Below are 63,547 nucleotides of genomic sequence, written 5' to 3' on the forward strand. Positions count from 1 at the left end.
CCAGTCCATCCCAGTCCATCCCAGTCCATCCCAGTCCATCCCAGTTTGTCCCAGTCCATCCCAGTCCATCCCAGTCCATCCCAGTTTGTCCCAGTCCATCCCAGTCCATCCCAGTCCATCCCAGTTTATCCCAGTCCATCCCAGTTTATCCCAGTTTATCCCAGTCCATCCCAGTCCATCCCAGTCCATCCCAGTTTATCCCAGTCCATCCCAGTCCATCCCAGTCCATCCCAGTTTATCCCAGTCCATCCCAGTCCATCCCAGTCCATCCCAGTTTGTCCCAGTTTATCCCAGTCCATCCCAGTCCATCCCAGTTTGTCCCAGTTTATCCCAGTCCATCCCAGTCCATCCCAGTCCATCCCAGTCCCTCCCAGTCCATCCCAGTCCCATCCCAGTCCATCCCAGTTTATCCCAGTTTGTCCCAGTTTATCCCAGTTTCTCCCGGTCCCTCCCGTTCCCGCCCTGGCCCCGCCCCTTCCCGCGGTGACGTCATCGCGCGCGAGCGCGGCCGGAAGCGGCTCCGGGGGCGGCGGGTGAGGAACGGGATGGACTGGGATAAACTGGGATGGACTGGGATAAACTGGGATGGACTGGGATAAACTGGGATGGACTGGGATGGACTGGGATAAACTGGGATGGACTGGGATAAACTGGGATGGACTGGGATAAACTGGGATGGACTGGGATGGACTGGGATAAACTGGGATGGGACTGGGATGGACTGGGATGGACTGGGATGGACTGGGATAAACTGGGATGGACTGGGATGGACTGGGATGGACTGGGATAAACTGGGATGGACTGGGATGGACTGGGATAAACTGGGATGGACTGGGATGGACTGGGATGGACTGGGATGGACTGGGATAAACTGGGATGGGACTGGGATGGACTGGGATGGACTGGGATGGACTGGGATAAACTGGGATGGACTGGGATGGACTGGGATGGACTGGGATGGACTGGGATAAACTGGGATGGACTGGGATGGACTGGGATAAACTGGGATGGACTGGGATGGACTGGGATGGACTGGGATAAACTGGGATGGACTGGGACAAACTGGGATGGACTGGGATGGACTGGGATAAACTGGGATGGACTGGGATAAACTGGGATGGACTGGGATCCCAAATCCTGAACTTTGAGGAGAAAACCTAAATTTTGGGGGTCCGAATTCTTAAATTTTGGGGGGGGGGGTCCCAAATCCCGAATTTTTGTCCCAAATCCTGAATTTTGGGGGTCCCAAATCCCAAATCTTGGAGATCCGGAATTCCAAATTTTGGAGATCCAAAAGCTGAATTTTGGGAGATCTCAAATCCCAAATTTTGGGGATCCCAAATTCTGAATTTTGGGGTTCAAAATCTCGAATTTTTGGGATCCCAAATCCCTAATTTTGGGGGTCCCAAATCCCGGATTTTCAGGTTCCAAATCCTGAATTTTGGGGTTCAAAATCTCGAATTTTGGGGGATCCCAAATCCCAAATTTTGGAGTTCTCAAATCCCGAATTTTGAGATCCCAAATAATGAATTTTGAGAGATCCCAAATCACAAATTTGGGGGATCCCAAATCCCAAAGTTTTTGGGGTCCCAAATCCCGAATTTTGGGAATCCAAAATCCCAAATTTTGGAGTCTCAAATCCCAAATTTTGTGGTTCAAAATCCCGAATTTTGGGAATCCCAAATCCCAAATTTTGGAGTCTCAAATCCCGAATTTTGTGGTTCAAAATCCCGAATTTTGGGGGTCCCAAATCCCAAATTTTGGAGTCTCAAATCCCGAATTTTGGGGATCCCAAATCCTGAATTTTGGGGGATCCCAAATCCCGAATTTTGGGGATCCCAAATTCCCTCTCAGGGAATTCCCAAATCCCAAATTCCACCCCGGGTAATCCCAAATCCCAAATTTTGGGGCCTCCTTGGAGCCATCAGAATTCTGGTGTTCCACTCCCAGATTTTGGGATTTTGGGGCCTTTTCAGTGGCACCAGAATTCCCAAAATTCCAATCCTGGATTTTGGGATCCCCAATCCTGGATTTTGGGATCGAAATTCCCAGAATTCTGGTCCCAAATTTTGGGATTTTGGGCCTCCATGGTGCTGGAATTCCCAAAATTCCAATTCTGGATTTTGGGATTTGGGGCGTCCTCAGTGGCACCAGAATTCCCAAAATTCCAGTCCCGCGTTTTGGGATTTTGGGGCTCCTCGGAGCCGTTGGAATTCCCCAAATTTCGCTCCCAGATTTTGGGATCCCGGATGATTTTGGAATTGGGATCCCGGAATTTTGGGATCCCGGATGATTTTTGGGATTTTTGAACTGCTCCAATTCTCTGGAATTCCCAAATTTTTTTTGGTCGTTCCCAGGATTGTTCGGATCCCCCGACTCCGCCCGGGGGGCCCTCGAGGGGATCCCAAAATTCCTCCCAGGGAATTCCCGAGGGATCCCAAATCCCACTCAGGGAATTCCCGAGGGATCCCAAATCCCACTCAGGGAATTCCCGAAAGGATCCCAAAATTCCTCTCAGGGAATTCCCGAGGGGATCCCCAAATCTGGGGGGGTGGGATCCCCAAATCCAGCCCAGGGAATTCCCGAGGGGATCCCAAATCCATCCCTGGGAATTCCCGAGGGATCCCAAATTCGGCTCACGGGATTTCCCAAGGGAGTTCCCAGTTCCTCACCTGTCCCACCTGTCCCTCACCTGTCCCACCTGTCCCACCTGTCCCACCTGTCCCTCACCTGTCCCTCACCTGTCCCTCACCTGTCCCTCACCTGTCCCTCACCTGTCCCACCTGTCCCTCGCCTGTCCCACCTGTCCCATTCCAACTTTTCCAGGTGTGGCCATGGAGGGGCTGCGGGGCCGGCTGATCCCTCACCTGTCCGAGGAGGAGGAGGAGCAGCCAGGTGAGGAAGGAACAGGTGAAGAAGCAGGTGAGGAGGAAGACCCAGGTGATGGTGAAGACCCAGGTGATGATGAAGATCTAGGTGATGAAGACCAAGGTGATGGTGAAGACCCAAGTGATGAAGACGCAGGTGAGGAGGACCCAGATGATGAAGACGCAGGTGATGATGAAGACCTAGGTGATGAAGATGCAGGTGAGGAGGACCCAGGTGATGAAGACACAGGTGAGGAGGGCCCAAGTGATGATGAAGATCCAGGTGAGGAGGATCCAGGTGATGGTGAAGATCCAGGTGAGGAGGATCCAGGTGATGGTGAAGACCCAGGTGATGAAGACGCAGGTGAGGAGGATCCAGGTGATGGTGAAGATCCAGGTGATGAAGACGCAGGTGATGATGAAGATCAAGATGATGAAGACGCAGGTGAGGGCCCAGCCACCGCCGCCTCGGGCCCCGAGCCAGGTGCGCCCGTCCAGGTGCGCCGCTCCCCGGCCGACCCCTCCCAGCGGCGCCGGCCCCGCCCTCACCAGCGCCCGCGGGTGCCCCCAGGTGCGCCCGCCTCACCTGAGCCGGGCGCCTTCGTGCAGCTCATCGACGAGCGCGGCGTCTACTCCACCGCCAAGCTGGTGCTGGGCGGGCGCTCAGGCGAGGAGGACGAGGAACGGCGCCAAGGCGCACCTGGGCAGGAGGAGGAGGAGGAGGAGGAGGAGGAGGAGGGCCCGTCTCACCTGGAGATCCGCCAGGTGATCGTGGCCGAGAAGCCCTTCCAGTGCCCCGTGTGCCACAAGGGCTTCAAGCGCACCTGGGAGCTGCTGAGCCACCAGGTGGTGCACACGGAGGCGCGGCCCTTCGCCTGCCAGGTGTGCCGCGCCACCTTCAAGCGCCACTCGGACTTCAAGAGCCACGGGCTGGTGCACAGCGAGGAGCGGCCGCACGGCTGCGAGCTCTGCGGCAAGCGCTTCAAGCGCTCCTCCAACCTGCAGGAGCACCGCCGCATCCACAGCGGCGAGCGCCCCTTCGCCTGCGCCGGCTGCGCCAAAGCCTTCAAGACGCCCTACGAGCGGCGCCGCCACGCCCTGACCCACCTGGCGGCCGAGGAGCCCTTCAGGTGCGGCGAGTGCGGCAAGGACTTCCCGGCGGCGGCGGCGCTGCTGCTGCACCGGCGGCGCGGCTGCCGGGAGGAGCGGCACGCCTGCGGCGTCTGCGGGAAGCGCTTCGCCTACGGCCACTCGCTGAAGGTGCACGAGCGCGTGCACACGGGCGACCGCCCCTTCCGCTGCGCGCTCTGCGGCAAGGCCTTCAAGCAGAGCAACGCGCTGGCCTCGCACGAGCGCGTGCACACGGGCGAGCGGCCCTTCGCCTGCCGCACCTGCGGCAAGGCCTTCAAGCAGTCCTCCTACCTGGCCGTCCACCGGCGGGCGCACACGGGCGAGCGGCCCTACGGCTGCGAGGCGTGCGGCAAGGCGTTCGCCCGGCCCTCGCTGCTGCTGCAGCACCGCCGCGTGCACAGCGCGGCGCGGCCGCACCGCTGCGCCCACTGCCACAAGCTCTTCAAGGACCTGGCCTACCTGGCCGTGCACGAGAAGGTGCACACGGGCGAGACGCCCTACAAGTGCGGCGTGTGCGCCAAGGGCTTCGCGCACCCCTCCAACCTGCTGCAGCACCAGCGCGTGCACCGACGCACCTGAGCCGCAGGTGAGGGGGCGGCTCCGGCAGGTGAGAGACCCAGAAACCTTCTAGGGAACCCGGGAAGGGGCAACACCTGAGCTGCAGGTGAGGGGACTCTGTGACTGTGAGCCTGGACAGGTGAGAGCCCCAGAAACCTTCTATGGAACCCGGGAAGGTGCAGCAGCAACACCTGGACTGCATCACCTGAGCCCCAGGTGAAAGGACTCGGTACCTGTGAGCCCAGACAGGTGTGGACCCCAAAAATCTTCAGTAGAACACAGAAAGGTGCAGCAGCAACACCTGGACTGCATCACCTGAGCCGCAGGTGATGGAACCCCAGATCTGTGACCATGCACAGGTGTGAGCCCCAAAAATCTTCTGTGGAACCCAAAAAGGTGCAGCAGCAACACCTGGACTGTGACACCGGAGTCTCAGGTGAAGGGACTCTGTACATGTGAGCCTGGACAGGTGTGGACCCCAAAAATGGAGTTTGGACCCCAAAAAGGAGCAGCAGCAACACCTGGACAGTGACACCTGAGCCGCAGGACAAGGGACTCCAAGACTTCACACCTGGACAGGTGTGGGCTCCAAAACTGCAGCAGGAACACCTGGACAGTGACACCTGAACTGCATGGATGAGCCCCAGGTGAGGGAACCCCAGAACCGCACACCTGGGCAGGTGAGGCCGCACCGCTGCGCCCACTGCCACAAGCTCTTCAAGGACCTGGCCTACCTGGCCGTGCACGAGAAGGTGCACACGGGCGAGACGCCCTACAAGTGCGGCGTGTGCGCCAAGGGCTTCGCGCACCCCTCCAACCTGCTGCAGCACCAGCGCGTGCACCGACGCACCTGAGCCGCAGGTGAGGGGGCGGCTCCGGCAGGTGAGAGACCCAGAAACCTTCTGTGGAACCCGGGAAGGGGCAACACCTGAGCTGCAGGTGAGGGGACTCGGTGACTGTGAGCCTGGACAGGTGAGAGCCCCAGAAACCTTCTATGGAACCCGGGAAGGTGCAGCAGCAACACCTGGACTGCATCACCTGAGCCCCAGGTGAAAGGACTTGGTACATGTGAGCCCAGACAGGTGTGGACCCCAAAAATGGAGTTTGGACCCCAAAAAGGTGCAGCAGCAACACCTGGACAGTGACACCTGAGCCGCAGGTGTGAGAACTCCAGAACCACACACCTGGACAGGTGAGGAATCCAAAACTGCAGCATCAACACCTGGACTGTAACACCTGAGCCCCAGGTGTGAGAACTCCAGAACTGCACACCTGGACAGGTGTGGGCTCCAAAAAGGTGCAGCGGCTTCACCTGAGCCCCGTGGGTGAAGCCCCAGGTGAAAGGACTCGGTACCTGTGAGCCCGGACAGGTGTGGAACCCAAAAACGGAGTTTGGACCCCAAAAAGGTGCAGCAGCAACACCTGGACAGTGACACCTGATCCTCAGGTGGGGGAATCCCAGACCTGCACACCTGGACAGGTGAGGGAACCCCAGACCTGCACACCTGGACAGGTGTGGAACCCAAGAAGCTCCTGTGGAACCCAAAACTGCAGCAGTGACACCTGAGCTCCCACCTGGGCTCTCAGCTGGGTGCTCACCTGAGCCCAGCATGGACTGGGGTGGGTTTGGGGAGCTGCAGGTGCACACCTGGGTGAGGTGTGTGCACACCTGGATGGGGCGGGTGCACACCTGGGTGAGGTGTGTGCACACCTGGATGGGGCAGGTACACACCTGGGTGAGGTGTGTGCACACCTGGATGGGGCGGGTGCACACCTGGGTGAGGTGTGTGCACACCTGGATGGGGCAGGTGCACACCTGGGTGAGGTGTGTGCACACCTGGATGGGGCAGGTGCACACCTGGGTGAGGTGTGTGCACACCTGGATGGGGCGGGGCCTTTCCCTCTTGGACAATGGGGCAGGGACAGCTCACCTGAGCACACCTGAGCTCACCTGGGGCACACCTGAGCACACCTGGGCTCACCGGGGGCACACCTGAACACACCTGAGCACACCTGGGGCACACCTGGGCTCACTGGGGGCACACCTGGGCTCACCTGAACACACCTGGGGTGCACCTGAGCACCCCTGGGCTCACCTGAGCTCACCTGGGGCGCACCTGGGCTCACTGGGGGCACACCTGAGCTCATCTGGGGCACATGTGGGGCACACCTGGGGTACATCTGAGCTCACCTGAACACACCTGGGCTCACCCAGGGCACACCTGAAGACACCTGGGGCACACTTGGGGCACACCTGAGCTCATCTGAACAGACCTGGGGCACACCTGAGCACACCTGGGGCACAGCTGAACACACCTGAGCACGCCTGGGGCACACCTGAGCTCATCTGAACACACCTGGGGCACACCTGAGCTCACCTGGGGCTCACCTGAACACACCTGGGGCACACCTGGGGCACACCTGAACACACCTGGGGCACACCTGGGGCACACCTGAACACACCTGAGCTTACCTGAGGCACACCTGAACACACCTGAGCTCACCTGGGGCACACCTGAACACACCTGGGGCACACCTGGGGCACACCTGAACACACCTGAGCTTACCTGAGGCACACCTGAACACACCTGAGCTCACCTGGGGCACACCTGAACACACCTGGGGCACACCTGGGCTCACCTGTCCCACCTTTCCGGGCGGTACCTGTAGCGCTGGGGGCGGGGCACACCCGGATCGTTTCGTTAAAGGATTGTTAATTGCTGGATCGCTCATTAAAGGATCATTAATTGATGGGTCGTTAATTGATCGTTAATTGATGGGTCGCTAATTGATGACGTCAGCCGCTCTCACCTGAGGCACACCTGGAGCTTCGGGGGCGGAGTCACCAGACAGGTGGGGCAGGGGGAGACCCCAAAATTCACACCTGGGGGGCGGGGCCTCCCAAAATTCACACCTGAGGGGCGGGGCCTCCCAAAATTCACACCTGGGGGGCGGGGCCTCCCAAAATTCACACCTGGGGGCGGGGCCTCCCAAAATCCAGACCTGGCGGGGACAGCAGAATTCACACCTGGAGGCTGCAGGCGCCATTTTTAATTTATTCACCTGCCCAGGTGTGCGGGGACACCTGAGCCCCGCGGAGGCTGCCGGGGGGGGAGGGGCCAGGTGAGGATTCCAGGTGAGAATTCCAGGTGAGAATTCCAGATGAGAATTCCAGGTGAGGTTCAGGTGGGAGGTTCCAGGTGAGGATTCCAGGTGAGGGTGGCCAGGTGAGGTTCAGGTGAAGATTCCAGGTGAGGTTCAGGTGAGTTTCAGGTGAGGATTCCAGGTGAGGATTCCAGGTGAGGTTCAGGTGAGTTTCAGGTGAGGATTCCAGGTGAGGATTCCAGGTGAGGTTCAGGTGCGGTTCCAGGTGAGGATTCCAGGTGAGACGTTCAGGTGAGAGGTTCCAGGTGCCAGGACAGCGCCACCAGGTGAGGGGCTCCAGGTGAGCTCCACCAGGTGAGTTCCAGGTTCCAGGTGAGCTCCAGGTGAGGATTCCAGGTGAGTTCCAGCCCCCAGGTGAGCTCCAGGTGATCTCCACCAGGTGAGCTCAGGGGACGCCGTCCATCAGCTGCAGCTCCTCGGCCTCGCCAGGTGAGGCCGTCCTGGGCAGGTGAACGGCACCAGGGCCCTCGAGGCGTCCAGGTGAGCTGGGGACACACCTGGGACACACCTGAGACACCTGGGACACACCTGGGATCACCTGGGAAACACCTGGGACACACCTGAGACACCTGGGACACACCCAGGACACACCTGGGACACACCTGGCATCACCTGGGACACACCTGGGACACACCTGGGACACACCTGGGAAACACCTGGCATCACCTGGGATACACCTGGGACACACCTGAGACACACCTGGGACACACCTGAGATGCCTGGGACACACCCGGGACACACCCAGGACACACCTGGGACACACCTGGGACACACCTGAGACACCTGGGACACACCCGGGACACACCCAGGACACACCTGGGACACACCTGGGACACACCTGAGACACCTGGGACACACCTGGGACACACCTGGGACACACCTGGGACACACCTGGGACACACCTGGCATCACCTGGGACACACCTGGGACACACCTGGGACACACCTGGGACACACCTGGCATCACCTGGGACACACCCGGGACACACCCGGGACACACCTGAGACACACCTGGGACACACCCGGGACACACCCGGGACACACCTGAGACACACCTGGGACACACCTGGGACACACCTGGCGTCAGGTGTGTCACACCTGGGACACACCTGAGACACCTGGAAAACACCTGGGACACACTTGGGACACACCTGGGACAGCTGTCCTTACCTGTCACACCTGTCACATCACACCTGTGTCACACCTGTCCCACCTGTCAATTTGGGGAATTTTGGAAGAATTTGGGGATTTTGGGGGTCCCTGGTGGGAAATTTGGGGTGGATTTGAGGAGTCCTGGGGGGTTTCGGGGTGAATTTGGGGGGGCCCGGGAGGAATTTTGGGAATTTTGGGGAATTTGGGGGGGATTTTGGGGAATTTGGAGAATTTGGGGGGGATTTGTGGATTTTGGGGGTCCCTGGGCGGGGATTTTGGGAGGGTCTTGGGGGGGAATTGGGAAATTTGGGAATTTGGAGATTTTTGGGGAATTTTGCCCCCCCCCCGGGTTAGCCCCTGCCGGGCCCGGGCTCAGCGAGCGCCGACAGTGGCGAAAACCAGTCCGGACCAGTATAAACCAGTATAAACCAGTACAGCCCAGTACAAACCAGTATAACCTAGTACAATCCAGTACAAACCAGTTAACCCAGTACAGCCCAGTACAAACCAGTATAACCCAGTAAAACTCAGTACAAACCAGTATAACCCAGTAAAACTCAGTACAAACCAGTACAAACCAGTAAACCCAGTACAAACCAGTAAACCCAGTACAAACCAATACGACTCAGTATAACCCAGTACAAACCAATACAACCCAGTAGAACCCAGTGTAACCCAGTACAAACCAGTAAACCCAGTAAAACCCAGTACAAACCAGTACAGCCCAGTACAAACCAGTATAACCCAGTACAAACCAGTACAAACCAGTACCACCCAGTACCACCCAGTAAGGGCCGCTAGAACAGCGGCGGGCTCGGGACTACATTACCCAGCGCGCACCGCGCGCACTTCCGGGGGGAGAGAGTGGGCGTGGCCTTCCCCGATGCCTCGCGCCCTGATTGGCGGCGGCGAAGGCGGGAACGCGGAGGGGGCGTGGCCCGGTGGGGCGGAGGGGGCGTGGCCTCGCGAGGCGGCGCGGCCCGGGCGCTGCGCGGCGCCGGGCCCGGATCCGGCCCGGTTCTACCCCGCTTCTGGCCCGGTTTTCTCCCGCTTCCGGCCCCGGCGGAGCCCCCGCGAGCCCGGCAGGTGAGCGAGGAGCGGGGCAGGACGAGGAGGAGGAGGAGGAGGAGGAGGAGGAGGAGGAGGAGGAAGTGGCGGGGCCGCGGCGGCGGCGCCTGCGCGGGGCGGGCCGGGAGGGGGCGGGGCCAGAGGGGCTGAGAAAAGGGGCGTGGCCTCAACGGAGGGGCGGGGCTTAGTGCGGCCAAGCCACGCCCCCTGTTCGGCCACGCCCCCTGGGGTGGGTTTGGGGTCTCACCTGCACACCTGGCGTGGGGTTTGGGGTTCCACCTGCACACCTGGGAGGGGTTTGGGGTCCCACCTGCACACCTGGATGGGGTTTGGGGTCTCACCTGCACACCTGGGAGGGGTTTGGGGTCCCACCTGCACACCTGGGGTGGGTTTGGGGTCTCACCTGCACACCTGGGGTGGGGTTTGGGGTCCCACCTGTACACCTGGATGGGGTTTGGGGTCTCACCTGCACACCTGGGAGGGGTTTGGGGTCCCACGTGCACACTTGGGAGGGGTTTGGGGTCCCTTCTGTCCCCCCCAGTGTTGGGCTGGGGTCTCACCTGGCCCCATGTTTTGGGTCTGGGCTCTCACCTGTGCCAGGTTTGGGCTCTGACCTGTGTCAGGTTTGGGCTGTCACCTGTGCCAGGTCTGGGCTCTCACCTGTGCCAGGTTTGGGCTCTGACCTGTGCCAGGTTTGGGCTCTCACCTGCCCGCTGTGTTTCAGGTCCAGGCTCTCCCCTGAGTCAGGCTGTGAGCTCAGGTGCGGGCTCTCACCTGCGGCCGTGTACCCCTCAGGTGCGGGCTCTCACCTGCGGCCGTGTCCCCCTCAGGTGCGGGCTCTCACCTGTGGCTGTGTCCCCCTCAGGTGCGGGCTCTCACCTGTGGCCGTGTCCCCCTCAGGTGTGGGCTCTCACCTGCGGCCGTGTCCCCCTCAGGTGCGGCCATGGCGGGCGCGGCGCCCCCCGCGGGCGCCCCCGAGCATCCCTTCACCTGCCGGGAGTGCGGCAAGTCGTTCCGCTGGTCCTCGCGCCTGGCGCATCACCTGCGCAGCCACACGGGCGAGCGGCCCTACAGGTGCCCCGAGTGCCCCAAGGCCTTCAAGGGCTCCTCCGCCCTCCTCTACCACCTGCGGGGCCACACGGGCGAGCGGCCCCACGCCTGCGGCACCTGCGGCAAGGCCTTCAAGCGCTCCTCGCTGCTGCGGGCGCACCTGCGCGTGCACACGGGGCTGCGCGCCTTCAGGTGCGCCCAGTGCGGCCTCGCCTTCAAGTGGGCGTCGCATTACCAGTACCACCTGCGGCAGCACTCGGGCGAGCGGCCCTACCGCTGCCCCGCCTGCCCCAAGGCCTTCCCGAACTCGTCCAGCCTGCGGCGGCACCGCCGCACGCACACGGGCGAGCGCCCGCACGCCTGCGGCACCTGCGGCAAGGGCTTCGCGCAGGTGGCCAACCTGCGCCAGCACCTGCGGGTGCACACGGGCGAGCGGCCGTACGCCTGCGACGCCTGCGGGAAGGGCTTCACGCACTCCTCCAACCTGCGGCTGCACCGCCGCACGCACGGCCCCGCCGATGGCGCCGCGCCCTGCCCCGCCCGCCCGCGCCGACACCTGCCCGGCCACGCCGACGCCGCCGCACCTGAGCCGCTCCGGCGGCCGCCGGAGCTCACCTGCGCCGGGCGGGAGGCGCCGCCGGCCCCGCCGCAGCGCTGCCTCACCTGCGGGGAGACCTTCGAGGACGCCGCGGGGCCGGCGCGACACCCGCCCGGCCACGAGCGGCCCGGCCGCGCCGCCGCCGCCGCGCCTCACCTGTCCGCGCCGCCGCCGGGCGAAGCCGCGGCGCCGTCCCCGCCCGAGCGGCCGTACCGGTGCGGCGAGTGCGGCAAGGCCTTCAAGGGATCCTCGGGGCTGCGCTACCACCTGCGCGACCACACGGGCGAGCGGCCCCACGCCTGCGGCACCTGCGGCAAGGCCTTCAAGCGCTCCTCGCTGCTGCGGGCGCACCTGCGCGTGCACACCGGGCTGCGCGCCTTCAGGTGCGCCCAGTGCGGCCTCGCCTTCAAGTGGGCGTCGCATTACCAGTACCACCTGCGGCAGCACTCGGGCGAGCGGCCCTACCGCTGCCCCGCCTGCCCCAAGGCCTTCCCGAACTCGTCCAGCCTGCGGCGGCACCGCCGCACGCACACGGGCGAGCGCCCGCACGCCTGCGGCACCTGCGGCAAGGGCTTCGCGCAGGCGGCCAACCTGCGGCAGCACCTGCGCGTGCACACGGGCGAGCGGCCGTACGCCTGCGGCACCTGCGGGAAGGGCTTCACGCACTCCTCCAACCTGCGGCTGCACCGCCGCACGCACTCGGCGGCGCGGCCCTTCCGCTGCCCCGCCTGCCCCAAGGCCTTCGCCGCCGCCGCCTACCTGCGGCGGCACCTGCGCACGCACGGCCGCGCACCTGCGGCCCCGCCCGCGGCCGGCCGGCTGCTGGGCCCCGCGCCCGGGCAGGTGCTGGTGATGGTGATGCTGCCCGGCCCCGCCCCGGCGCACCTGGCGCAGGTGGGGCAGCGCGGCTGGCGGGGGATGCTGCTCGCCGCTGGAGGAGGGAGGGAGGGGGGTGAGGGGGCGGGTGTGGGTGGGACGGGTGGGACAGGTGTGATGGGTCTGGGTGGGACAGGTGTGACAGGAGTAGGTGGGACAGGTGTGGGTGGGACAGGTGTGACAGGTCTTACAGGTCTGGCAGGTGTGGCAGGTGTGGGTGGGACAGGTGTGGTGGGTGTGACAGGTGTGATGGGTCTGGGTGGGACAGGTGTGACAGGAGTAGGTGGGACAGGTGTGGGTGGGACAGGTGTGACAGGAGTAGGAGTGACAGGAGTAGGAGTGACAGGGCTTACAGGTGTGACAGGTGTGGGTGTGACAGGTGTAGCAGGTGTGGGTGGGACAGGTGTGGCGAGTGTGGGTGGGACAGGTGTGGCAGGTGGGACAGGTGTGACAGGTCTTACAGGTGTGACAGGTGTGGGTGGGACAGGTGTGGCGGGTGGGACAGGTGTGACGGGTCTGGGTGGGACAGTTGTGACGGGTGTGGGTGTGACAGGTGGAGGTGTGACAGGAGTAGGAGTGACAGGGCTTACAGGTGTGACAGGTGGAGATCTCACAGGTATCACCTGTGTACCTGTCACAGGTGTGACAGGGGTTACGGGTGTGACAGGTGTGCCAGCTGGAGGTGTGACAGGTGTGGCAGGGCTTACAGGTGTGACAGGTGGAGGTGTGGCAGGGCTTACAGGTGTGACAGGTATAGGCCTCACAGGTGTCACAGGTACAACGGGTGTGACAGGTGTGACTGGGGTTACAGGTGTGACAGGTGGAGGTGTGACAGGTGGAAGTGGTGGAGGTGTCAGAGGTGTCACAAGTGTCACAGGTGGAGGTTTGACAGGGCTTACAGGTGTGACAGGTGGAGGTCTCACAGGTATCACAGGTGTACCTGTCACAGGTGTGACAGGTGTCACAGGTGGAGCTGTCACAGGTGTGACAGGTGGAGGTGTGACAGGTGTGGCAGGTGGAGGTGTGACAGGTGTCACACGTCTACCTGTCACAGGTGTCACAAGTGGAGCTGTCACAGGTGTCCAGCTCCAGGTACTACCAGTGGCCCCAGAGGTCACCAATGTCCAGGTGCGGGACCAGGAGGGGACAGGTGGGATGGGTGTGACTGGTGGGACAGGTGTCACAGGTGTGACAGGTTTAGGTGTCACAGGTGGGACAGGTGGGATGGGTGTGACCGGTGGGACAGGTGGGACAGGTTTAGGTGGGACAGGTGTGATGGGTTTAGGTGGGACTGGTGTCACAGGTGTCACAGGTGTAGGTGTCACAGGTGTCACAGGTGTCACAGGTTTAGGTGGGACAGGGCTGCAGCTCCAGGTGCTCCCCGTGGCCTCGGAGGTGACCAACCTCCAGCTCCAGGTGCTGCCACCACCCCCAGGTGGCACCAACCTCCAGCTCCAGGTGCTGGCAGCACCACCTGAGGTCACCAACCTCCAGCTCCAGGTGTTGGCACCTCCACCTGAGGTCACCAACCTCCAGCTCCAGGTGTTGGCAGCACCACCTGAGGTCACCAACCTCCAGCTCCAGGTGTTGGCAGCACCACCTGAGGTCACCAATGTCCAGCTCCAGGTGTTGCCACCTCCACCTGAGGCCATCAACCTCCAGCTCCAGGTGTTGGCACCTCCACCTGAGGTCACCAGTGTCCAGCTCCAGGTGTTGCCACCTCCACCTGAGGTCACCAGTGTCCAGCTCCAGGCCCTGCCGCTGACCTCAGGTGTCGCCAACGTCCAGCTCCAGGTGTTGCCACCACCTTCAGCTGGTGCAGGTGTCCAGCTCCAGGCCACCGAGGTGACCAACGTCCACCTGGGGACCTCAGAGCTGCCCAGTGTCCACCTGGAACCCACCCAGATGACCGACGTCCACCTGGAGACCACTGAGATGACCGATGTCCACCTGGAGACCTCAGAACTGCCCAGCATCCACCTGGAACCCACCCAGATGACCGACGTCCACCTGGAACCCACCCAGATGACCGATGTCCACGTGGAGCCCACTGAGGTGACCGACGTCCAGCTGGAAGCCTCAGAGGTCACTGATGTCCACCTGGAGACCTCAGAACTGCCCAGTGTCCACCTGGAACCCACCCAGATGACCGACGTCCACCTGGAGACCACTGAGGTGACCAATGTCCACCTGGAGCCCATGGAGGAGGTGCCCAGTGCCCACCTGGAGACCTCCGAGGTGCCCTCAGACCACCTGGACGCCTTGGCCATGAGCGGTGTCCACCTGGAGGTGCCCGGAGCCCACCTGGAACCCACCGAGGTGCACCTGGAACCCCCCTAGGAGGTGCCCGGTGCCCACCTGGAGACCCCAGAGCTGCCCAGTGCCCACCTGGGCATGGCACAGGTGCCCGGTGCCCACCTGGACACACCTCAGAGATGACCCATGCCCACCTGGGCACACCTTGGAGATGACCCATGCCCACCTGGGCACACCTTGGAGGTGCCCGGTGCCCACCTGGAGACCTCAGAGGTGCCCAGATCTCACCTGGAGGTGCCCAATGCTCACCTGGGCACACATTGGAGATGACCCATGTCCACCTGGGCACGTCACAGGTGCCCGGTGCCCACCTGGAGACCCCCTGGAGGTGCCCACCTCTCACCTGCACAGGTGCCCGGTGCCCACCTGCAGCCCCCAGGTGCTCCTGGCCCAGGGGATCCCCTGCCCCGCCCCATGCACACCTGTGCCCGCAGGTGAGGGGTGCCAGGGGGCACCTGGGGGGTGCCAGGGGGTTACCTGGGGGTACCTGAGCTCACCTGCCCAGGTGAGGGGTACCTGGGGGTACCCGGGGGGTACCTGAGGGGTACCTGACAGGTTCCAGGGGGTACCTAGGGGGTGCCAGGGGGTTACCTGGGGGTACCTGAGCTCACCTGCCCAGGTGAGGGGTACCAGGGGGTACCTGGGGGGTGCCAGGGGGTACCTGAGCTCACCTGCCCAGGTGAGGGGTACCAGGGGGTACCTGGGGGGTGCCAGGGGGTACCTGAGTTCACCTGCCCAGGTGAGGGGTGCCAGGGGGTACCTGAGCTCACCTGCCCAGGTGAGGGGTACCCAGGGGGTGCCAGGGGGTACCTGAGCTCACCTGCCCAGGTGAGGGGTACCTGGGGGTACCCGGGGGGTACCTGAGGGGCACCTGGGGGGTACCAGGGGGTACCTGGGGGGTGCCAGGGGGTACCCGGGGGGTGCCAGGGGGTACCTGAGCTCACCTGCCCAGGTGAGGGGTGCCAGGGGGTGCCAGGGGGTACCTGAGCTCACCTGCCCAGGTGAGGCCGTTCCCGCGTCCCCCCCGTGTCAATAAAGGCGCCCCTCCCCCACCCCACTGTTCCTGCTTCCGGGAGGGGCGGGGCCAAGGGAAAGGGGGCGGGGCCAAGGGAAAAGGGGCGGGGCCAGGGAGGAGGGGACTGGGGAAATGGGCGGGGCCAATGGAAAAGGGGCGGGGCCAAGGGAGGGGAAGGGCGTCGCCATGGGAAAAGGGGCGGGGCCAATGGAAAGGGGCGGGGCCAGTATGGCCCCGGTGATTCCCAGTATGAACCAGTATGATCCCAGTGTGGCCCTGGTGATTCCCAGTATGGCCCCAGTGATTCCCAGTATGGACCCAGTGATTCCCAGTATGGACCAGTATGGCCCCAGTGATTCCCAGTATGATCCCAGTGATTCCCAGTATGGACCAGTATGGCCCCAGTGATTCCCAGTATGGACCAGTATGGCCCCAGTGATTCCCAGTATGAACCAGTATGGCCCCAGTGATTCCCAGTATGGCTTCAATGATTCCCAGTATGGTCCCAGTATCCTCCAGTCCATCCCAGTATGATTCCAGTGATTCCCACTATTGCCCCAGTGATTCCCAGTATCCCCCCAGTGACTCCCAGTAATATCCCAGTGATTCCCAGTATGGTCCCTGTAACTCCCAGTATGAACCAGTATGGCCCCAGTGATTCCCAGTACAGTCCCAGTATCCCCCAGTGTGATCCCAGTATGGCCCAGTCCATCCCAGTATGGCCCCAGTAACTCCCAGTGACTCCCAGGACGGCCCCAGTAACTCCCAGTATGATCCCAGTATGGCCCCAGTGATTCCCAGTATGGCCCCAGTGATTCCCAGTATGGTCCCAGTAACTCCCAGTACAGCCCCCGTGATTCCCAGTGTGGCCCCAGTATCCCCCAGTATGATCCCAGCGTGGCCCAGTCCATCCCAGTATGAACCAGTATCTCAGTGATTCCCAGTATGGCCCCAGTAACTCCCAGTATGATCCCAGTATGATCCCAGTGATTCCCAGTATGATCTTAATATCCCCCAGTGCCTCCCAGTACAGCCCCAGTGATTCCCAGTATGGCCCAGTACAATCCTAGTATGGCCCCAGTGACTCCCAGTATGATCCCAGTGATTCCCAGTATGGCCCCAGTAACTCCCAGTGACTCCCAGGACGGCCCCAGTAACTCCCAGTATGATCCCAGTGATTCCCAGTATGGCCCCAGTGACTCCCAGTATGATCCCAGTATGGCCCCAGTGATTCCCAGTATGGCCCAAATAACTCCCAGTAACTCCCAGTATGATCCCAGTATGGCCCCAGTGATTCCCAGTATGATCACAGTGATTCCCAGTATGGCCCAGTCCATCCCAGTATGGCCCCAGTGATTCCCAGTATGATCCCAGTATGACCCCAGTGGTTCCCAGTATGGCCCCAGTGACTCCCAGTATGATCCCAGTGATTCCCAGTATGGCCCAGTCCATCCCAGTATGGCCCCAGTGATTCCCAGTATGATCCCAGTATGACCCCAGTGGTTCCCAGTATGGCCCAAATAACTCCCAGTAACTCCCAGTATGATCCCAGTGTGATCCCAGTGATTCCCAGTATGATCCCAGTATCCCCCAGTATGATCCCAGTATTGCCCAGTCCATCCCAGTATGGCCCAGTACAATCCCAGTTTATCCCAGTTTGTCCCAGTCTGTCCCAGTTTATCCCAGTTCATCCCAGTTCCCCCCAGTCCCTCCCGCCCCTCCCCCACCGCACCTGTCGCGGTCGCTGCCCCTCCCCCGCTAATTAATCCCAGCCGCTAATTAACCCCTGCGGCCCCTCATTAATCACTCATGGTAATTAATCCCTGCCGCTAATTAACCCCTGCGGCCCCTCATTAATCACTCATGGTAATTAATCCCTGCCGCTAATAAACCCCTGCGGCCCCTCATTAATCACTCATGGTAATTAATCCCTGCCGCTAATTAACCCCTGCGGCCCCTCATTAATCACTCATGGTAATTAATCCCTGCCGCTAATTAATAACTGCAGTGATTAATCATTCCCCGGGTAATTATTAATTCCCGGTAATTAATCATTCCATGGTAATTAATAATTCATTGGTAATTAATCACAGCCCCTGGTAATTAATCATTCCTCCCAGAAGTTAATCATTCCCCGGTCATTAATCATTCTCCCCGGTAATTAATCACCCCTGCTAATCATTCCTCGTGGTAATTAATCATTCCCCCAGGTAATTAGTCATTCAGCCCGTAATTAATTATTCCCCCAGGTAATTAATCACCCCTGGTAATAATTCCTCGCAGTAATTAATCATTCCCCTGGATAATTAAACATTCCTCGTGGTAATTAATCCTTCCCTCGGTAATTAATCATTCCCCAGTAATCAATCCCCGGTAATTAATCCTTCCCTCAGTAATTAATCATTCTCACGGTAATTAAGCATTCCCCACGGTAATTAATCATTGCTCCGGGTAATTAATCCTTACCTCGGTAATTAATCACCCACCCGCAGTCATTAATCATTCCTCAGAGTAATTAGCCATTGCTGATGGTAATTAATCATTCCCCTCAGTAATTAATCATTCCCCTCGGTAATTAATCAATGCCCGGTCATCAAACCCCGGTAATTAATAATTCCTCCGGGTAATTAATCCTTCCCTCGGTAATTAATCATTCTTCACGGTAATTAAGCATTCCTGACGATAATTAATCATTACTCCGGGTAATTAATCCTTCCATTGGTAATTAATCCTTCCCCTCGGTAATTAATCAGCCACCCGCGCTCATTAATCATTCCTCAGAGTAATTAGCCATTCCTAACTGTAATTAATCATTCCCCTTGGTAATTAATCACTCCCCATAATCAAACCCTGGTAATTAATCATCCCTGACGGTAATTAGCCATTCCTGACGGTAATTAGGCGTTCCCTCGGTAATTAATCATTCCGCTGGGTAATTAATCATCCCCGGTAATCAAACCCCGGTCATTAATCATCCCTGACGGTAATTAATCACCCAGCCAGGGTCATTAATCATCCCTGGCGGTAATTAGCCATTCCCCCGGTCATTAATCATCCCCGGGCATTAATCACCGCTAATTAGCGCCGCCGCAGGTGGCCGGGGGGGGAGGGGCGGCCCCGAATTCCTCCCGGGTCAGAGCGGGAGCGAGGCGGAGCTCCCAGTATAAACCAGTATGGACCAGTATGGACCGGTATAAACCAGTATGGACCAGTATAAACCAGTATGGACCAGTATAAACCAGTACGGACCAGTATAAACCAGTATGGACCAGTATGGACCGGTATAAACCAGTATGGACCAGTATAAACCAGTATGGACCAGTATGGACCGGTATAAACCAGTACGGACCAGTATAAACCAGTATGGACCAGTATAAACCGGTATGGACCAGTATAAACCAGTATGGACCGGTATAAACCAGTATGGACCAGTATAAACCAGTATGGACCGGTATAAACCAGTACAAACCAGTACGGACCGGGATGGACCAGTATAAACCGGTATGGACCGGTATGGACCAGTACAAACCAGTATAAACCAGTATGGACCGGTATAAACCCGTACGTGCCAGTATGGACCGGTATGGACCAGTACAGACCAGTATGGACTGGTTCAGTTCCTCCCCGTTTGTCCCAGTTCCCCCCAGTTTGTCCCAGTCCGTCCCAGTTTGTCCCAGTTTGTCCCAGTCCGTCCCAGTTTGTCCCAGTTTGTCCCAGTTTATCCCAGTCTGTCCCAGTCCGTCCCAGTCCCGGTGGGGGAGGGGCGCTGGCGCGGGGCCGGGTGGGGGAGGGGCGGGGCCGAGACAGGTGCGGGGGGCCCGAAATAACCGGGGGGGAGGGACTGGGACAAACTGGGACAAACTGGGATAAACTGGGACAAGCTGGGACGGACTGGGACAAACTGGGATAAACTGGGACAAACTGGGATGGACTGGGACAGACTGGGACAGACTGGGACAAACTGGGATAAACTGGGATGGACTGGGAGGGACTGGGACAAACTGGGATGGACTGGGACAGACTGGGACAAACTGGGACAGACTGGGACAAACTGGGACGGACTGGGACAGACTGGGAGGGACTGGGACAAACTGGGACAGACTGGGACAGACTGGGACAATCTGGGACAAACTGGGACGAACTGGGAGGGACTGGGACAGACTGGGATAAACTGGGACGGACTGGGACAAACTGGGACGGACTGGGACAGACTGGGACAAACTGGGACAGACTGGGACAGACTGGGACAAACTGGGACGAACTGGGAGGGACTGGGACAGACTGGGATAAACTGGGACGGACTGGGAGGGACTGGGACAGACTGGGATAAACTGGGACAGACTGGGATAAACTGGGAGGGACTGGGACAGACTGGGAGGGACTGAGGGGAACTGGGGTAAACTGGGAGGGGCCCAGTCCTTGGCACAGGGACACCAGTATCCCCCAGTATATCCCAGTATGGCCCAGTATATCCCAGTATGGCCCCAGTATATCCCAGTATCCCCCAGTATATCCCAGTATATCCCAGTATGGCCCAGTACAGCTCCCTACACCCCAGGGACCCTGTCCCAGCCCTCCCAGTCCATCCCAGTGCCCGCTGTCCCCCGTCCCTGCCTTGTCCCTCTGTCCCCTCCTGTCCCTGTCCCCTCCTCATCCTCCACCCCCCGTCCCTCTGTCCCCCCGTGTCCACTCCCGTGTCCCCTCTCTGTCCCCTCTCTGTCCCCTCTCTGTCCCTCTCTGTCCCCTCTCTGTCCCTCTCTGTCCCTCTCTGTCCCTCTCTGTCCCCTCTCTGTCCCCTCTCTGTCCCTCTCTGTCCCTCTCTGTCCCCTCTCTGTCCCTCTCTGTCCCTCTCTGTCCCCTCTCTGTCCCCTCTCTGTCCCTCTCTGTCCCTCTCTGTCCCTCTCTGTCCCTCCCTGTCCCTCTCTGTCCCTCTCTGTCCCTCTCTGTCCCCTCTCTGTCCCCTCTCTGTCCCCTCTCTGTCCCCTCTCTGTCCCTCTGTCCCCTCTCTGTCCCCTCTCTGTCCCCTCTCTGTCCCTCTCTGTCCCTCTCTGTCCCTCTCTGTCCCCTCTCTGTCCCTCTCTGTCCCTCTCTGTCCCTCTCTGTCCCTCCCTGTCCCTCTCTGTCCCTCTCTGTCCCCTCTCTGTCCCTCTCTGTCCCCTCTCTGTCCCTCTCTGTCCCTCTCTGTCCCCTCTCTGTCCCTCCCTGTCCCCTCTCTGTCCCTCTCTGTCCCCTCTCTGTCCCCTCTCTGTCCCTCTCTGTCCCCTCTCTGTCCCTCCCTGTCCCCTCTCTGTCCCTCTCTGTCCCCTCTCTGTCCCCTCTCTGTCCCTCTCTGTCCCCTCTCTGTCCCTCTCTGTCCCTCTCTGTCCCCTCTCTGTCCCTCTCTGTCCCCTCTCTGTCCCTCTCTGTCCCCTCTCTGTCCCTCTCTGTCCCTCTCTGTCCCCTCTCTGTCCCTCTCTGTCCCTCTCTGTCCCCTCTCTGTCCCTCTCTGTCCCTCTCTGTCCCCTCTCTGTCCCCTCTCTGTCCCTCTCTGTCCCTCTCTGTCCCTCTCTGTCCCTCCCTGTCCCTCTCTGTCCCTCTCTGTCCCCTCTCTGTCCCTCTCTGTCCCCTCTCTGTCCCTCTCTGTCCCTCTCTGTCCCCTCTCTGTCCCTCCCTGTCCCCTCTCTGTCCCTCTCTGTCCCCTCTCTGTCCCCTCTCTGTCCCTCTCTGTCCCTCTCTGTCCCCTCTCTGTCCCTCTCTGTCCCTCTCTGTCCCCTCTCTGTCCCCTCTCTGTCCCTCTCTGTCCCTCTCTGTCCCTCTCTGTCCCTCCCTGTCCCTCTCTGTCCCTCTCTGTCCCCTCTCTGTCCCTCTCTGTCCCCTCTCTGTCCCTCTCTGTCCCTCTCTGTCCCCTCTCTGTCCCTCCCTGTCCCCTCTCTGTCCCTCTCTGTCCCCTCTCTGTCCCTCTCTGTCCCTCTCTGTCCCCTCTCTGTCCCCTCTCTGTCCCTCTCTGTCCCCCCGCTGTCCCCTCTCTGTCCCTCTCTGTCCCTCTCTGTCCCCGCACAGGTGACAGCCCGCGCGGGGCGGTGGCACCGCGGGCTCGGGAAACTCTGAGTCACGGCCGCGGGGCCAGCGGGGGGGACGGGGACAGCGACAGCGACAGCGACAGCGACAGGGACGGGGACAGCGACAGCGACAGCGACAGTGACAGCGACAGGGACGGGGAGGGGACAGGGACAGGGACAGGGACAGGGAGGGGACAGCGACAGCGACAGCGACAGCGACAGGGACGGGGAGGGGACAGGGACAGGGACAGGGACAGGGAGGGGACAGGGACAGGGACAGGGACAGGGAGGGGACAGGGACGGGGACAGCGGCAGCGACAGCGGCCACACCTGGGGACAGCGGCAGCCGCGGCCACGGGTGAGACACCCGGGGACACTCGGGGACAGCTGGGCCACCCCCCGGGACACCCTTGGGGACAGCGGGGGGACCCTTGGGGACAGCTGCGACACCCCGAGGACATCTGTGACACCCCGGGGACAGGTGGGGACCTTTGGGACAGCGGGGGGAGCCTTGGGGACAGGTGGGACCCTTGGGGACACTCAGGGGCACCCCTGGGGACAGCTGCGACACCCCGGAGACAGGTGGGCCACCCCCCGGGGCACCCTTGGGGACAGCGGGGGGACCCTTGGGACAGCTGGGGACCTTTGGGGACAGCTGCGACACCCCGGGGACAGGTGGGGACCTTTGGGGACAGCTGGGGACTCTTGGGACACTCAGGAGCTCCCCTGGGGACAGCGGGGGAACCCTTGGGGACAGCTGGGGACCTTGGGGACACTCAGGGGCACCCCTGGGGACAGCTGTGACACCCTGGGGACAGCTGGGGACCTTTGGGGACAGCTGCGACACCCCGAGGACATCTGTGACACCCCGGGGACAGGTGGGGACCCTTGGGACACTCAGGAGCTCCCCTGGGGACAGCGGGGGAACCCTTGGGGACAGCGGGAGAACACCCCGGGGACAGCTGTGACACCCTGGGGACACTCAGGGGCACCCTTGGGGACAGGTGGGGACCCCTGGGGACAGCTGGGACATCCCGGGGACAGCGAGGGACCCTTGGGGACACTCGGGGCCATCTGGGCCACCCCGGTGACACCTGGGGACAGCGGGACACCCCGGGGACAGGTGGGGACCCTTGGGGACATCTGCGACACCCCGGGGACAGCGGGGGGACCCTTGGGACACTCAGGGGCACCCCTGGGGACATCTGGGGACCCTTGGGGACAGCTGTGACACCCCGGGGACAGGTGGGGACCCTTGGGGACACTCGGGGACAGCTGGGCCACCCCCCGGGGCAGCCTTGGGGACATCTGGGGACCCTTGGGGACAGCTGTGACACCCCGGGGACAGGTGGGGACCTTGGGGACAGCTGCGACACCCTGGGGACAGCTGTGACACCCTGGGGACAGGTGGGGACCTTGGGGACAGCTGCGACACCCTGGGGACACTCAGGGGCACCCCTGGGGACATCTGGGGACCCTTGGGGACATCTGTGACACCCCGGGGACAGGTGGGGACCTTGGGGACAGCTGCGACACCCTGGGGACAGCTGCGACACCCTGGGGACACTCAGGGGCACCCTTGGGGACAGGTGGGGACCCTTGGGGACACTCGGGGCCATCTGGGCCACCCTGGTGACACCTGGGGACAGCGGGACAGGTGGCGCGGGTGACACCGGTGGCACTCGGACAGGTGGCGCGGGTGACACGGGTGGCACTCGGACAGGTGGCACTGCTGGCACGGGTGGCACGGGTGGCACTGGTGGCACTGGTGGCACTGGGGGGGAGGGGAACAGGTGGTGAGGGGGAGGGGAGGGGGGAGGGGACAGCGGGGCTGGGCTGCTTGTACTGGTTTGTACTGGTTATACTGGTTTGTACTGGTTTGTACTGGTTATACTGGTTTGTACTGGTCCATACTGGTTATACTGGTTTGTACTGGGTTATACTGAGTTATACTGGTCCATACTGGTTTACACTGGTCCATACCGGTCCATACTAGTTTATACTGCTTTATACTGCTTTATACTGGTCTATACTGGTTTATACTGGTTTGTACTGGGTTATACTGGTCCATACTAGTTTATACTGGTTTATACTGGTTTATACTGGTCCATACTGGTCCATACTGGTCCATACTGGTTTACACTGGTCTGTACTGGTCCATACTGGTCCATACCGGTTTATACTGGTCCATACTGGTTTACACTGGTCCGTACTGGTCCATACTGGTCCATACTGGTCCATACTGGTCCATACTGGTCCATACTGGTTTATACTGGGCAGGCCATGGACGCCCCCTCCGATGAAGGTGACGATGACGATGACGAGCAGCCGCTGTCCCAGGAGCGCCCCCTGCAGGTCCGGACTGGTTTGTACTGGTTTCTACTGGTTTGTACTGGTTTCTACTGGTTTGTACTGGTTTGTAGTGGTCCATACTGGTTTGTACTGGTTTGTACTGGTTTGTACTGGTTTGTAGTGGTCCATACTGGTTTGTACTGGTTTGTACTGGTCCATACTGGTTTGTACTGGTTCAGGCCCGTGGTGACGATGAAGGTGACGATGATGATGACGAGCAGTCACTGGCGCGGGCCCAGGAGCGCCTCCTGCAGGTCCGTACTGGTTCGTACTGGTTCATACTGGTTTTTACTGGTTTATACTGGTCCATACCGGTCCGGACTGGTCCATACTGGTTTGTACTGGTGGCAGATCATGGACGCCCCCTGGGAGGCCGCTGACGATGAAGGTGACGATGATGAGGATGAGCAGTCGGTGGCGCAGGCCCAGGAGCGGCTCCTGCAGGTCCGTACTGGTTTATACTGGTTTATACTGGTCTGCACTGGTCTGTGCTGGTTTATACCAGTCTGTACTGGTTCATACTGGTCCGTACTGCTTTATACTGGTCCACACTGGTATATACTGGTTTATACTGGTCTGTACTGGTCTGTACTGGTCTGTACTGGTCTGTACTGGTTTATACTGGTTTATACTGGTTTATACCGGTCCGTACTGGTCCATACTGGTCCGTACCGGTCCATACTGGTTTATACTGGTCTGTACCGGTCCGTACTGTTTTATACCGGTCCGTACCGGTCCATACCGGTCCATACTGGTCTGTTCTGGTTTATACCGGTCCGTACCGGTCCATACTGGTCCATACTGGTTTATACTGGTTTATACCGGTTTATACCGGTCCATACCGGTCCATACTGGTCCATACTGGTTTATACTGGTTTATACCGGTCTGTACTGGTCTGTACCGGTCCATACTGGTTTATACTGGTCCATACCAGTCCATACTGGTCCATACCAGTCCATACTGGTCCATACTGGTCCATACTGGTCCATACTGGTTTATACCGGTCCGTACTGGTCCGTACCAGTCCATACTGGTCCGTACCGGTCCGTACTGGTCCATACTGGTTTATACTGGTCCATACTGGTTTATACTGGTCCATACTGGTTTATACTGGTTTATACTGGTCCATACTGGTCCATACTGGTCTGTACTGGTCCAGGCGCTGATGTGCCGCGCCGCGCGGGCGCTGCCGCGCCGGGAGCTGTGCCAGGACTGGGAGCTGCTGGGGGAGCTCGGCAGCGGCTCCTACGGGCGCGTGCTGCTGGCACGGCCCCGGCGCGGAGGTGAGCGCACCTGGGCACACCTGGGCACACCTGGGCACACCTGGGAATACACCTGGGCAACCTGGGCACACCTGGGCACACCTGGGAATACACCTGGGCACACCTGGGCACACCTGGGCACACCTGGGCACACCTGGGAATACACCTGGGCACACCTGGGCACACCTGGCGGCATCTGGGGCATCTGGGGGGGCACCTGGGCACACCTGGGCACACCTGGGCACACCTGGGCACACCTGGGGCATCTGGGGCATCTGGGGGGGCACCTGGGCACACCTGGGGGGGCACCGGGGGCACCTGGGCACACCTGGGCACACCTGGGCACACCTGGGCACACCTGGGGTGGTACCTGGGCACACCTGGGCACACCTGGGCGCACCTGGGCACACCTGGGAATACCCCTGGGCACACCTGGGCACACCTGGGCACACCTGGGCACACCTGGGGATACACCTGGGGGGACCTGGGGGGACCTGGGGATACACCTGGGGGGGCATCTTGGCACACCTGGGCACACCTGGGGCATCTGGGGGGCACCTGGGGGGGCACCTGGGCACACCTGGGGCACCTGGGGGCACCTGGGGATACACCTGGGGGGGGACCTGGGCACACCTGGGCACACCTATGGGGGCACCTGGGCACACCTGGGGCATCTGGGGACACTTGGGGATACACCCGGGGGGACCTGGGGCACCTGAGATGCACCTGGGGTTCCTGGGGAAACCTGGGGATATCCACAGATGTGTCACCTGTCCCAGGTGTGTCACCTGTCCCTGTCCCAGCTGTGTCCCTGTCCTGCTGTGTCCCCCGTGGCTGACCCAGGTGTGCCCTCACCTGCACAGGTGTGTTCCCTGTCCCAGCTGTCTCACCTGTCCCCGCTGTCTCACCTGTCCCAGCTGTCACCTGTCCCCGCTGTCTCACCTGTCCCAGCTGTCTCACCTGTCCCAGCTGTCTCACCTGTCCCAGCTGTCTCACCTGTCCCAGCTGTCACCTGTCCCAGCTGTCTCACCTGTCCCAGCTGTCTCACCTGTCCCAGCTGTCACCTGTCCCAGCTGTCTCACCTGTCCCCGCTGTCTCACCTGTCCCCGCTGTCTCACCTGTCCCAGCTGTCTCACCTGTCCCAGCTGTCACCTGTCCCCGCTGTCTCACCTGTCCCAGCTGTCTCACCTGTCCCAGCTGTCACCTGTCCTAGCTGTCTCACCTGTCCCAGCTGTCTCACCTGTCCCAGCTGTCTCACCTGTCCCCGCTGTCTCACCTGTCCCCGCTGTGTCCCCCGCGGCTGACCCAGGTGTGCCCTCACCTGCGCAGGTGCGCGGGTGGCGCTGAAGCTGCTCTCCAAGGAGCGCACGCCCAGGTGGGGCTTCCTGCGGGAGTTCTGCACTCACCTGTGCCTGCGGGGGGCGCTCACCTGCGTCCAGGTGCTGCCGCTCGCCTTCGAGACCCCCACGGAGTTCGGCTTCGCCCAGGAGCTCGCACCTGCCGGGGACCTGTGCGGGCTGCTCACACCTGGGGTGAGTGACAGGTGAGACGGGGACACCTGGGACAGGTGGGACACCTGGGACAGGTGAGGGACAGGTGAGATGGGGGGCACCTGGGACACCTGGGACACCTGGGACACCTGGGACAGGTGAGGGACAGGTGAGGGACAGGTGAGACGGGGGACACCTGGGACACCTGGGACACCTGGGACACCTGGGACAGGTGAGGGACAGGTGAGGGACAGGTGAGGGACAGGTGAGACGGGGGACACCTGGGACAGGTGAGACAGGGGACACCTGGGACACCTGGGACAGGTGAGGGACAGGTGAGGGACAGGTGAGGGACAGGTGAGACTGGGGGACACCTGGGAGAGGTGGGACAGGTGAGGGACAGGTGAGACGGGGGACACCTGGGATACCTGGGACACCTGGGACAGGTGAGGGACAGGTGAGGGACAGGTGAGACAGGTGGGACACCTGGGGCACCTGGGACAGGTGAGATGGGAGGACACCTGGGACACCTGGGACACCTGGGACACCTGGGACAGGGAGGACAGGTGAGGGACAGGTGAGGGACAGGTGAGACAGGGGGCACCTGGGACACCTGGGACAGGGGGGACAGGTGAGGGACAGGTGAGGGACGGGTGAGACAGGTGGGACAGGTGAGGGACAGGTGAGGGACGGGTGAGACAGGTGGGACAGGTGGGACAGGTGAGGGACAGGTGAGTGGGAAGGGGGGACAGAAGCACACCTGTGGGGGAGGACAGCTGAGGGACAGGTGACCTCTCAGGTGACACAGCGCTGGCTGGGTGACAGTGCTGAGTGTCCCCAGGTGATCCCAGGTGTGTCCCCCCCTCCCCAGGTGTGACCTCAGGTGTGTCCCAGCTGTGACCCCAAGTGTGTCACCCCTCCCCAGCTGTGACCCCAGGTGTGTTACCTATCCCCAGGTGACCCCAGGTGTGTCCCAGGTGTGTCCCCGTCCCCAGGTGTGACCCCAGCTGTGACCCCAGCTGTGTCCCCGTCCCCAGGTGTGTCCCAGGTGTGTCCCAGGTGTGACCCCGCCGTGTCCCCATCCCCAGCTGTGTCCCAGATGTGACCCCACCTGTGTCCCCGTCCCCAGGTGTGTCCCAGGTGTGTCCCAGGTGTGTCCCCATCCCCAGCTGTGACCCCGCCGTGTCCCCGTCCCCAGGTGTGTCCCAGCTGTGTCGCTGTGTCCCAGGTGTGTTCCAGGTGTGTCCCAGGTGTGTCCCAGCTGTGTCCCAGCTGTGACCCCCGCCATGTCCCCGTCCCCAGGTGTGTCCCAGGTGTGTCCCAGGTGTGTCCCCATCCCCAGGTGTGTCCCAGCTGTGTCCCAGCTGTGTCCCAGCTGTGTCCCAGCTGTGTCCCAGGTGTGTCCCCGTCCCCAGGTGTGACCCCAGCTGTGTCCCAGGTGTGTCCCAGCTGTGACCCCCGCCATGTCCCCATCCCCAGGTGTGTCCCAGCTGTGTCCCAGGTGTGTCCCAGGTGTGTCCCAGCTGTGTCCCCATCCCCAGCTGTGACCCCGCCATGTCCCATCCCCAGGTGTGTCCCAGCTGTGTCCCAGCTGTGTCCCAGCTGTGTCCCAGCTGTGACCCCGCCATGTCCCCGTCCCCAGGTGTGTCCCAGGTGTGTCTCCATCCCCAGCTGTGACCCCAGGTGTGTCCCCATCCCCAGGTGGGCCTCCCGGAGCCGCAGGTGAAGCGCTGCGCCGCCCAGGTGTCCTCGGCCCTGGCTTACCTGCACGGCCACGCGCTGGTGCACCGCGACCTGAAGCTGGACAACGTCCTGGCCTTCGACCGCCGCTGCCACCTGGTCAAGGTGGGCGACTTCGGCCTGACGCGCGTGCAGGGCTGGCAGGTGCGGCCGGCGCGCGGCCCCGCGCCCTACTGCGCGCCCGAGCTGCTGCAGGTGCGCGCAGGTGAGGCGCGGCGGCGGCACCTGGAGCCCGCGGCGGACACCTGGGCGTTCGGCGTGCTGCTCTTCGCGCTGCTCACCGGCACCTTCCCCTGGGCCTCACCTGAGCGCTCCGACCCCGCCTTCCGCCGCTTCCGCACCTGGCAGGGCGGCGGCCGCTCAGGTGAGCCAGGTGCGGCCCGGCCGCCGCGCACCTGGCGGGGCCTGGGGGCCGAGGGGATGGAGATGCTGCGGGGGTTGCTGCACCCCCGGCCCGCGCGGCGCTGCCCACCTGGAGAGGTGCTCAGGTACCTGGGAGGGGCCTGGGCAGGTGAGCGGGGACAGGTGGGAGACACGGGTGAGGGGGGGCAGGTGAGCTCTGAAGGGGAGGGGGGACAGGTGAGTTCTGACGGGGAAGAAGGACAGGTGAGCTCTGCAGGTGAAAGCGGCCAGGTGAGCTCTGAAGGGGAGGAGGGACAGGTGAGCTCTGCAGGTGAAAGCGGCCAGGTGAGCTCTGAAGGGGAGGAGGGACAGGTGAGTTCTGAAGAGGAGGAAGGACAGGTGAGTTCTGAAGGGGAAGAAGGACAGGTGAGCTCTGAAGAGGAGGGGGGACAGGTGAGTTCTGCAGGTGAGGAAGGACAGGTGGGAGCTACAGGTGAGGGGGGACAGGTGGGAGCTACAGGTGAGAGCGGCCAGGTGAGCTCTGAAGAGGAGAAAGGACAGGTGAGCTCTGAAGAGGAGGAAGGACAGGTGAGCTCTGAAGAGGAGGGGGGACAGGTGAGCTCTGAAGAGGAGGAAGGACAGGTGAGCTCTGAAGGGGAGGGGGGACAGGTGAGTTCTGCAGGTGAGGAAGGACAGGTGGGAGCTACAGGTGAGGGGGGACAGGTGAGCTCTGAAGAGGAGGAAGGACAGGTGAGCTGTGAAGAGGAAGGACAGGTGAGCTCTGCAGGTGAGGAAGGACAGGTGAGCTCTGAAGGGGAGGAAGGACAGGTGAGCTCTGAAGAAGAGGAGGGACAGGTGGGAGCTACAGGTGAGGGGGGACAGGTGGGAGACACAGGTGAGAGCGGCCAGGTGAGCTCCGAAGGGGAGGAAAGACAGGTGAGTTCTGAAGAGGAGGGACAGGTGAGCTGTGAAGAGGAGGGACAGGTGAGTTCTGCAGGTGAGGAAGGGAGCAGCCAGGTGAGCTTTGAAGGGGAGGAAGGACAGGTGAGCAGCCAGGGGAGCTCTGCAGGTGAGCAGGGACAGGTGAGATCATCAGGTGAGGAAGGACAGGTGAGCGACCAGGGGAGTGCTGAAGGGGACTGGGGACAGGTGAGTGGCCAGGTGAGCTCTGCAGGTGAGAGAGACCAGGTGAGCTCTGAAGGGGAAAAAGGACAGGTGAGCTCTGAAGAGGAGGAGGGACAGGTGAGCAGCCAGGTGAGCTCTGCAGGTGAGGGTGACCAGGTGAGCTCTGCAGGTGAGGGTGACCAGGTGAGCTCTGCCGGGGATGAAGGGAGCAGCCAGGTGAGCCCCACAGGTGAGAATTTTAGCGGCCAGGTGAGCTCTGCAGGTGAGATGGGACAGGTGAGACCCACAGGTGGGAGTGGCCAGGTGAGCCCCACAGGTGACTTTGGGTCCCCCAGTAGTCAGGTGAGGACACCTGGACAGGTGAGGGGAACACCCGGAAGTTGGATAGAAACACCTGGAGACGGGATAGAGACACCTGGGCAGGTGAGAGGAACACCTGGAGATGGGCTGGAGACACCTGGAGTGAGATGGAAACACCTGGAGATGGGATAGAGACACCTGGACAGGTGATGGACACACCTGGACAGGTGAGAGGAACACCTGGCGATGGGCTAGAGACACCTGGAGATGGGATAGAAGCACCTGGACAGGTGATGGCCACACCTGGGGTGGGCCCAGGACACCTGGACAGTGATGGACACACCTGGACAGTGATGGACACACCTGGACAGTGATGGACACACCTGGAGAATGATGGATGGACACACGTGGAGAGTGATGGACACACCTGGAGAATGATGGACACACCTGGAGAATGATGGATGGACACACCTGGAGAATGATGGACACACCTGGGCAGGGACGGATGGACACACCTGGAGAATGATGGACACACCTGGACAGGGATGGACACACCTGGAGAATGATGGACACACCTGGACAGGGACGGATGGACACACCTGGGGTTACCTGTGCTCACCTGGGGATCCCAAATTCAATAAAATTCCCGGGATTTTGCCTTTTTTTGGATTTTCTTTCTCTCTCTTTTTTTTTTTTACCTGTTTGGGTCTGGGGGGTGGGGGAGGGGCAGGAAAAATGAGGGGAAATGGAGGGAAAATGGGAAAATCTGGGAAAATGGGGAAATGGGGAAATCTGGGAAAATGGGGAAATGGGGGAATGGGGAAATCTGGGAAAATGGGGAAATCGGGGAAAATGGGAAAATGGGAAAATGGGGGAATTGGGGAAATCGGGGAAAATTCAGAAAAATGGGGAAAATGGGAAAATGGGAAAATGGGGAAATGGGGAAATCTGGGAAAATGGGGAAAATGGGGAAATGGGGAAAATGGGGAAATCGGGGGAAATGGGGAAAATGGGAAAATGGGGAAATGGGGAATATGGGGAAATGGGAAAATGGGAAAATGGGGAAAATGGGAAAATGGGGAAATTGGGGAAATCGGGGAAAATTCAGAAAAATGGGGAAAATGGGAAAATCTGGGAAAATGGGGAAATTGGGGAAATCTGGGAAAATGGGAAAATGGGGGAATTGGGGAAACTGGGGAAAATGGGGAAAATGGGGAAATGGAAAAATGGGGAAATGGGGGGAAATGGGAAAAAATGGGGAAATTGGGGAAAATCGGGGAAAATTCAGAAAAATGGGGAGAAACGGGAGAAAGGAGGGAAAAATGGGGGGAAAGGGAAAAATGAGGAAAACTGGGGGGAAATGGGAAAGTGGAAAAATGGGGAAAGAAACAAAAAAGTGGGAAATCCCAAATCCCAAATCCCAAATCTCAATCCCAAATTCCAGATTCCAAATCCCCAATCCCAAATCCCAAATCCCAAATCCCAAATCCCCAATCCTAATCCCAATCCCGAAATCCCCAGTCCCAATCCCAATCCCAAATCCCCAATCCCAATCTCAATCCCAAATCTCAAATCCCAAATCCCCAAATCCCAAATACCCCAATCCCCAAATTCCCGATCTCAAATCCCAAATCCCAAAGCCCAAATCCCAAATCCCAAATCCCAAATCCCCAATCCTAATCCCAATACCAATCCCGAAATCCCCAATCCCAATCCCAAATCTCAAATACCAAATCCCAAATCTCAATCCCAAATTCCAGATTCCAAATCCCCAATCCCAAATCCCCAATCCTAATCCCAATCCCGAAATCCCCAATCCCAATCCCAAAACTCAAATCCCAAATCCCCAAATCCCAAATACCCCAATCCCCAAATTCCTGATCCCAAATCCCAAAGCCCAAATCCCAAATTCCAAATTCCAAATCCCAAATCCCCAAATCCCAAATCCCAAATCCCAAATCCCAATCCTGATCCTCAAATCTGAAATCCCGATCCTAAATTCCAAATCCTGATCCCAAATTCCAAAGCCCAAATCCCAAATCCCAAATCCCAAATCCCAAATCCCCAAATCCCAAATTCCCCAATCCCCAAATTCCCGATCTCGAATCTTGAATCTCAAATCCCAAATCTCAAATCCCAAATCCCAAATCCCAAATCCCAAATCCCAAATCCCAAATCCCAATCCTGATCCTCAAATCTGAAATCCCGATCCTAAATTCCAAATCCTGATCCCAAATTCCAAATCCTCAAATCCCAAATCCCAAATCCCAAATCAAAATCCCAAATCCCAAATCCCAAATCAAAATCCCAAATCCTCTATCAAACTCAATCAAACTCTATCAAACTCAATCAAACTCTATCAAACTCTATCAATCTCTATCCATCCGCGATTCCATCCGGAATTCCCTGCGGGATCCCCTGCAGGATTCCATCCCAAATTCCATCCTGGATCCCATCCCGGATTCCCCCACCAAATTTCCGGGAATTTTTCCCGTTTTTCAGGCCGGGATCGGACGGGATCTCTCTGGGGATCCGGCCTGTGGGAGCTTGGAACCACCAGGGAGGGATATATGGAATATTCATGTTTAAAAAATTAAATTTCTTCTTAAACACTCCAATTACCCACATTTTAATATTCCAAGCACCCCATAATCCTAAAACTAAGACCAACCCTAAACCAAACCCTGATCCTAAAAATCCTCCCCCTAAACCAAACTAGAATTTAATATTCAGAATATTCCCATTTTAATATTACAATTAACACCGAAACTCGCCCTGCCACTGACGAGGACCCTAAACCAAATTATAAATCAGACTGTAACCCTAATCCCAATCCTAATCCTAACCTGACCCTAATCCCAATCCTAATCCTAACCTGACCCTAATCCCAATCCTAATCCTAACCTGACCTAATCCCAATCCTAATCCTAATCCTAACCTGACCCTAATCCCAATCCTAATCCTAACCTGACCCTCACCCTAATACTTATCCTAACCAAAATTCATCATTAAATATTGAAATCGTTAGCATTTGAATATTAATTATACGCTAACCGTACCCTGTGATTGACGAGGGTCCTGACCCTAATCCCGACTTTAACTCAAATTTTAAACCTAAACCTAAATATGACCGTGACCCTAAGCCGTACCCTAACTCAAATTAAAATTTAAATATTCAAATTGTCGCCATTTTAATATGACAATTATCCCCGAACCTTAACCTGGCACTGACAATGACCCTAAGGCAAACCCCAACCCGAACCCTTTGGAAAATTTGCGTTTAAAAAATAAATTCCATGTTAAATATTCAAAGAATTCTCATTTGAATATTCCATAAATTCACTGACTAACCCCAACCCGAACCCTTTGGAAAATTTGCGTTTAAAAAATAAATTCCATGTTAAATATTCAAAGAAATCTCATTTGAATATTCCATAAATTCACTGACTAACCCCAACCCGAAACCTTTGGAAAATTTGCGTTTAAAAAATAAATTCCATGTTGAATATTCAAAGAATTCTCATTTGAATATTCCAAATATTCCCTGACCCCAACCATGATCCTAACCCTAACCCTATTTGCTTTAAAAAAATATTTCAAAAATATTATATAAAATATATGATATAAAATATAATATTACATAAAAGATTCGATGATATTAAAAATTATATAAAATTTTAAAAATTAATTTATTCTCATTTAAATATACCAATTACCGCCTAATGAAAGGTGACAGCGAGGGGGACACAGAGACCGAGCAGGAGCGGGTGAGTCGAGAGGAAAAATGAAAATTGTGGTGGGAAAAATGAGAGGAAAAAGTGGGAAAAATGAGAGGAAAAGGGCAGAAAATGTGAGAAAAAATGGGAAATATGAGGGGAAAATAGATGGGAAAGATGAGGGGGAAAGAGGGTAAAAATGAGAAAAAAGAGGGTGAAAATGAGAAAAAAGGGTAAAAATGAGAAAAAAGAGGGTAAAAATGAGAAAAAATGGTAAAAATGAGAAAAAAGAGGGTAAAAAAGAGAAAAAAGGGTAAAAATGAGAAAAAATGGTAAAAATGAGAAAAATGGTAAAAATGAGAAAAAAGAGGGTAAAAAAGAGAAATAAGAGGGTGAATAATAATAATAACAATAACATTAACATTAACATTAACATTAACATTAACATTAACATTAACATTAACATTAACATTAACTAAAAAATAAAAATTAAATTTAAAATAAAACAAAAATTAAAATTAAATAAAAAATTAAAATTAAAATAAACCAACAATTTTATTCCAGTAGATTTATTTGACATCATACTGCTACATTATTTTAACATTATGTTTTATTTTTATTACTCCCGATAATTACAATTATTGTCATCACTGTCATGATTATTATCGTACTTATTAATAGCGACAGTAGGAATCAAAAATATCATAAACCGTTTCTTTTGGACCAACCCCCCCGGCCTCAACCCCGGTGAGTTAAAATCCCCGAAAACCTCGGGTTTTTCCCCAAAACCGCTTGATTTTCCCCAAATCCTCCGGATTTCCCTAAATCCCCGGGATTTTCCCCCAAATCCTCCGGATTTTCCCTAAATCCCCGGAATTTCCCCCAAATCCCGGAATTCCCCCCAAACCCCCGGAATTCCCCCCAAACCCCCGGAATTTTCCCCAAATTCCCGGAATTTCCCCCAAACCCCCGGAATTTCCCCCAAACCCCCGGAATTTTCCCAAATCCCCAGAATTTCCCCCCAAATCCCGGAATTTTCCCCAAACCCCCGGAATTTCCCCCAAATTCCCGGTTTTTCCCAAATCCCCGGAATTTCCCCCAAATCCCGGAATTTCCCCCAAATCCCCGGCTTTTTCCCAAAATCCCCGGGTTTTTCCCAAAATCCCCAGAATTCCCCCCAAACCCCCGGAATTCCCCCCAAACCCCCGGAATTCCCCCAAACCCCCGGAATTCCCCCCAAACCCCCGGAATTCCCCCCAAACCCCCGGAATTTCCCCAAATTCCCGGAATTTTCCCAAAACCCCCGGAATTTCCCCCAAACCCCCGGAATTCCCCCCAAAACCCCGGAATTCCCCCCAAATCCCGGTTTTTCCCAAAACCCCCGGAATTTCCCCCAAAGCCGTGTCCCGGTCCCGCCTTGCCACGCGCCGCCGGCGCTGCCCGCAGAGCCCGGATAGCTCAGTCGGTAGAGCATCAGACTTTTAATCTGAGGGTCCAGGGTTCAAGTCCCTGTTCGGGCGAGTTTCTTTTCAGCCCCTTTTTTTCCCCTTTTCCCCGTTTTTTAACCATTTTTAAACCATTTTTTAACCATTTTTTAACCATTTTCTCCCCATTTTTCCCCATTTTCCCCACTCCCGGCCTCCCGGGGGTCCCGGCCCGGCCGCGGGGTTTCTTTTCCGGGGGGGTCCCACGCTCAGCGCTCTGGGCTCGGCTCCGGCGAGCGCAGCTCGTCCCTGGGTGTCCCTGAGGTGTCCCCGGGATGTCCTCAGGGTGTCCCCGAGGTGTCCCCGAGGTGTCCTCAGGGTGTCCCCGAGGTGTCCCTGTTTCAGGGGTGTCCCCGAGGTGTCCCCGAGGTGTCCCCAAGGTGTTCCTGGGGTGTCGCTGTTTTGGGGGTGTCCCTGAGGTGTCCCCTAGGTGTCCTCAGGGTGTCCTCGAGGTATGTCCACTCCGGGGGTGTCCCCCAAGTGTCCCCGAGGTGCCCCCGAGGTGTCCCCGAGGTGTCCTCAGGGTGTCCCCGAGGTGTCCCTGTTTCAGGGGTGTCCCTTAGGTGTCCCCGAGGTGTCCCCGAGGTGTCCCTGTTTCGGGAGTGTCCCCGAGGTGTCCCCGAGGTGTCCCCGAGGTGTCCTCAGGGTGTCCCCGAGGTGTCCCCGAGGTGTCCCCGAGGTGTCCCAGCTTCAGGGGTGTCCCCGAGGTGTCCCCGAGGTGTCCCCGAGGTGTCCCAGCTTCAGGGGTGTCCCTGGGTTGTCCACGGGGTGTCCCTGGAGGTGTCCCCGAGGTGTCCCCAACAGGCAGCCGGGCTGGCAGAGGCCAGACAGACAGACAGACAGACAGACGTGGTGGGAGAGGGTGGATGGGTGGACAGACGGACGCTGGGGTGGCAGAGGCTGGACAGCTGGACAGACGGACAGTTAGGGGACAGAGGCCAGATGGCTGGACAGATGGACAGGTGGAGTGGCAGAGGATCGATGGACTGATAGCCGGACAGACGGACAGATGGACAGCTGGACAGACGGACAGATGGACAGTCAGACAGCTGGACAGCCGGACAGATGGACAGTCAGCTGGACAGCCGGAAAGCCGGACAGAGATTGGATACCCAGACAGTCAGACAGCTGGACAGCTGGACAGCTGGACAGATGGACAGTCAGCTGGACAGCCGGAAAGCCAGACAGATATTGGATACCCAGACAGTCAGACAGCTGGACAGATGGACAGCTGGACAGATGGACAGTCAGCTGGACAGCTGGAAAGCCGGACAGAGACTGGATAGCCGGACAGCCAGACAGCTGGACAGCTGGACAGAGACTGGACAGCTGGACAGCCAGACAGCTGGACAGCCGGACAGATGGACAGTCAGACAGCTGGACAGCCAGAAAGCCGGACAGAGATTGGATACCCAGACAGCCAGACAGCTGGACAGCCGGACAGCCAGACAGCTGGACAGCCAGACAGCCAGACAGCTGGACAGCTGGACAGCCGGACAGATGGACAGTCAGACAGCTGGACAGCTGGACAGAGACTGGATAGCCGGACAGCCAGACAGCTGGACAGCTGGACAGCTGGACAAATGGACAGTCAGACAGCTGGACAGCCAGAAAGCCGGACAGGGACTGGACAGCCGGACAGCCAGACAGCTGGACAGCTGGACAGATGGACAGATGGACAGATTGACAGAGTTCTGGACAGCTAGACAGCTGGATAGCCAGTCAGAGAGCTGTACAGAGGCTGGACAGACGGACAGATGGACAGCCGGCCAGCCATGCAGGCAGACAGCCAGACAGCCGGACATCTGGACAGAGGCTGGACAGCTGGACAGCCAGACAGAGTTCCGGACAGCTGGACAGACAGACAGACAGACAGGCAGGCCCCGCAGAGGCAGCGGGCCGTGGCGGCCGCCGCCCGCCGAGCCACTCCCGGGGGCAGGGACGGGGACGGACGAACGAACAAACGAACAAACGAACGAACAAACGAACGAACGAACGAACGAACGAACGGCGGCAGCGGGAGCGAGGAGAGCAAACAAAGCGAAACCTGGCGCAGGATCCGGAGCGCGGCGAACTCCGGACCCGGGCGCCGCCGGCACGGCCGGCCCAAAGGTCACCGGGCGGACCTTGGCCAGCGGCCGCGTCGTGCTGCTGGCCATGGAGCTGCCGCCGGTTCTGCTGGTGGTGCTGCTGGTGGTGCTGCTGGTGGTGCTGGTGGTGGCGGTGGCCGCGGCGCGGTCGGCGCCGTACCTGTGGGAGGATTTGGCGTTCTTCGTCACCATGACGCGGTCATCGCTGCGGTGCCGCCGGCGCTTGGCCGGCCGGCCGGCGGTCACCTTGCTGGACGTGTTCCGGAGCCACGCGCGGCTCCGGCCGCGCCGGCCGCTGCTGCTCTTCCAGGACCAGACCTACACCTTCGAGGACATCGAGCGGCGCAGCAACCGCGCGGCCTGGGCCCTGCGGCGGCGCCTGGGGCTGCGCGGCGGCCGGACCGTGGCCGTGTTCCTGCCCAACGAGCCGGCCTACCTGTGGACGTGGCTAGCGTTGGCCAAGTTGGGTTGCCCCATGGCTTGTCTCAACTGCAACGTCAGGGGCCGGGCGCTGCGGCACGCGCTGGAGGCGGCCGAGGCCACCGTGATGCTGGCCAGCCCTGGTGAGAGGGGACAGTGTGGTGTTCAGGGGCTTTGTGGCCACCAAAGCCATCGTGATGCTGGCCAGTCCTGGTGAGAGGGGACAGTGTGGTACCTGGGGGTTTGTGGCCACCAAAGCCACCACGGTGGTGGCCAGCCCTGGTGAGAGGGGACAGTGTGGTACCTGGGGTTTTGTGGCCACCAAAGCCATCGTGGTGGTGGCCAGTCCTGGTGAGAGGGGACAATGCAGTGTTCGAGGGGGTTTGTGGCCACCAAGGCCATCGTGGTGGTGGCCAGCCCTGGTGAGAGGGGACAATGCAGTGTTCGAGGGGGTTTGTGGCCACCAAGGCCATCGTGGTGGTGGCCAGCCCTGGTGAGAGGGGACAATGTGGTACCTGGGGGTTTGTGGCCACCAAAGCCATCATGGTGCTGGCCAGCCCTGGTGAGAGGGGACAGTGTGGTACCTGGGGGTTTGTGGCCACCATGGCCACCACGGTGCTGGCCAGCCCTGGTGAGAGGGGACAGTGTGGTGTTCAGGGGGTTTGTGGCCACCAAAGCCATCGTGGTGCTGGCCAGTCCTGGTGAGAGGGGACAATGTGGTACCTGGGGGGTTTGTGGCCACCAAAGCCATCGTGGTGCTGGCCAGTCCTGGTGAGAGGGGACAATGTGGTACCTGGGGGGTTTGTGGCCACCAAGGCCACCACGGTGGTGGCCAGCCCTGGTGAGAGGGGACAGTGCAGTGTTCGAGGGGGTTTGTGGCCACCAAAGCCATCGTGGTGCTGGCCAGCCCTGGTGAGAGGGGACAATGTGGTACCTGGGGGGTTTGTGGCCACCAAGGCCACCACGGTGCTGGCCAGTCCCAGTGAGGGCAAGTGGGGTGGGGGGGGTTTGCACGTGTGTCGCTGTCCCTTCGTGTGTGACACTGTGTGTGTGTCACTGTGTCCCTGTGTCCCTGTGTGTCGCTGTCCCTGACTGTGTCACTGTCCCTGTGTCCCTGTGTGTGTCCCTGTCCCTGTGTGTGTCCCTCTGTGTCCCTGGGTGTCTCACTGTCCCTGTGTGTGTGTCACACCCCGGACATGGCTGTCCCTGTGTCCCTGTGTGTGTCCCTGTCCCTGTGTGTCCCTGTGTGTCACTGTGTGTGTCCCTGTCCCTGTCCCTGTCCCTGTCCCTGTCCCTGTCCCTGTGTGTGTGTCACACCCCGGACATGGCTGTCCCTGTGTCCCTGTGTGTCCCTGTCCCTGTGTGTGTCCCTGGGTGTGTCACTGTTTGCGTCCCTCTGTGTCACTGTTTGCGTCCCTGTCCCTGTGTGTGTGTCACACCCTGGACATGGCTGTCCCTGTGTTTCCGTGTGTGTCGCTGTCAATGTGTGTCCGTGCGTGTCACTGTGTGTGTCCCTGTGTGTGTCCCTGTGTGTCCCTGTGTGTCCCTGTCCCTGTCCCTGTGTGTGTGTCACACCCTGGACATGGCTGTCCCTGTGTTTCCGTGTGTGTCGCTGTCTCTGTGTGTCCGTGCGTGTCACTGTGTGTGTCCCTGTGTGTGTCCCTGTGTGTCCCTGTGTGTCCCTGTCCCTGTCCCTGTGTGTGTGTCACACCTTGGACATGGCTGTCCCTGTGTCCCTGTGCGTGTCCCTGTGTGTGTCACTGTGCGTGTCCCTGTGTCCCTGTGCGTGTCCCTGTGTCCCTGTGCGTGTCCTTGTCCCCGGGTGTGTCCCTGTGTAGTCCCTGAATCTGTGCGTGTCATTGTCCCTGTGCGTGTCATTGTCCCTGGGCGTGTCCCTGAATCTGTGTGCGTCCCTGTCCCCGGGTGTGTCCCTGTCCCTGGGTGTGTCACTGTCCCTGGGTGTGTCCCTGTGTGTCCCTGAATCTGTGTGTGTCACTGTCCCCGGGTGTGTCCCTGTCCCCGGGTGTGTCACTGTCCCCGGGTGTGTCATTGTCCCCGGGTGTGTCACTGTCCCCGGGTGTGTCCCTGTCCCCGGGTGTGTCCCTGTCCCCGGGTGTGTCACTGTCCCCCTGTGTCCCTGTCTGTGTCACCCCTGGGTGTGTCCCCGTGTGTCCCTGTGTGTCCCCGTCCCTGCCTGTGTCACCCCGGGGTGCCCCCAGGGGATCGGGGCTCCCTTCGGGGTGACCCCGTGTGGGGTCACTGTGGGGCCCGGCTGGTTGGGACCCTTTGGGGTGCTCAGGATGGGTGGGGGGTCAGGGACCCCTTGGGGTGCTCAGGATGGGTGGGGGGGGGTCAGGGACCCCCTTGGGGTGCTCAGGATGGGTGGGGGGTCAGGGACCCCTTGGGGTGCTCAGGATGGGTGGGGGGGTTAGGGACCCCCTTGGGGTGCTCAGGATGGGTGGGGGGGGTCAGGGACCCCCTTGGGGTGCTCAGGATGGGTGGGGGGGGGCCAGGGACCCCTTTGGGGTGCTCAGGATGGGTGGGGGGGGTCAGGGACCCCCTTGGGGTGCTCAGGATGGGTGGGGGGGGTCAGGGACCCCCTTGGGGTGCTCAGGATGGGTGGGGGGGTCAGGGACCCTTTGGGGTGCTCAGGATGGGTGGGGGGGGGTCAGGGACCCCCTTGGGGTGCTCAGGGCACCAACTTTGGGGGTACCTTGGGGTGCCCACCTGGGACTCTTGGACCCCATCCATGATTTTGGGTGTGCCCACCTGGCCAGGTGCCCCTTTGGGGGTACCTTGGGGTGCCCACCTGGGAACCTCGGACCCTCATCCTTGGTTCCAGGGGTGCCCACCTGGCCAGGTGCCCACCTGGGGATACCTGGGTGCCCACCTGGGAACCTCGGACCCTCATCCATAGTTCCAGGGGTGCCCACCTGGCCAGGTGTCCACCTGGAGGTACCTGGGTGCCCACCTGGGGCCCTCAGACCCTCATCCTTGGTTCCAGGGGTGCCCACCTGGCCAGGTGCCCACCTGGGGATACCTGGGGTGCCCACCTGAGTCCTTTGGACCCCCATCCATTATTTTGGGGGTGCCCACCTGGCCAGGTGCCCCTTTGGGGGTACCTTGGGGTGCCCACCTGTGAACCTCGGACCCTCATCCTTGGTTCCAGGGGTGCCCACCTGGCCAGGTGCCCACCTGGAGGTACCTGGGTGCCCACCTGTGAACCTCGGACCCTCATCCTTGGTTCCAGGGGTGCCCACCTGGCCAGGTGCCCACCTGGGGGTACCTGGGTGCCCACCTGTGAACCTCGGACCCTCATCCTTGGTTCCAGGGGTGCCCACCTGGCCAGGTGCCCACCTGGGGATACCTGGGTGCCCACCTGGGAACCTCAGATCACCTGGGTCTACCTGGGGGTGCCCACCTGGCCAGGTGCCCCGCTGGTGCCACCTGCCCGTGTCCCCCGTGTCCCCGCAGAGCTGCGCGAGGCGGTGGAGGAGGTTCTGCCCAAGCTGCGGCGCGACGGCGTCGAGGTCTTCTACCTGAGCGCGGCGTCGCCCACGCCGGGCGTGGAGGCGCTGCTGCCCACCATCGAGGCGGCGCCCGCCGAGCCGCCGCCCGCCGAGCTCCGCGCCGGCGTCACCGGCGACTCCCGGGCCATGTACATCTACACCTCCGGCACCACCGGTGAGCCGGGGTGGGGTGGGACGGTCCAGGGGCATGGGGGTCTTCCTACAATGCTGGCCATGGTGGGTCCACCTGGGCCAGGTGTGTCCCGGCCATGTCCACGTGGGCAGGTCAGCACTGGAGTGGTCTTGGGGATCTTCCTCCAATGTTGGCCATGGTGGTCTACCTGGGCCAGGTGTGTCCTGAACATGTCCATGCATGAGCAGCTTTGAGGGGTCTTCGGGGTCTTCCTCCAGCCCTGACCATGGTGGATCCACCTGGGCCAGGTGTGTCCCAGCCATGTCCACACATGGGCAGCTTGGAGGGGCCTTGGGGGTCTTCCTCCAGCCCTGACCATGGTGGGTCCACCTGAGCCAGGTGTGTCCCAGCCATGTCCACATGGGCAGGTCAGCACTGGAGGGATCTTGAGGAACTTCCTCTGGTCATGACCATGGTGGGTCCACCTGGGCCAGGTGTGTCCCACCCATGTCCATGTGGGCAGGTCAGCAGTGGAGAGGTCTTGGGGGTCTTTCTCCAACCCTGACCATCACAGGTTCACCTGGTCCAGGTGTGTCCTGGCCGTGTCCACACATGGGCAGCTTGGAGGGGTCTTCATGGTCTTCCTCCAGCCCTGACCATGGTGGGTCCACCTGGGCCAGGTGTGTCCCAGCCATGGCCAAACATGGGCAGTGTCCAGGGGGCCTGGGGGTCTTCCTCCAGTCATGACAATGGTGGGCCCACCTGGGGCAGGTGTGTCCCAGCCATCTCTACACATAGGCAGTGTCCAGGGGACCTGGGGTTCTTTCTCCAGCCCTGACCATGGCAGGTCCACCTGGGCCAGGTGTGTGCCGGCCATGGCCACACATGGGCAGCTTGGAGGGATCTTGGGGGTCTTCCTCCAGCCCTGATCATGGTGGGTCCACCTGGGCCAGGTGTGTCCCAGCCATGGCCACACATGGGCAGTGTCCAGGGGGCCTGGGGGTCTTCCTCCAATGCTGACCATGGTGGGCCCATGGTGGGTTCACCTGGGCCAGGTGTGTCCTGGCCATGTCCACACACGGGCAGCTTGGAGGGGTCTTGGGTTTCTCCTCCTCTCCTGTCCCACCCGGGCGCTGTCCCACAGGGCTGCCCAAGGCCGCGGTGATCACGGAGCTGAAGCTGATGATGGTGGCCAGCCTGGGCCGGATCTGCGGCCTGCGGCCCGACGACGTCGTCTACACCACGCTGCCGCTCTACCACTCGGCCGGGCTGCTGGTGGGGCTGGGCGGCTGCCTGGACGTCGGTACGGACACGAAGAACATGGAGATGGGACCGGGAACGGCCGGGAGGGCGGCGGGACAGGGAGGGATGGACGGATGGATGGATGATGGATGGATGATGGATGGATGATGGATGGATGATGGATGATGGATGGATGGATGGATGATGGATGGATGGATGGATGGATGGATGAATGATGGATGGATGGATGGATGGATGGATGGATGGATGGATGGATGGATGATGGATGGATGATGGATGGATGATGGATGATGGATGGATGGATGATGGATGGATGGATGGATGATGGATGGATGGATGGATGGATGAATGATGGATGGATGGATGGATGGATGGATGGATGGATGGATGATGGATGGATGGATGATGGATGGATGGATGATGGATGATGGATGGATGGATGGATGGATGGATGATGGATGGATGGATGATGGATGATGGATGATGGATGGATGGATGGATGGATGGATGGATGAATGGATGGATGGATGGATGGATGATGGATGGATGATGGATGGATGGATGGATGGATGATGGATGATGGATGATGGATGGATGATGGATGGATGGATGGATGGATGGAAGATGGATGGATGATGGATGATGGATGGATGGATGGATGGATGGATGGATGGATGGATGATGGATGGATGGAGTCCATGGATGGATGGATGGATGGATGATGGATGGATGGATGATAGATGGATGATGGATGGATGATGGATGATGGATGGATGGATGGATGGATGATAGATGGATGGATGGATGGATGGATGGATGGATGGATGGATGGATGGATGATGGATGGATGGATGGATGGATGGATGGATGAATGGATGGATGGATGGATGGATGGATGATGGATGGATGATGGATGGATGGATGATGGATGGATGGATGATGGATGATGGATGGATGGATGGATGGATGGATGGATGGATGGATGGATGAATGGATGGATGATGGACAGATGATGGATGGATGATGGACAGATGATGGATGGATGAATGGATGGATGATGGATGGATGGATGGATGGATGGTTGGATGATGGATGATGGATGGATGGATGATGGATGGACGGATGGATGGATGATGGATGGATGATGGATGGATGGATGATGGATGATGGATGAATGGATGGATGGATGGATGGATGGATGGATGATGGATGGATGATGGATGGATGGATGGATGGATGGATGATGGATGGAGATGGATGATGGATGGATGATGGATGATGGATGGATGGATGGATGGCCACCCAATCTTGCCGCCCCATCCCCACGCCCTACCCCAGGAGCCACCTGCGTCCTCCGCTCCAAGTTCTCGGCCTCCCAATTCTGGCCCGACTGCCGCCGCTACAACGTCTCCGTCATCCAGTACGTGGGCGAGCTGATGCGCTACCTGTGCAACGCCCCCGAGGTGAGACCCCCACCCACCCACCCACCACGGCATGGTCTCCTCCACGCGCCGGCCGCACCCCGAGGTGCCCCCCACCCATGTGTCCCCGCAGCGCGCCGAGGAGCGGGCGCACGGCGTGCGGCTGGCGCTGGGCAACGGCCTGCGGGCCGACGTGTGGCGGCACTTCCAGCGGCGCTTCGGGCCCGTGGCCGTGCGCGAGTTCTACGGCGCCACCGAGGGCAACGCCGGCTTCGTCAACTACAGCGGCCGCGTGGGCGCCGTGGGCCGCGCCAACGCCTTCCTCAGGGTGAGCGCCGCGCGCGGAGGGAAGGTGACATGGAGGAAAAGATGAGGAATCGGATTTTGGAGGGAAGGGGAAATGGAGGAAAAGATGCAAAATCGGATTTTGGAGGGAAGGTTAAAGTGGAGGAAAAGATGAGGAAATCGGATTTTGGAGGGAAGGTGACATGGAGGAAAAGATGAGGAATTGGATTTTGAGTAAAAGTTAAATGGAGGAAAAGATGCGAAATCGGATTTGGAGGGAAGGTTAAAGTGGAGGAAAAGATGCGAAATCGGATTTTGAGTAAAAGTTAAATGGAGGAAAAGATGCGAAATCGGATTTTGGAGGGAAGGCGAAATGGAGGAAAAGATGCGAAATCGGATTTTGAGTAAAAGTTAAAATGGAGGAAAAGCTGCAAAAATCGTATTTTTGAGCAGAAGTTAAAATGGAGGAAAAGATGTGAAATTGGATTTTGGAGCAAAAGTTAAAATGGAGCAAAAGCTGCAAAAATCAGATTTTTGGGCATAAGCTGGGAAAGAAATTCTGGAAATTTTCACAAGAAGGAAATTCCGGAATTTTCCACAGGAAGGAAATTCCAGAATTTTCCACAGGAAGAAAATTCCAGAATTTTCTGCGGGAAGGAAATTCCAGAATTTTCCGCCAGAAGGAAATTCCGGAATGTTCCACGGGAAGGAGATTCCGGAAATTTCTACAAGAAGGAAATTCCGGAATTTTCCACGGGAGGGAAATTCTGGAATTTTCGCGGGAAGGAAATTCCAGAATTTTCCAAGGGAAGGAAATTCTCGCCATTTCCACAGGAAGGAAATTCTGGAATTTTCCGCGGGAAGAAAATTCCGGAAATTTCCACAAGAAGGAAATTCTGGAATTTTCCGTGGGAAGGAAATTCGAGAATTTTCCATGGGAAGGAAATTCTGGAATTTTCCGTGGGAAGGACGTTCCGGAACATTCCTTGGGAAGGAGATTCCAGAAATTTCTACAAGAAGGACATTCCGGAACGTTCCTTGGGAAGGACATTCTGGAACGTTCCTTGGGAAGGACATTCCAGAACGTTCCTTGGGGAGGAATTCCGGAACATTCCTTGGGAAGGACATTCCGGAACATTCCTTGGGGAGGAATTCCGGAACATTCCTTGGGAAGGACATTCCGGAACGTTCCTTGGGGAGGACGTTCCGGAACGTTCCTTGGGGAGGGAGGACGTTCTGGAACGTTCCTTGGGGAGGACATTCCAGAACGTTCTGCGGGATGAACGTTCCGGAACGTTCCTTGGGGAGGACATTCCGGAACGTTCCTTGGGAAGGACATTCCGGAACGTTCCTTGGGGAGGACATTCCGGAATGTTCTGCGGGATGAACGTTCTGGAACGTTCCTTGGAGAGGACATTCCGGAACATTCCTTGGGGAGGACGTTCTGGAACGTTCCACGGGGAGGACATTCCGGCCGTTCCCGGCTCTCCCACCCCGCAGTTCTTCGCGCCGTTCGAGCTGATCCGCTACGACGTGGAGCGCGAGGCGCCGGCGCGCGACGAGCGCGGCCTCTGCATCCCCACCCGGCCCGGTGAGCGCCCGAGCCACCACGACCTCCTGGAGCCACCAGGAAGCCCCGGGAGAAACCGAGGCAGGAGGTGGCCCCAACCCTTCCTCTTCCTCCCCGTGAAGGTGAGACGGGGCTGCTGGTGGTGAAGATCACCAAGAACACGCCGTTCCACGGCTACGCCGGCGACTCGCAGAAGACCCAGAAGAAGATCCTCAGGGACGTCCTGGCCAAAGGCGACGCCTTCTTCAACAGCGGCGACCTCCTCATGATGGACGCCGAGAAGTTCATCTACTTCCAGGACCGCGTCGGGGACACCTTCCGGTGAGCGCCAGGCCCACCCCACCGGCGCGTGGCCCCGCGGGCGGGGGCCGGGCGCCGATGTCCCGCTCACGGCGCCGGGCCTTCTCCTCGCCAGCTGGAAAGGGGAGAACGTGGCCACCACGGAGGTGGAGGCCGCGCTGGGCTTGGTGAGCTTCATCCAGGAGGTCAACGTCTACGGCGTGGCCGTGCCGGGTGAGTCGCCACCGAAACAAGGAGCTGGTGGGGGGGCGTCCCGGGCGGGTGACGCGTCCCCGGAGGGTCCGAGCCACCTCCGAGAAGGTTCCAAAGTGACTTTGGAAGGTCCAGAGTTGCTTTGAGGCCACCCCAGAACCGGGAGGGAGCCACCCAAAACCACGTTCGGCCACCCCGGTAGCCCAAGGGGGGCCTCAGGTGGACCCCAAGGAGATGAGGTGGCCCCAGGTGACCGCGGGCGACGCCGGCAGGGTGCGAGGGCCGCTGCGGCATGGCCGCCGTGCGCCTGAAGGACGGCGCCACCTTTGATGGTGACAAGCTCTACACCTTCACGGAGGAGACGCTGCCCGCCTACGCCGCGCCCCGCTTCGTCCGCATCCAGGTCAGAGGGACCCGCCCGCCCCGGGGCCTCCCGGGGGGGCTTCGGGTGGTGGGGTTGGACTTGGGGTGGGGGTGGTCCGGCACTGGAGAGACCGATCACGGACGGGTGGAATCATGGAATGGTTTGGGTTGGAGAAGACTGTGAGGGTTGATCACAGTCAGGTGGAATCATGGAATGGTTTGGGTTGGAGAAGACTGTGAGGGTTGATCATAGTCAGGTGGAATCATGGAGTGGTTTGGGTTGGAGAAGACTGAAAGGGTTGATCACAGTCAGGTGGAATCATGGAATGGTTTGGGTTGGAGAAGACTGTGAGGGTTGATCATAGTCAGGTGGAATCATGGAATGGTTTGGGTTGGAGAAGACTGTGAGGGTTGATCACAGTCAGGTGGAATCATGGAATGGTTTGGGTTGGAGAAGACTCCAGAGCTCCTCCAGTTCCAGTCATGGCAGGATGGAATCACGGAGTAGTTTGGGTTGGAGAAGACTTCAGAGCTCATCCAGGTCCATCATGGCAGGATGGAATCATGGAGTGGTTTGGGTTGGAGAAGACTTTAAGGGTTGATCACAGTCAGGTGGAATCATGGAATGGTTTGGGTTGGAGAAGACTGTGAGGGTTGATCATAGTCAGGTGGAATCATGGAATGGTTTGGGTTGGAGAAGACTCCAGAGCTCCTCCAGTTCCAATCATGGCAGGGTGGAACCATGGAATGGTTTGGGTTGGAGAAGACTGTGAGGGTTGATCATAGTCAGGTGGAATCATGGAGTGGTTTGGGTTGGAGAAGACTTTAAGGGTTGATCACAGTCAGGTGGAATCATGGAATGGTTTGGGTTGGAGAAGACTTCAGAGCTCCTCCAGTTCCAATCATGGCAGGATGGAATCATGGAATGGTTTGGGTTGGAGAAGACTTTGATGGTTGATCATAGTCAGGTGGAATCATGGAATGGTTTGGGTTGGAGAAGACTGTGAGGGTTGATCACAGTCAGGTGGAATCATGGAATGGTTTGGGTTGGAGAAGACTTCAGAGCTCCTCCAGTTCCAATCATGGCAGGATGGAATCATGGAATGGTTTGGGTTGGAGAAGACTTCAGAGCTCATCCAGTTCCAATCATGGCAGGGTGGAACCATGGAGTGGTTTGGGTTGGAGAAGACTTTGATGGTTGATCATAGTCAGGTGGAACCATGGAATGGTTTGGGTTGGAGAAGACTGTGAGGGTTGATCATAGTCAGGTGGAACCATGGAGTGGTTTGGGTTGGAGAAGACTTTGATGGTTGATCATAGTCAGGTGGAATCATGGAATGGTTTGGGCTGGAAGAGGTGTTAGAGCCCCTTCAGTTCCAGTCGTGGCAGGATGGAATCATGGAATGGTTTGGGTTGGAGAAGACTTCAAGGGTTGATCATAGTCAGGTGGAATCATGGAATGGTTTGGGTTGGAGAAGACTGTGAGGGTTGATCATAGTCAGGTGGAATCATGGAATGGTTTGGGTTGGAGAAGACTCCAGAGCTCCTCCAGTTCCAGTCATGGCAGGATGGAATCATGGAATGGTTTGGGTTGGAGAAGACTGTGAGGGTTGATCACAGTCAGGTGGAATCATGGAATGGTTTGGGTTGGAGAAGACTTCAGAGCTCCTCCAGTTCCAATCATGGCAGGATGGAATCATGGAATGGTTTGGGTTGGAGAAGACTTTGATGGTTGATCATAGTCAGGTGGAATCATGGAATGGTTTGGGTTGGAGAAGACTTCAGAGCTCCTCCAGTTCCAGTCATGGCAGGATGGAATCATGGAATGGTTTGGGTTGGAGAAGACTTTGATGGTTGATCATAGTCAGGTGGAATCATGGAATGGTTTGGGTTGGAGAAGACTTCAGAGCTCCTCCAGTTCCAATCACAGCTGGGTGGAACCATGGAATGGTTTGGGTTGGAGAAGACTTTAAGGGTCACCCAGTTTGGGTCATGGCAGGACGGAACCATGGAATGGTTTGGGTTGGAGAAGACTGTGAGGGTTGATCATAGTCAGGTGGAAAAATGGAATGGTTTGGGTTGGAGAAGACTCCAGAGCTCCTCCAGTTCCAATCATGGCAGGATGGAATCATGGAATGGTTTGGGTTGGAGAAGACTGTGAGGGTTGATCACAGTCAGGTGGAATCATGGAATGGTTTGGGTTGGAGAAGACTGTGAGGGTTGATCACAGTCAGGTGGAATCATGGAATGGTTTGGGTTGGAGAAGACTCCAGAGCTCCTCCAGTTCCAATCATGGCAGGATGGAATCATGGAATGGTTTGGGTTGGAGAAGACTCCAGAGCTCCTCCAGTTCCAATCACAGCTGGGTGGAATAATGGAATGGTTTGGGTTGGAGAAGACTTCAAGGGTCACCCAGTTTTGGTCATGGTCAGGTGGAACCGTGGAATGGTTTGGGTTGGAGAAGACTCCAGAGCTCCTCCAGTGCCCATCCCACCATTGGTGTCCCCCCGGTTCCCCACGGTGGCGTCGCTCACCCTGTGCCACCGACGCCGCCGGGGTCTCCTGGTGACAGCGTGGGGGTCACCCCGCTGCCGGTGAGGGTCACCTGGTGCCAACGGAGGTCACCTGGTGCCAACAGGGGTCACCTCGTGCCAGTGATGGCCACCCGGTGCCAACGGGGTCACCTGGGACCAGTGATGGTCACTTGGTGCCAGTGGTGGTCACTTTGGGCCAATGATGGCCACCCTCTGCCAGTGAGGGTCACCTGGTGCCAACAGGGGTCACCTGGTACCAATGATGGTTACCCAGTGCCAGTGGTGGTCACTTTGGGCCAATGGAGGTCACTTGGGGCCAACAGGGGTCACTTGGGGACAATGGGGGCCTCTTGAGGCTAATGGGGGTCACCTCGTGCCTTTGGTGGTCATTTTGGACCAATGGTGGCCACCCCATGCCAACAAGGGTCACCAGGGGCCAATGGAGGTCACCGTGCCAGAGATGGCCACCTGGTGCCAACAAGGGTAACTGGTGCCAGTGGAGGTCACCTCATGCCAGTGATGGTCACCCTGTGCCAATGATGGTCACCTGGCACCAGTGGTGGTCACTTTGGGCCAATGGTGGCCACCTCATGCCAGTGATGGCAACCTCATGCCAGTGATGGCCACCTCATGCCAATGGTGGCCACCTCATGCCAATGGTGGCCACCTCATGCCAGTGGTGGCCTCTTGAGGCTAACGGGGGTCATCTGGTGCCAGTGGTGGCCACTTCATGCCAATGGTGGCCACCTCATGCCAATGGTGGCCACCTCATGCCAATGGTGGCCACCTCATGCCAGTGATGGCCACCTCATGCCAATGGTGGCCACCTCATGCCAATGGTGGCCACCTCATGCCAATGGTGGCCACCTCATGCCAATGGTGGCCACCTCATGCCAATGGTGGCCACCTCATGCCAGTGGTGGCCTCTTGAGGCTAACGGGGGTCACCTGGCGCCAAGGGGCGCTGCCCGGTGCCGAAGTCCCCTGCATCTCCCGATTCCGCCGGCGCCGCGGCACAGCCGGGCGGTGTCCCCGGCGCCATCTTGGCGGTTCCTTGACACCGTCACGGAGCTTTGCCAACACCGGCCCGGTGGCTTCCCGGTGATTTCCCGGTGATTTCCGGGAGGTTTCCCGGCAATTTCCCGGTGATTTCCCCGTGATTTCCCGGTGATTTCCCCGTGATTTCCCCGTGATTTCCCCGCGATTTCCCCGTGATTTCCCCGTGATTTCCCCATGATTTCCCCGTGATTTCCCCGTGATTTCCCCGTGATTTCCCCATGATTTACCCGTGATTTCCCCGTGATTTCCCGGTGATTTCCGGGCGGTTTCCCGGCAATTTCCCGGTGATTTTCCCCTGATTTCCCGGTGATTTCCCGGTGAATTCCCCGTGATTTCCCAGCGATTTCCCCGTGATTTCCCGGCAATTTCCCCGTGATTTCCCCATGATTTCCCCGTGATTTCCCAGCGATTTCCCCGTGATTTCCCCGTGATTTCCCCGTGATTTCCCCGTGATTTCCCCATGATTTCCCCGTGATTTCCCAGCGATTTCCCCGTGATTTCCCCGTGATTTCCTGGCAATTTCCCAGCAGTTTCCCGGCTGTTCCCCTGTGGTTTCCTGGTGATTTCCCGGTGATTTCCCGGTGATTTCCCGGTGATTTCCCCGTGATTTCCCCATGATTTCCCCATGATTTCCCGGCGGTTCCCCAGCAATTTCCCAGCCATTTCCCGGCGCTTTCCCGTTGATTTCCCGGCTGTTTCCCGGTGATTTCCCCATGATTTCCCCATGATTTCCCAGCGATTTCCCCATGATTTCCCCGTGATTTCCCCATGATTTCCCCATGATTTCCCCATGATTTCCCCATGATTTCCCCACAATTTCCCCGTGATTTCCCCATGATTTCCCCGTGATTTCCCCATGATTTCCCCGTGATTTCCCCATGATTTCCCCATGATTTCCCCGTGATTTCCTGGCGATTTCCCGGCGATTTCCCGGCAATTTCCCAGCAGTTTCCCGACTGTTCCCCTGTGGTTTCCTGGTGATTTCCTGGTGATTTCCTGGTGATTTCCCCGTGATTTCCCGGTGATTTCCCCATGATTTCCCCGTGATTTCCCGGTGATTTCCCGGTGATTTCCCCGTGATTTCCCCGTGATTTCCCCATGATTTCCTGGTGATTTCCTGGTGGTTTCCCCATGATTTCCCCACGATTTCCCCGTGATTTCCCGGTGATTTCCCCATGATTTCCCCACGATTTCCCCGTGATTTCCCGGTGATTTCCCCGTGATTTCCCGGTGATTTCCCCATGATTTCCCCACGATTTCCCCATGATTTCCCGGCGATTTCCCCGTGATTTCCCCGTAATTTCCCCATGATTTCCCAATGATTTCCCCGTGATTTCCCGGCGATTTCCCCGTGATTTCCCAGCAGTTTCCCGGCTGTTCCCCTGTGATTTCCCGGTGATTTCCCGGTGATTTCCCGGTGATTTCCCGGTGATTTCCCCGTGATTTCCCCACGATTTCCCGGTGATTTCCCGGTGATTTCCCGGTGATTTCCCCGTGATTTCCCCGCGATTTCCCCATGATTTCCCGGTGATTTCCCCGTGATTTCCCCACGATTTCCCTGTGATTTCCCGGCTGTTTCCCAGTGATTTCCCCGTGATTTCCCGGTGATTTCCCAGCGATTTCCCCACAATTTCCCCGCGATTTCCCCATGATTTCCCCATGATTTCCCCGTGATTTCCCGGTGATTTCCCCGTGATTTCCCCATGATTTCCCCATGATTTCCCCACGATTTCCCCGTGATTTCCCCACGATTTCCCCGCGATTTCCCGGTGATTTCCCGGTGATTTCCCCATGATTTCCCGGCAGTTTCCCCATGATTTCCCCGTGATTTCCCCGTGATTTCCCCACGATTTCCCCAGGATTTCCCCACGATTTCCCTGTGATTTCCCCGTGATTTCCCCGTGATTTCCCCATGATTTCCTGGTGATTTCCCGGTGGTTTCCCCATGATTTCCCCACGATTTCCCCACGATTTCCCGGTGATTTCCCGGTGATTTCCCGGTGATTTCCCCATGATTTCCCCACAATTTCCCGGTGATTTCCCGGCAATTTCCCGGCGCTTTCCCGACGCCGTGTCCCTGTCCCCAGGCCGCTCTGGAGACCACCGGCACCTTCAAGCAGTGCAAGACCAACCTGGTCCAGGAGGGCTTCGACCCCGGCCTGGTCAGGGACCGGCTCTTCTTCCGCGACGCCGCGCGCCGCTCCTACGTGCCGCTGAGCGCCGCCGCCTTCGCCGCCATCCGCGACGGGCGCCTCGCCCTCTAATTAGCAGAGCCTAATTAGGGCTAATTAATAAGCGGCCGCTCGGCTGGGCGGCGGCGGCGCCACCCCGCTGGAGATTAAACTTTGAATTCCCGATTTTCGGCTGCCGAAGGATTTTTGGGGGATTTTTTTGGGGTTGTAGCGACTCCGTGGTGGCCCCAGCGAGGTGACGGCCCCGGGGTAATTAATAAAAACTAATTAGGGGTAATCAAGCACTTTGGGGAGGTTTGGTGTCAGTCAGCTGGAAATTCAACCTTTAATTCCTGATTTTCGGCTGCCCAAGGATTTGGGGGATATTTTTGGGGTTGTAGCAACTCCACAGTGGCCCCAGCGAGGTGACAGCCCGGGGGTAATTAATAAAAACTAATTAGGGGTAATCAAGCACTTTGGGGAGGTTTGGTGTTGTTAACCTGAAATTAAACCTTTAATTCCCATTTTTTGGCTGCCCAAGGATTTGGGGGATTTTTTGGGGTTGTAGCGACTCCGCGGTTGGTCCAGGGCGCTGACGGCCCCGGGGTAATTAATAAGAACTAATTAGGGGTAATCAGGCACATTGGGGAGGTTTGGTGTCAGTCAGCTGGAAATTCAACCTTTAATTCCCGTTTTTTGGCTGCCCAAGGATTTGGGGGATTTTTGGGATTTTTTGGGACTGTAGCAACTCCGCAGTTGGTCCAGGGAGGTTACGGCCCGGGGGTAATTAATAAAAACTAATTAGGGGTAATCAAGCACTTTGGGGAGGTTTGGTGTCAGTCAGCTGGAAATTCAACCTTTAATTCCCGTTTTTCGGGTGCCCAAGGATTTGGGGGATTTTGGGGATTTTTTGGGATTGGCTCCCATCTCATTCCCTAAATTGGGAATTTCCCACCTCGTTCCCCAAATTGGGAATTTCATCCCAATATCCCATCGAACTTTTCCCCAATTTCCCACCTCATTCCTTAAATTGGGAATTTCCCACCTCATTTACCAAATTGGGAATTTCTTCCCAGTTTCCCACCTCACTCCCCAATTTAGGAATTCTCTCCCAATTTCCCACCTCACTCCCCAATTTAGGAATTCTCTCCCAGTTTCCCACCTCATTCCCCAAGTCTTTGGGAATTTCCCCCCAGTTTCCAACCTGACTCCCCATTCCCGGAGTGACGATTCCTTCCCCTGCCCCTAAAATCCCACAAATTCTCCCTAAAATCCCACAAATTCCCCCTAAAATCCCACAAATTCCCCTTAAAATCCCACAAATTCCCCCTAAAATCCCCTCAAATTCTCCCTAAAATCCCCACAAATTCCCCTTAAAATCCCACAAATTCCCCCTAAAATCCCCACAAATTCCCCCTAAAATCCCACAAATTCCCCCTAAAATCCCCACAAATTCCCCCTAAAATCCCCACAAATTCCCCCTAAAATCCCCACAAATTCCCCCTAAAATCCCCATAAATTTCCCAAATTTCCCCCACAAATTCCCCCACGCAGAAAATTGGAAATCCTTTATTCACGAACCTCGGAGCTCCTCCAGCTCCTCAGCGCCCTGCTGGTCCTCCACCTCCGAGGAGCTCCGGGCGCTCCTTGGAGCTCCTCGGCTCTCCTGTCCCTCTGGAGATCCACCAGAGCTCCTTGGAGCTCCTCGGCTCTCCTGTCCCTCTGGAGATCCACCAGAGCTCCTTGGAGCTCCTCGGCTCTCCTGTCCCCCTGGAGATCCACCAGAGCTCCTTGGAGCTCCTCGGCTCTCCTGTCCCCCTGGAGATCCACCAGAGCTCCTTGGAGCTCCTCGGCTCTCCTGTCCCTCTGGAGATCCACCAGAGCTCCTTGGAGCTCCTCAGCTCTCCTGTGCCCCTGGAGATCCACCAGAGCTCCTTGGAGCTCCTCCACGGCTCCAAGTCCCATCTCCTCTCCCTCTGGAGCTCCACCAGGATCTCCTTGAAGCTCCTCCACAGCTCTGAGTCCCGTCTCTTCTCCTTATGGAGCTCCACCAGCCGCAGCTCTGGGTTCTCCTTGGAGCTCCTTGGTTCTCCTCTCCCCCTGGAGCTCCACCAGGTTCTCCTTGGAGCTCCTCCGCTCTCCTCTCCTTATGGAGCTCCACCAGGTTCTCCTTGGAGCTCCTCCGCTCTCCTCTCCCCCTGGAGCTCCACCAGGTTCTCCTTGGAGGTCCTCCACAGCTCCGAGTCCCATCTCCTCTCCTTATGGAGCTCCACCAGCCACAGCTCTGGGTTCTCCTTGGAGCTCCTCCACTCTCCTCTCCCCCTGGAGCTCCACCAGGTTCTCCTTGGAGCTCCTCGGCTCTCCTCTCCTTATGGAGCTCCACCAGGTTCTCCTTGGAGCTCCTCGGCTCTCCTCTCCTTATGGAGCTCCACCAGGTTCTCTTTGGAGCTCCTCCGCTCTCCTCTCCTTATGGAGCTCCACCAGGTTCTCCTTGGAGCTCCTCCGCTCTCCTCTCCCCGTGGAGCTCCACCGGGCTCTCCCTGGAGCTCCTGCGCGGCTCAGGGTCCGTTCTCCTGTCCCCCTGGATCTCCAGCGGGCGCTGCTTGGAGCTCCTCCACAGCTCTGAGTCCCGTCTCCTCTCCTTATGGAGCTCCACCAGATTCTCCTTGGAGCTCCTCGGCTCTCCTCTCCTTATGGAGCTCCACCAGGTTCTCCTTGGAGCTCCTCGGCTCTCCTCTCCTTACGGAGCTCCACCAGGTTCTCCTTGGAGCTCCTCGGCTCTCCTCTCCTTATGGAGCTCCACCAGGTTCTCCTTGGAGCTCCTCCGCTCTCCTCTCCTTATGGAGCTCCACCGGGTTCTCCTTGGAGCTCCTCCGCTCTCCTCTCCTTACGGAGCTCCACCAGCCACAGGTCTGGGTTCTCCTTGGAGCTCCTCGGCTCTCCTCTCCTTATGGAGCTCCACCAGGTTCTCCTTGGAGCTCCTCGGCAATCCTCTCCTTATGGAGCTCCACCAGGTTCTCCTTGGAGCTCCTCCGCTCTCCTCTCCCCGTGGAGCTCCACTGGGCTCTCCCTGGAGCTCCTGCGCAGCTCGGGGTCCGTTCTCCTGTCCCCCTGGATCTCCAGCGGGCGCTGCTTGGAGCTCCTGCGCGGCTCGGGGGCCGCTCTCCTGTCCCTCTGCAGCTCGGCCAGGCGCAGCCGCAGGCGCTGCTCGCGGCGCTTCACGGCCTGCAGCTGCCGCTGCGCCTTGTCCAGCGCGTCCAGCGCGGCCTCGGCGCGGCGCTTCCAGAGCAGCGCGCTGCCCACCTGGTAGCTGTGCTCGCTCTGGATGTAGGAGCCCGCCCGCGGCGGCAGCCGCAGCATGAACAGCGACGGCGACGGCGGTCCCGGCGGTCCCGGCGGTCCCGGGGGTCCCGGGGGTCCCGGGGGTCCCTCGGGCAGGGCCGGGCCGCTGGTGGACACCTCCTCGCCCGTGGCCACCAGGAGCGGTTCCGGGATGGAGCCCGAGGGGCCGGGAAGGGCCGGGACGCCGCCGTGGTCGCCGGCCGGGGGTGGGCCGGGGTCCCGGGTGTCCCGCGGGAAGCAGGAGACGGACGAGGGCAGCGGGGGACGCGCCGGGGGCGGGCGGGGGTCCCGTCTGTGGGGGGAGGGGGAGGTCAGACCAGAGACCCCCAGAACAGCCCTGGAGAGACCCCAAAACAGCCCCGGAGAGACCCCCAGAACAGCCCCACAGAGACCCCCAAAACCCCCTGGAGAGACCCCCAGAACAGCCCCAGAGAGACCCCAAAACCCCCTGGAGAGACCCCCAGAAAATCCCCAAAACAGCCCCGGAGAGACCCCCAGAACAGCCCTGGAGAAACCTCCAGAACAGCTCCAGAAAAACCCCCAGAGAGACCCCCAAAACAGGCCTGGAGAACCCCAGAGAGACCCCCAAAACAGCCCCACAGAGACCCCCAAAACAACCTGGGAGAGACCCCCAGAGAGACCCCCAGAACAGCCCAGGAGAGACCCCAAAACCCCCTGGAGAGACCCCCAGAAAATCCCCAAAACAGCCCCGGAGAGACCCCCAAAACAGCCCCGGAGAGATCCCCAGAACAGCCCCACAGAGACCCCCAAAACCCCCTGGAGAGACCCCCAGAACAGCCCCGGAGAGACCCCAAAACAGCCCCGGAGAGACCCCCAGAACAGCCCTGGAGAGACCCCCAAAACCCCCTGGAGAGACCCCCAGAAAATCCCCAAAACAGCCCCGGAGAGACCCCCAGAACAGCCCCGGAGAGACCCCAAAACCCCCTGGAGAGACCCCCAGAACAGCCCCGGAGAGACCCCAAAACAGCCCTGGAGAGACCCCCAGAACAGCCCCGGAGATACCCCCAGAGACCCCCAGAACAGCTCCAGAGAGACCCCCCGAGAGACCCCCAAACAGCCTGGAGAGACCCCCAGAGAGACCCCCAAAACAGCCCCACAGAGACCCCCAAAACCCCCTGGAGAGACCCCCAAACACCCCTGGAGAGACCCCCAAAACAGCCCCGGAGAGACCCCCAAACAGTCCAGAGAGACCCCCAAAACCAGCCTGGAGAGACCCCCTGAGAGACCCCCAAAACACCCTCAGAGACCCCCAAAACAGCCCCGGAGAGACCCCCAAAACCAGCCTGGAGAGACCCCCAAAACACCCCTGGAGACCCCCAGAGACCCCCAAAAAAGCCCTGGAGAGACCTCCAGAACAGCCCCAGAAAGACCCCCAGAGAGACCCCCAAACACCCCTGGAGAGACCCCCAAAACAGCCCCACAGAGACCCCCAAAACAACCTGGGAGAGACCCCCAGAACAGCTCCGGAGAGACCCCCAGAGAGACCCCCAAAACAGCCCTGGAGACCCCCAGAGACACCCCCAAAACAGCCCTGGAGAGATCCTCAAAACACCCCCGGAGAGACCCCCAAACAGCCCAGAAGAGACCCCCAGAGACCCCCAAAACACCCTCAGAGACCCCCAAAACAGCCCTGGAGAGACCCCCAAAACACCCCTGGAGTGAACCCCAAAATATCCCGGGAGAGACCCCCAGAGACCCCAAAACACCCTCAGAGACCCCAAAACAGCCCCACAGAGACCCCCAAACAGCCCCGGAGGTTCCCGGGGATTTTGGGGGGTCCTGGGGGGATTTGGGGGGTCCTGGGGGGATTTTGGGGGGGTCTTGGAGAATTGGGGGGTCCGGGGGTCCCACCAGGGAAGGGGGAAGGCTCAGGCTGTACTGGGATGAACTGGGGGGGTCCCGAGCCCCCCAAAATCCCCACAGGACCCCCAAAATCCTCCCTCCAAGGCCCCCCATATTCTCCCTAAGCCCCCCCAAATCTGCCCCAGGACCCCCAAACCCCCCAAAATCCCCCCGGGACCCCCCAAATCTCTCCAAGACCCCCCAAACCTCACCCAGGACTCCCCAAATCTCTCCAAGACCCCCCCAAATCCCCCACGGGCCCCCCCAAATCCCCCTGGGACCACCCAAATTTCCCCGGGACCCCCCAAACCTCCCCAAGCTCCCCCAAATCCCTTTCAAATCACCCCCGAGCCCCCCCAAATCACCCTGCGACCCCCCTAAATTCCCCCAGGACCCCCCAAATTTCCCCAAATCCCCCCTAAGCCCCCCCAAATCCCCCCCAGGACCCCCCAAATCCCCCTAGGACCCCCCAAAATCCCCTCAAGCCCCCCACATCCCCCCAGGACCACCTGAAATTCCCTCTGAGCCCCACAAATCCCCCCAAGGACCCCCCAAATCCCCCCCAGGACCCCCCAAATCCTCTCCAGGACCCCCCAAATCCTCCTCAGGACCCCCCAAATCCCCCCCAGGACCCCCCAAATCCCCCCCCAGGACCCCCCAAATCCTCCTCAGGACCCCCCAAATCCTCCTCAGGACCCCCCAAATTCCCCCAGGACCCCCCAAATCCCCCCCAGGACCCCCCAAATCCCCCCCAGGACCCCCCCAAATCCCACCCAGGACACCCCAAATCCCCCCCAGGACCCTCCAAATCCCCCCAGGACCCCCCAAATCCTCCTCAGGACCCCCCAAATCCCCCCCCAGGACCCCCCAAATCCCCCCCTGACCCCCCCAAACCCCCCCGACCCCCCAAATCCCCCCAGAACCCCCCCCAGGACCCCCCAAATCCCTCCCTGACCCCCCCAAATCCCCCCCAGGACCCCCCAAATTCCCCCAGGACCTCCCAAATCCTCCCCAGGATCCCCCAAATCCCCCCCCAGGACCCCCCAAATCCCCCCCAGGATGCCCCAAATCCCCCCCAAATCCCCTCCAAGCCCCCCAGATCACCCCCAAATCCCCCACGGGACCCCCCAAACCCCCCCGGGCCCGGCTCACCTCCACCTGCGGCTGCCCCGTGTCGTTTTTGGGGGGTCCCGGCCCGGGGGGGGCTTGGGCCGGGGGGTCCGGGGGGGTCCGGGGGCGAACACGGTGGGGACGGCGCCCTCCTTCAGCCGGTGGTAGCCACTGCGGGGACCCCCGGTCAGGGGGACCCCAAAACCGGGGACCCCAAAAACGGGGGACCCCGAAATCGGGGCAGAGCCCAAAACCGGGGGATCCCAAATCGGGGGGCGGGGGATCCCAAAATTGGGGCAGATCCAAAACCGGGGGGACCCCGAATTGGGGAGGGATCCCCAAAACCGGGGGGGATCCCTGAAATCGGGGGGACCCCGAATTGGGGAGGGATCCCCAAAACCGGGGGGGATCCCCAAAACCGGGGGGACCCCGAATTGGGGAGGGATCCCCAAAACCGGGGGGAGATCCCCGAAATCGGGGGGACGCCGAATTGGGGAGGGATCCCCAAAACCGGGGGTGGAATCCCCAAAATCGGGGGGACCCCGAATCAGGGAGGGGGATCCCAAAACCGAGGGAGATCCCAAAATTGGGGGGACCCAAAACCGGGGGGAAATCCCCGAAACCAGGGGGGGATCCCCGAAATCGGGGGGACCCCGAATTGGGGGGGGATCCACAAAAGCGGGGGAGATCCCAAAACGGGGGACCCAAAACCAGGGGGGATCCCCGAAATCGGGGGGACGCTGAATCAGGGGGGGATCCCCAAAATCAGGGCAGATCCCAAAACCGGGGGTGGAATCCCCAAAATCGGGGGGACACAAAACCGGGGGGAAATCCCCGAAACCAGGGGGGGATCCCCGAAATCGGGGGGATCCCGAATCGGGGAGGGGGATCCCAAAACCAGGGGGAGATCCCCGAAATCGGGGGGACCCCGAATAAGGGGAGGGGGATCCCAAAACCGGGGGAGATCCCAAAATCGGGGGGACCCCAAAACCGGGGGGGGATCCCCAAAACTGGGGGGGATCCCCGAAATCGGGGGGACCCCGAATCGGGGAGGGGGATCCCAAAACCGGGGGAGATCCCCGAAATCGGGAGGACCCCGAATCGGGGAGGGATCCCCGAAACTGGGGGACCCCGAAACCGAGGGGATCCCCGAAATCAGGGCAGATCCCAAAACCGGGGGGACCCAAAATAAGGGGGGATCCCCAAAATCGGGGCAGAGCCCAAAATTGGGGGGACCCAAAATGGGGGGAGGGGGGGGATCCTAAAACTGGGGCAGACCCAAAACCGGGGGACCCCAAAACCAGGGAGAGCCAAAATAGGGGGGGGACCCCAAAACTGGGTGGGGGGACCAAAATAGGGGGGAGCCCCAAATCAGGGGGGGAACCCAAAAAACCGGGGAGGGGACCCCAAAATCTGGGGAACACCTGGGGGGGCTCTCAGCTGCACCCCCAAAATCACCTGGGACCCCCCAAACCTCACCTGGGACCCCCAAAATCACCTGGTAACCACCAAAATCTCACCTGTAACACACCTGCACACACCTGCACATATCTGCACCCACCTGTAACACACCTGCACATATCTGCTCACACCTGTAACACACCTGTACACACCTATACACACCTGCGCACACCTGTAACACACATGTAACACACCTGGGCACACCTATACACAGCTGTGCACATATGTGCACACCTGTAACACACCTGCACACACCTGTGCACACCTGTAACACACATGTACACACCTGTCACACACCTGTACACACCTGTCACACACCTGTACACACCTGTCACACACCTGTCACACACCTGTCACACACCTGTACACACCTGTACACACCTGTCACACACCTGTCACACACCTGTACACACCTGCACACACCTGTACACACCTGTCACACACCTGTCACACACCTGCACACACCTGTGCACACCTGTCACACACCTGTCGCTCACCTGTAGCCCACCAGCTCGAAGCAGGACTGTTCAAAGTGCTGTGAGCAGAAGTAGATGTACTTGGAGCTCACCTGTACACACCTGCACACACCTGTACACACCTGCACACACCTGAACACACCTGAACACACCTGTACACACACCTGTCACACACCTGTACACACCTGTACACAACCTGCCACACACCTGTACACACCTGTCACACACCTGCCACACCTGTCACACACCTGTACACACTGCACACCTGAACACACCTGAACACACCTGTACACACACCTGCACACACCTGCACACCCTGTACACACTGTCACACACCTGCACACACCTGCGCACACATGCACACACCTGCGCACACCTGCACACACCTGTCACGCACCTGTCACGCACCTGCACACACCTGCACACACCTGTACACACCTGCACACACCTGCACACACCTGCACACACCTGTCACACACCTGTCACACACCTGTACACACCTGTACACACCTGCACACACCTGTCACACGCCTGTCACACACCTGTACACACCTGCACACACTGTAGCTCACCTGTAGCCCACAGCTCGAAGCAGGACTGTTCGAAGTGCTGTGAGCAGAAGTAGATGTACTTGGAGCTCACCTGTACACACCTGCACACACCTGCACACACCTGTACACACCTGTAACACACCTGTACACACCTGTACACACCTGCACACACCTGCACACACCTGCACACACCTGTACACACCTGCACACACCTGTAGCTCACCTGTAGCCCACCAGCTCGAAGCAGGAGCTCTCGAAGTGCTGCGAGTAGAAGTAGATGTACTTGGAGCTCACCTGCACACACCTGCACACACATGTACACACCTGTCACACACCTGCACACACCTGTAGCTCACCTGTAGCCCACCAGCTCGAAGCAGGACTGTTCGAAGTGCTGCGAGCAGAAGTAGATGTACTTGGAGCTCACCTGCACACACCTGCACACACCTGTACACACCTGCACACACCTGCACCACACTGCACACACCTGTACACACCTGCACACACCTGCACACACCTGCACACACCTGTGCACACACTGTCACACACCTGCACACACCTGTACACACCTGCACACACCTGTCACACACCTGTAGCTCACCTGTAGCCCACCAGCTCGAAGCAGGAGCTCTCAAAGTGCTGCGAGCAGAGTAGATGTACTTGGAGCTCACCTGCACACACCTGCACACACCTGCACACACCTGTCACACACTGCACACACCTGTACACACCTGTACACACCTGTGCACACCTGTCACACACCTGTAGCTCACCTGTAGCCCACCAGCTCGAAGCAGGACTGTTCAAAGTGCTGCGAGCAGAAGTAGATGTACTTGGAGCTGGGTCCCAGCGGCCGCCCCCGGCCGGGTCCCGGCGCCGGCTGTTCTCCAGCCACTGCGCCCGGCGGGGGTCCTCGCGCCGGCGGCAGCCTGGGGACAGTGAGGGGGACATTGGGGGGACATTGGGGATGTTGGGGACATTGGGGATGTTGGGGACATTGGGGATGTTGGGGACATTTGTACACCAAGGGGACATTGGGGACAATGGGATGTTGGAGACATTGGGGACATCAGGGATGGCGCCCAGCAAGGGTCCTCGCGCCGCGGCAGCCTGGGGACAGTGAGGGGACATTGGGGGGACATTGGGGATGTTGGGGACGTTGGGGATGTTGGGGACATTTGTACACCAAGGGGACACTGGGGACAATGGGGATGTTGGGGACATTGGGGACATTGGGGACATCAGGGATGGCGCCCAGCAAGGGTCCTCGCACCGCGGCAACCTGGGGACAGTAAGGGGACAGTAAGGGGACATTGAGGGGACAGCAGGGACACTGAGGGGACATTGGGATGTTGGGGACGTTGGGGACGCCTGGGATGTTGGGGACATTTGTACATCAAGGGACATTGGGGACATGGGGGCTTTGGGGACATTGTACAGGGACACTGGGACACTGGGGACGTTGGGGACAATGGGGACATCAATGGGGACAATGGGATGTTGGGGACACTGGGGACATTGGGGACACTGGGGACATCAGGGATGGTGCCCAGCAAGGGTCATTGCACCGCGACAGCCTGAGGACAGCGGGACAGAGGGACACTGAGGGGACATTGGGGACACTGGGGACATTGGGAGATGTTGGGGACATTTGTACACCAAGGGGACATTGGGGACACTGGGGATGTTGGGGACATTGGGGCATTGGGGACATTGGGGCATTGGGGACACTGGGGACATCGGACAGAGGGGACATTGAGGGGACATTGGACATTGGGGATGTTGGGGAC

General features: G+C 59.1%; 4 protein-coding genes, 1 long non-coding RNA gene and 1 other non-coding gene across 7 annotated transcripts in view; 5 read left to right on the top strand and 1 right to left on the bottom strand.

Annotated features, from left to right (window-relative positions):
• Window positions 1-426: 426 nt before the first annotated feature.
• On the top strand, window positions 427-6,325 carry LOC110481916 (uncharacterized). Of its 2 annotated transcripts, XM_077789854.1 has the most exons (3): window positions 427-533; window positions 2,827-3,150; window positions 3,184-6,325. In XM_077789854.1, the coding sequence occupies exons 2-3, from the start codon at window positions 2,835-2,837 to the stop codon at window positions 4,575-4,577; spliced, it is 1,710 nt and encodes a 569-aa protein (XP_077645980.1). In that variant the 5' UTR covers window positions 427-533; window positions 2,827-2,834; the 3' UTR covers window positions 4,578-6,325. The 2 variants fall into 2 exon arrangements, with proteins under 2 accessions (XP_077645980.1, XP_021406462.2); XM_021550787.3 differs by having other exon boundaries at window positions 430-533; window positions 2,827-6,325.
• A 4,558-nt stretch (window positions 6,326-10,883) lies between these two features.
• Window positions 10,884-14,938, top strand: LOC144248126 (uncharacterized). Its single transcript, XM_077789819.1, has one exon. It carries the CDS (start codon window positions 10,884-10,886, stop codon window positions 14,802-14,804), a length of 3,921 nt encoding a protein of 1,306 aa, XP_077645945.1. The 3' UTR covers window positions 14,805-14,938.
• A 9,171-nt stretch (window positions 14,939-24,109) lies between these two features.
• Window positions 24,110-24,593, top strand: LOC110476660 (uncharacterized). Its single transcript, XR_002466464.2, has 3 exons — window positions 24,110-24,188; window positions 24,365-24,439; window positions 24,537-24,593. It is a non-coding gene; the product is annotated as an uncharacterized LOC110476660 (long non-coding RNA).
• Window positions 24,594-35,608: 11,015 nt separating this feature from the next.
• On the top strand, window positions 35,609-35,681 carry TRNAK-UUU (transfer RNA lysine (anticodon UUU)). The gene has a single exon. It is a non-coding gene; the product is annotated as a tRNA-Lys (tRNA).
• Window positions 35,682-37,788: 2,107 nt separating this feature from the next.
• On the top strand, window positions 37,789-53,140 carry SLC27A5 (solute carrier family 27 member 5). The gene is made up of 10 exons (XM_077789857.1): window positions 37,789-38,298; window positions 41,630-41,839; window positions 42,942-43,100; window positions 44,399-44,523; window positions 44,615-44,809; window positions 46,267-46,357; window positions 46,459-46,657; window positions 46,752-46,849; window positions 47,101-47,231; window positions 52,871-53,140. Exons 1-10 carry the CDS (start codon window positions 37,803-37,805, stop codon window positions 53,045-53,047), a joined length of 1,881 nt encoding a protein of 626 aa, XP_077645983.1. The 5' UTR covers window positions 37,789-37,802; the 3' UTR covers window positions 53,048-53,140.
• A 1,725-nt stretch (window positions 53,141-54,865) lies between these two features.
• THAP7 (THAP domain containing 7) overlaps window positions 54,866-63,547 on the bottom strand; it is a 12,512-nt gene continuing 3,830 nt past the window's right edge. The window contains 5 exon segments of the mRNA XM_077789858.1: window positions 54,866-56,588; window positions 59,312-59,440; window positions 62,114-62,184; window positions 62,598-62,678; window positions 62,680-62,686. Of these exon segments, the coding sequence (XP_077645984.1) occupies window positions 55,952-56,588; window positions 59,312-59,440; window positions 62,114-62,184; window positions 62,598-62,678; window positions 62,680-62,686 (925 nt within the window). The 3' untranslated portion in view covers window positions 54,866-55,951.

This window comes from Lonchura striata, chromosome 38 (genome assembly GCF_046129695.1).
Source record: "Lonchura striata isolate bLonStr1 chromosome 38, bLonStr1.mat, whole genome shotgun sequence".
In the NCBI taxonomy this organism is placed as follows: Eukaryota; Metazoa; Chordata; class Aves; order Passeriformes; family Estrildidae; genus Lonchura; species Lonchura striata.

Excerpts from the sequence above, each read along its gene's own strand:
- SLC27A5 (XM_077789857.1), top strand. The coding sequence starts at position 37,803 with ATGGAGCTGCCGCCGGTTCTGCTGGTGGTGCTGCTGGTGGTGCTGCTG. Across the intron at positions 38,299-41,629 it reads CGTGATGCTGGCCAGCCCTG|AGCTGCGCGAGGCGGTGGAG; the intron begins GTGAGAGGGGAC and ends GTGTCCCCGCAG. Across the intron at positions 46,358-46,458 it reads CTGCATCCCCACCCGGCCCG|GTGAGACGGGGCTGCTGGTG; the intron begins GTGAGCGCCCGA and ends CTCCCCGTGAAG.
- LOC110481916 (XM_021550787.3), top strand. The coding sequence starts at position 2,835 with ATGGAGGGGCTGCGGGGCCGGCTGATCCCTCACCTGTCCGAGGAGGAG.
- LOC144248126 (XM_077789819.1), top strand. The coding sequence starts at position 10,884 with ATGGCGGGCGCGGCGCCCCCCGCGGGCGCCCCCGAGCATCCCTTCACC.